Source organism: Halichoeres trimaculatus, unplaced genomic scaffold, assembly GCF_033239565.1.
Source record: "Halichoeres trimaculatus isolate MK-OKI-2021-1 unplaced genomic scaffold, fHalTri1.1 fHalTri1_scaffold_9, whole genome shotgun sequence".
Lineage (NCBI taxonomy): Eukaryota > Metazoa > Chordata > Actinopteri > Labriformes > Labridae > Halichoeres > Halichoeres trimaculatus.
The window spans coordinates 33,375,611-33,436,558 of record NW_027437188.1 but is presented as its reverse complement, the minus strand read 5'-3'; the positions used below and the strand labels follow the sequence as shown (position 1 = coordinate 33,436,558).

The 60,948-nt window shown below is 39.8% G+C and overlaps 3 protein-coding genes across 4 annotated transcripts; 1 reads left to right on the top strand and 2 right to left on the bottom strand.

Moving 5' to 3' along the window:
* Positions 1–2,897: 2,897 nt before the first annotated feature.
* On the bottom strand, positions 2,898–5,538 carry foxa3 (forkhead box A3). Its single transcript, XM_074680141.1, has 2 exons — positions 5,467–5,538; positions 2,898–4,205 (listed from the first exon to the last, which is right to left on the bottom strand). The coding sequence occupies exons 1-2, from the start codon at positions 5,536–5,538 to the stop codon at positions 2,898–2,900; spliced, it is 1,380 nt and encodes a 459-aa protein (XP_074536242.1).
* Positions 5,539–11,531: 5,993 nt separating this feature from the next.
* Positions 11,532–16,239, bottom strand: irf2bp1 (interferon regulatory factor 2 binding protein 1). 2 transcript variants are annotated; one of them, XM_074679197.1, is made up of 3 exons: positions 14,938–16,239; positions 14,455–14,817; positions 11,532–14,301 (listed from the first exon to the last, which is right to left on the bottom strand). In XM_074679197.1, exons 1-2 carry the CDS (start codon positions 15,951–15,953, stop codon positions 14,499–14,501), a joined length of 1,335 nt encoding a protein of 444 aa, XP_074535298.1. In that variant the 5' UTR covers positions 15,954–16,239; the 3' UTR covers positions 11,532–14,301; positions 14,455–14,498. The 2 variants fall into 2 exon arrangements, with proteins under 2 accessions (XP_074535298.1, XP_074535297.1); XM_074679196.1 differs by having other exon boundaries at positions 14,459–14,817.
* polr1g (RNA polymerase I subunit G) lies at positions 16,221–20,078 on the top strand. Its single transcript, XM_074679198.1, has 3 exons — positions 16,221–16,564; positions 17,719–17,860; positions 18,615–20,078. Exons 1-3 carry the CDS (start codon positions 16,480–16,482, stop codon positions 19,456–19,458), a joined length of 1,071 nt encoding a protein of 356 aa, XP_074535299.1. The 5' UTR covers positions 16,221–16,479; the 3' UTR covers positions 19,459–20,078.
* Positions 20,079–60,948: the final 40,870 nt, after the last annotated feature.

The window sequence follows — 60,948 nt, the reverse complement described above, 5'->3', positions numbered from 1 at the left end:
GACATGGACCTGTCCTTCCATCCATCGTAATTGGGAAAGTAAGATCTATCTCCAATAAGATGGACGAGCTAGCTGTGCTAACCCAGAAACAGAGGGTTCACACTATAGGAAATAAAAAAGTGATTTAAGACAGTTTTTGAATTAGAGAGGATTGATTAATTGTAAGATAAAAAGTCTAAAAAAAGTGACATTTAAAACAGTTTTGACATGGATAATAAGTTAGCTATGAGGTGAAAAACTATATTGGGTGATAGCTATTGTTTTTTAAGTAAAAACAAGCTAAGTTTAACCACAGGTAAAATTTGACCCACTAAAACTAAAGAAGTTGGCAGCTTTCTTACACAGTACAAGGGTTAATCACACGTCAAATAAGTCAAACGCTTTAAGAGAAATTTCAATTAACATGTTAATTAACCATGGGTATGGTTGCTAGCCGCCGCCCTGTTGGTTGTGGCTGCCTGTTGCAGCAGCTCTCCTTTCTTTGTCCGTTTATTGAATTTTTTTTTTTTATCTCATTTTCGTCACCTTTGTATTTGGAGTGGATCATTACCATGGCTGCTTTGTTTACATGTGAACTCAGCTGTTAGCAGCCTGTAGCATGTCAATGCTAACTGGTGCTAGACCTGATGTTTCCCCACAAAGTGAGGAGAAGGAGGTGAGGGGCGGCATCGACCTATCCTTCCATTCATCGTTATATCCAGCAAGCTAGCCATGCTAACCCAGCAACAGAGGGAATACTAGAAGGTAGAGTAGCATCATGCTATTCACAGACATGGCTAACGGAGCTAACACCAGACATGAGCAGCACATTAGTAGGTGTGTGGAGGTGGAGGCTGGCTGACTGGACAATGATGGACAAGCTGTCAGCATCTATTTTCTTATGGAGCTTTTTGCACTTTCTATACACTTTCTTACTTTTGTTTTCTTGATGCTGCTGTTACTCCTCCTGAGTTTTCCCTCTGGGATAAATAAAGTATTTTCTTTTCTATTCTGTTCTATATTTTTGGCAGCCTCAGGCTCATGTTACTGATCCCAACGTGACAGAGAAGAAAAGGCAGCGACAAATACGTGACTCTGACAGAATGAGGCTGGGTTGAGCAACAGTTGGAGGACAGAGAGACAGAGAGACAGACGGGAGGCCTGGGGACAGAGAGGGACGGCAGCAGGATCCAAAATCAATACATGACTTTTTCTTTCTCTTGTAAATGCACAGAGAAGAGCATTTTACAAAAATTCCTGCAGCATTATTTGATTTTTATATCAGTGACTCAGCAGATGTTGGTGTTTAATGGGACGATCTGAGACTTTCTGAGACTTTCTGAGACCTCACTGGCTGTTTTTCTTGCTCTGACCTCCTGACAGTTTTTCTGGTGCCGGGTCAGAGGCAGGGCAGTAGTTTTTGGAGCGGCCCGGGCCTCGCTGCGTGTCTCGTTTGAGGCTCTCAGTGTGATCCTGCCGTGTTTAGTCTAACAGTCCGACATGTCGCACACCACGGTCATTTGGTCGGGAGCTGTTTCAACAAGATGCTGCTATTCCTGCAACACTGTGATGGATCGAGTGACGGATCCAAAAGCTGAAATATGTCATCCTAAAAATGTGAGGAAGTGTTTTTTTGTTTGAATCAGACATTTTTCGATCCTGACACTTCCTGTGTGAAAGAAAAACACCAGAAGCAGCATGTCTTCCCACATTTTTTGCCTTTTTAATAAGAAAAAAAATGAAACATGGATCATTTCAATCACATTTAAACCAACAGAACAACAAAAAACAATATATTATATCAGCACACTCTCAACGTTTGAAAAGCTTAAATAAAAGACGTTTTTCTGCTCCACAGGGGACGTCACGTGACCTGCGTCCTCGCCTGTGCGTCAGAATAATCCTTCAACAGATTGTCGACACGTCGATCTCTGATCCCGTCAGCTGTCTTTGAAGAAAAGGCACTTTTTGTTTGGTTTTATTTTGAGCTGATGCATTGACAGTGTGAGGGGGGATGGTCCTAAGTTTTGTTGTAACACACACAAACACACACTATCAGCCCACCTGGCCAGTGGGAGCTCCATAGTGCAAAGTACTGTATGTAAATCTCCCATAGTGCATCTCTCCTCCCTCCACTGTTTTAGTAACTGACTGAACTCCCCCGTTCGTCGTCCTCTGACATGTTACAGTCTGACAGGAGCACTTCATGCTCTCTTAAAGTAACAACAGGAAACATTTCAGGAGATAAAAACAGAAAAACATCTTTTTTTGTTTCTTTTTACCACAGTTTCTTTGCCTCCTTTTGGCGGCAACATTTTCTAAACTTCACTTTCCTTTTTCTTCACATCAACTAGAAACAATCTTGAAAATTCGGACTTCATGAGCTTTTTTTTTTTTAATTTTACACAGACGGCGTCCTGATGGGACAGAAGCTGGTGTGAAATGCTGTAACACACGAACAGTAACACCTGCCTGAAGCAGTAACCTGAAACTCATTCAAAAATAAACTCACATTGGGGTTGTAACCGGTCGACAGAGCGCTATACAAGATATATTAAAATTTATTCCCTTCATAAATAAATGCAAATATCCTTTTCCCCCACATTACCTCTATTTACATTTTGTACAAAGCTGATCTGAGCACGTGCAGAGCTCCCGCAGAGTCTGGATCGTACTCACGCAGAAAAGTCTTCATCATCAGTCGAGACTCTTCTTCGTCCTCCGTGTAACCAAGCAGCCTCCTCAGAGACGGTGAAAGGAAATGTTCATTAGCCGCGAAACAAGGCGGCTATTCGATGTGAGGAAGAGAGAGAGGAAAGGAGAGAAGGAGAGAGAGCTCTGGTGTCCATTTCAGACAGGAAGAAGCCTCCATCTTGGCTCCACAGAGAGGTGTGTGTGTGTGAAGGTGTGTGTCCACATTAGGAGGCGTTGAGCACTGAGCGGCTGTACAGAGTTTGGTAATAAGCTCCTGAGTCCATGGTGGTGGGCCCCGGGCTGTCGTAGATCTGCTTGGCCCCCACAGGAGAGCCCCCGGTGTAGCTGTTGTAGGCCATGACCTGGTCCTGGTAGGACTTGAGGTCCATCTTCTGCTCGTTGGACATGAGGTTGGTGATGGAGAACGGGTGGTTGAAGTTGTAGTGGGGGTCCAGGGACTTGAGGGCGTCGCTCTGTAGGTCCATGTGCTGCTGCATGGCGCTGGGCAGGAGGTTGCCCACCAGAGACTGTGGGTGGAGGAGGTTTGAGGAGGACGAGGCTGAGAGGGACAGGGAGGATGGAGGGATGGAGGAGGAGGAGGAGGAGGCAGGCAGGGAGATGGGGGGGCTGTGGAGGTGTGAGGAGGACAGCGGAGGGCAGTCCAGAGGAACCAGGGAGTTTCGTGGGTGAGGCTGGTCGTCTGAGGAGCCCGGGTGGGAGTTGTCGGAGTGGGCGGAGTCGGCTCCCTCTGACCCCCCTGTGGGGCTGTGGTCCTCCAGGTGGTCTCCGCCGTGACCCCCTTTCCCCGAGCCGCCCTCCTGGCTCTTCGCCCCCTTCTTGGCCAGCTTGTCCTCGATCTTGAAGCGTTTCTGGCGCCGCAGGTAGCAGCCGTTCTCGAACATGTTCCCTGACTGCGGGTGCAGAGTCCAGTAGGAGCCTTTGCCCGGCTTATCGGGCGAGCGGGCGACCTTCACGAAGCAGTCGTTGAAGGACAGCGAGTGGCGGATAGAGTTCTGCCAGCGCTGCTGGTTCTCGCGGTAGTAGGGGAAGAGGTCCATGATCCACTGGTAGATCTCGTTGAGGGTTAGCATCTTGCTGCCGCTCTGCTGGATCGCCATGGTGATGAGGGAGATGTAGGAGTAAGGGGGCTTGGCGTGGGTTAGGGAGCGGCGGTACGGCTTGGGAGGGATCTCCTTGGGCCCGGCCCGGCTCAGGGTGGTGGTGGAGGGGTAGCCCAGCTGGCTCATGGACTGGCCCATGTTCGAGTAGTGGGACAGGGAGCTCAGGGAGCCCGGTGCTGCAGGGCCCAGCTGGGTCAGGGAGCTGGTGCTGAGGGAGGAAGCCACCGGGGAGAGGGACATGTGACTGGGCCCTGAGCCCATGGAGGCCAGCGGGGAGCTGCTGAGGGTGGAGCTGGGGTAGGCCATGTTCATGCCTGCGGGGGCGGCAGTGGCTGGGTTCAGGTTGATGTAGCTGTTGATTGTTCCCATGGAGCCAAGACCAGAGTTCATGGAGCTGGGAGAGGAATACATCTGCAGGACGGGAACAACAACAACACACGGGGTTATTAACTGAGGAAGAAAACATCCACTCACACAGAAAATCATCCAACCCTCATTTTTAATTCAACATTTAAAAAAAACTTCAAACTTTATTTAAAGTTTGGCCTTTTATCTCAGTAATGAGCTGTGTTAGGTGTCTAAATGTGGGAGTGGGGCGGTTGGAGTCTCCTTTGGAAAAGTGGCTTCTTATCAATGCACAATGAAGCTCTCAGTGCGCGCAGAGAGGACATGGATTTCACACAGAGATGTTAACCTGAATATGCGTAAAAAGCGCGTCACGGTGCCTCTCGGCTCAGACAGACTCCTCCGCTGCAGCGTGGAAAAACAAGTAAAGCCAAATCATCAGCTCTCAGAAGAGAATCTGATGATTTCCTGCGCTAATTCTTCCTCCTTTTATTAAATACGCACCAATTCTCTTTAAATAAAGCCGGATAAAGCTGGACTTTAAAAGCTCACGCGTGGAGAAAAGTGTCAGCCAGTAAAAAGTGAGTCCAGCAGGTCTCACAGGCCGCTCGGGGATCACCTTTGAATATTATCAGACGCTTTCTTTCTTCGTTAATTTCATCAGCTCGACGTGAGGTCAGATCTGAAGCTGCTGATGGAATTAGGCCTAATTCAATTAGCGAGAAGAAAGTCCTGGTGCATTTACACCTGAGCTGTCGCGACACTTTAGCAGCTGTGAGGACACAAAGGAGGACAGTGTGCGGATCGGTCAAATACTCAAATTTTCTAATGAGTTTAATCTGACTAAATATTTTAAACGCTTTGAGAATTTAACTTAAAGCAGCCTGAAATCTGTCAGACGGAAAGTCGTTATCAGCCTCGAAAAGACTCTTTTCATTATATTTTTTAAAAATAATTTATTGTTTTTATTTATTTTTTTTTCACAAAAATTTGTATGATTAAATAAAACATTTGATCTTTTTTCTCCTGACAGTTTTTCTTTTATTCAGGTTAAATTTAAATTTCGTTTTTGCTTCTCAGTGTCAGTTTTTCTGCGCAAATTTGGTTTGATCCAAATAGTCCTACAGTTTAAACCTTTAGAGTCTATTTTAATCTATTATTTTATTATTTTTAAATCACATTGGCTGACATTTGTCTTTTTGATTCCTGCGTAAATCGAAATGTGTTTGTCTTTTCTCGCTTCTTAAAGTTTGATTCCTGTAAAAACGAATTATAAGTCAGAGACATTTATTTTTTTAACTTTCTTTGGTTGTGTGGTCGTGTTTACCTCGCTGGCCTCGCTGTAGAAAGTATTCCACTCTGGTAAATCATGGGCTTCCATCTTCACAGAGCTCAACATCCCCAACACACGTCTTTGTAGGAGAAACGCTGATCTGTCACCGAGTTTTTACCGGATGATTTCAGAAACAATTTCTTAAAAATCCTTTAAAAAGTTTTTTACAGGGGAAAAAAATCCCAAAACAAAGTTTCCTCCTCTTTTTCAAAAAAAGAGTCGAAAAGTTAAAAACGAAAACTGAAAGAAAAACAAAGAAGTGATGTGACGCTGGTCTCCTGCAGACGAAAAGTCAATTCTTCTTATGGGTCACTCATCCATTGTTTCATAACTTTTATCTTGAGAGACTCAGCAGATGGTGAAATCTTCTTCTGGCCCGTTTTGTCTCTGCTCCAGCACGCGCTGCTGTAGGCAGAGGTGAAGCGCGCAAATCCAGCAGAGGGACCTGGACCACGTCCTCTTATAAGGTGCTGCCGGGTCCCGCCCCGCTCCTGACATTTGAATGCAGTGATGGGATCCAGGAAGGGCCCCGCAAAAAGGCCGATGTGGCCCCCTGGCGTGCTGTATATTGGCCCTGCGGCTGCTCCGGGGCCACCCGGACTGGCTTTCCCATAATCCCACAGGGACAGGGAAGAGTGGGATTTTTTAAAAGTAGCAACAGTCCATCAGTAAAGATGATCACGGGTTAAAAATCGAACAAGCTCCTACTCATTTCATTTATTATTATTATTTTAAATTTCGTTTTATTTTGTTTTTTTTGGGTGTTTTTGTTTTGTTTTATTTTTTTATTTAATGTTATTTTGTTTTATTTTATTTTATTTTAATTTGATTTCATTTTGTTTTTTATTTTATTTTATTTTGTTTTTTTAAGTTGATTTTATTTAATATTTTAGTTTGTTTTGTTTTGTTTTATTTTTTGATTAAATTTTGTTTTGTTTTATTTTTTATTTAAATTTGTTCTGTTTTGTATTATTTTAATTTTTTATCTAATTTTGTTTTGTTTTGTTTTAATTTTGGGTTTATTTGTATTATTTTTTTTATTTTATTTTATTTTATTTTATTTGAATTATATTAAACAATTTAAGTGAATAAAATATGGACCCCACACTGTATTGTTAATTCATTTCAAAAAGGTTCTCACATGTAATTTTTCATGATTATTTTTACTGCAGTAAATAAAGAAAAATAAATATTTAAGCCTTTAAAAACTATAGATTTGTATCTCGCTCCATGATTTAATTCATACATGTTAGATACATTTTTTGAGAATTCCCCTTTAGATACTAACTCCTGCATCAAGCCTCAGTGTATGAGTATGCGTGGGGGTGTGTGGGTGGGTAGTGGGGGCGTCAAAGTCGTTAATTCTCTTGGCTATCACTTCTCTGGGGTCGTAAACCTTTTAACACATTCTCTGCGGGTTTGTAACCGCCCAGCTGATATCAGATTCTGGGGTTTGATAGTCAAATATTTCACTGATAATCAGAAGATAACATCTCTCAGGGTTGAATTTGACTGACAAAAGAAAAACGGCAGAAAACCCAAGATTTCACGAACAGAAAATAACAACAAAATAAACTCTGGGACTCTTTAAATACATCATATTGTTGGAATAAAGCAGCAGGAATTATTTGCTGAAATCAGAACCATCGTGCGTAAACTGTGCGTAAATAACTTGTTCATTTGTGTAAGGATCTAACTTTATGTGCGCAACCTGTGCGTAATTTTCTCTTTTCATCCTCTCTGCCCCTCAGAGGCTCCGTGGCCCTCCGCCGTGCAGAAACACAATAAATAATGTAACCCCGGCGTGTAACGCACAGGGCCGGGCTGCTGGGGCTGCAGAATACACATCAGTCCGGGTGCAGACGGAGGCCTGTGAATGTCAATGCCTCTGCTAATGGCCAGTCAATGGACATGTAATTGATGCGCAGGCGGGAGGTCGACGGGATTAGACTGTGAGAAAAGGTCGGGGGAATCAGAAATAACAGGAAGGAGCTGAGCGCAGCAGACGAGGTGAAGGAGTCAGAGTTTAGGGGCAGACGGAGTGAGTTTGATTTTAGATATCAGGTCAGTTTCCACGGAAATATCCTCTCAGGAACATTTTGATGTAGACAAGGTGCCTTCATTAAAAAAAAAAAAGTGCCTGTTTTGTTGGAGTTACTGTCCCTTTGGATGTGACCTCTCAGTGTCCAGGTGTCAGTCAGACTCTGCAGTGATCGCCTGTTTGCAAAAAGCTGTCAGGTCGATTAGCACGCGGGATGATCTCACACCTCAGAGTGTGTAATGATGTAATTAAGCCTGAAAGAGACGAGCTGCGTCACGGGTGGAGATCAGGACGCACAGGAGAGTCTGCGCAAAAGTCTGCTCCGAGAGAGACTGTGGAGTCTGCGTGGAGGGTTTGGAAAACATCTAACGTAACATCCTGCATAAACCTTCACATGAAGACAGATTAAATAAATGATTTAATAAAAAAAACAGTCGTTTGATTTGGTGATCCATGTGGAGAAGTTTTAATCAGAGGTGAAGGAGCTGAAATCTCTCACATATTCGCAGCTTCCGGTTTATTTCACTAAGAAAAAAACATAAACATTGTTTTTTCAAATTAATACGGTTTTGATCTATATGTTTATTAGGAATAAAAAGAGTTTTTTTATTATAAAGGTTTTATTCTGAAGATGCTTCAGTCTCTCCAGATAGGATGCTGCAGCCTCACCTCCCATTTCATCCAGACACTCATTCAGCCACATCCTCTCTCTGCAGGCCGTTTCTCATGCCAATGGGCCTCCACCGTCCATTAACACCTCTATAATTGGTTTAACAAAGGCCGTAATGAGCTGATACTAATGGAGGAAACGACGCATCGGGCAGCAGCACGTCGACCAGGGGGTCCACCCCCACCCTCCTCCTCCTCAGTCTTTTTTTTTTTATTATTATTTAAACTTTAAAATCAACATCAGACTTGATTCAGTCTAAGTCCAGAGGAACTGAACTCTGCTGAATCATGAAGACCTGAAACACCTGGAGCATGGTCTCCAGAGGAACTCAGAGGCTGGTTCAGGCCTTCATGTAGTCCTCCAGCTGAGTATCTGCCTGTCCAATCAGAATCTGCTCTCAGGCAGACTGAGGTTTAACAGGGTAACAGCGCCATCTTGTGTTGACAAGAAAACCTAAAGCACTCACCACAGAAAGGATTTTATTTACAACTAAATGTGGAAGCTCATTTCCCTCAGGTCACACAAAGGCAAAAATCGAGATACCAGCTCCAATGACAAAAAAGTAGAAAATACGAGATAAAAACTCAAAATTAGAGACATTGAAATGAAACAGTTGCAATTATGAGACAGTGAATCAAAATAACATGATACTAAATCATTAAAATGAGAAATTGAGTGAAAATATGAGTACAGTATGTGACACCAAACTGCTATTATGTGGTATTAAATGAAAATTATAAGTAACTAAGTCAATATATGAAATACAAATCAAAGTTATGAGATATCATGACAAAATATGAGAAACTTTCTAGAAATGAGACACAGAGTCATAAATGTGAGATAGTACATCAAAATTATGATTTTTTTTTTAGATACTCCACTGAAATTGTGAAAAACTTAATTGAGACTTTATGAGATTCTAAATCGTACCTTATAGATACTAAATCAGAATACAAGCCAATAAGGAAAGTTATGAGAATAAAGGTGAAATGATGGCATACTTTGTTATAATCATGAGATTACGAGATTTAAAAAAATGTATGAGAAAACACAAAATCACCAGGTAATTGATGTGAATTATGAAATACTACATGGATATTGTGAAATAACCATGGGTGGGTAACCATTGCTCAACTTGCTTGGACATTGCTTGTGGTGTCACACAGGGTTTGGTATTGGGACCCAAACTGTTTATTCTTTACATTAATGAAATCTGTCATGTGCGTGAACTGATGAAGCTCATTATTTTTCCTGATGATACAAGTGTTTTTTGTTCCAGTAATAATTTGAATCAGTTACAGAAGACAATCAATGACGAACTGAAGAAATAAAAAGCATGGCTTAATTATAATAAGTTACCTTTAAATACGAGCAAGACAAAATGTATGTTATTTGGGAATCACAGAGTCAACATGCAGTTAACTTCTGCATTTGTTTGTAAATAATCGTTTGGTTAAGGTGTGGGAATTAATACTTTTTTACTCCATCCTATACTTCTTTCCAAATATGTGATTAGATAATATCTGTTTTGTTTTGTATTTTTTCTGTCTTTGACAGAGAATTTACTTGAACCTCACGTTCAAAATAAATTTCAATCAATCAATCAATCAATCAATCAATCAATCAATCAATCAATAAAATTAAAGGTCAAAAATGAGATATCAAGCCAAATAATGAGATACTTGGACAAAATTATGAGATTAAATATTTACGTTATGAGATACTCAGTCGTTATTATGAGATAATAACCAAAATTAAAACAGAGCTGAATCAAATTTAGATACTAAGCTAAACTATGGGATAAAATGTTAAAATTATGAGGTATCGAGCCAAGTTATCAGATATATCTTCACAATTATGGGATAATTAATTGGAGATATGAGGTATTGAATCAGAATTTCCAGGTGCTAAATTAAAATATGTGAAATTATGAGATAAAAATATGGGGAAGGAAGTCAGAATCACCATGTAATTGATCGAAATTATGAAATACTAAATGGATATTGTGAAATAAAGGGTCAAAGTCATGAGATATCAAGTCAAATAATGAGATACTTAGGCAAAATTATGAGATGAAACATTAGAGTTATGAGATACTAAGATAAGATACTAAGATATGAGAAACTTATGAGATTCTGAACAAAATTAAAACAGAGCATAATCAAATTTTAGGTTCTAACTTTGTGACATAAAATGTTAAAATGATGAGATATCAAGCCAAGTTATCAGATATGTCTCCACATTTATGTGATACATCTGTGACATATTGACTCAGAATTTTAAGATGCTAAATTGAAAAATGAGACAAACAGTAAAATTATGAGATGCTCAATCAAAGTTATGAGAAAAAATATGGGAAACTAAGTCAAAATCACTGGTTGAGTGATCTGAATTGTAAAAGACTAAATGGATATTATGAAATAAAAGGTAAAAATTATGAGATATCAAGATAAATAATGAGATATTTGGACAAAATTATGAGATTAAATATTTCAGATATCAGGAGTCGCTTTAAGATGCTTAACAAAATTAAACAGAGCTGAATCAAATTTAGATACTAAGCTAAACTATGGGATAAAATGTTAAAATTATGAGGTATCAAGCCAAGTTATCAGATATATTATCACAATTATGGGATAATTAATTGGAGATATGAGATACTGATTCAGAATTTTCTAAATTGAAATATGAGACCAAAGTAAAACGATGAGACACAGAATAAAAGTTATGAGATAAAAACAAAAGAAACTAAGTCAAAATTACTAAGTATTGTTCTGAATTATGAAATACTAAATGGATATTGTGAAATAAAGGGTCAAAGTTATGAGATATCAAGCCAATTAATGAGACGCTTGGACAAAATTATGAGATTGAATATTAAAATTATGAGATACTAAGATAAGACACTAATATATGAGAAACTTATGAAATTCTGAACAAAAAATTAAACTGAGCTGAATCAAATTTTAGATTCTAACTTAATTATGACATAAAATGTTAAAACTATGAGATATCATAACAGTTGTCATATTTCTGATATTAACTCAGAATCTTTAGATGCTAAATTGAAATATGAGACAAATCAATCAAAATTATGAGAAAAATTATCGGAAACTAAGTCAAAATCACTAAGTTTTGGTCTGAATTGTGAAATACTTAACCAGAAATATGAGGAAAAAAACATTTTATTTTATCATTGATCATTTGTTTCTGATGATAAACCCTGAGTAATTCAGTGATAATCCAGACAACTGGCTCCTATAAAGTTTGTATAATCATTTTGAAACCGGCTAAAATAAAATGTTCAAAGTCAAAAAAGAGAAAACAAGTACAAGTTTCCATCCCATTTTATTCCTGGTTTCTAGTTGTACATGAAGCTGCGATAAAACCAACAGATCTAAAAACAGACACATGAAGGAGGGACGGGGGAGGAGTCAGCGTAGAGCGGCGCGGACAGAGATCTATCAAACAATGAATGGAAAAGCCGACTTTGCAAAAAAGCTTCAGATAAAAGCGAAGCCGTCTGATGGCGACCGAAGGGAAACTGATTCAGGTTAATCATCGACTGAACAATAAAAAAGTCATTGCACTCCTACTTCCCCTGAGGTTCCCAGCTCACACACAGACGGTAAACATTTGAAAAAGGCACTTAACAAGGGATTGCATGATGTCTCAGTGCATATTTAACTCAAATTCCACTTCTTCAAAGAGTTTTCTTTATTTCAGACCTGATCGGGGATGCTCTCTAAATATAGAAGACTAAATACAGATGACTTTTATATCCCAAAAGTCCAGCAGACCACGTGGGCCTGGAACTGATGACGTAGACCAGTTTAGACCTGGTCCAGAAGTATAGCAATATAAATCTTTGAATAAAACATTTACATCCGGAAAGATCCGTTTGGGCAGAGTTACCTTTGGTTTGTCTGTGCTTCTGTGCTGATGAGTACACACGGCACTTAAAGGGAGAATCCACCCAAAAATCAGCCCCTGAATAACATCGTTCCTGTTTGTTTGTTTAATCCAGAGTGAGAGCAAACTTTCCTATTAACTATGACTTTAAATATACAGCAACATGTCTGTAAACAAATGTCCTGAAGTTTTTCCTCATATCTGCAGAAAAATATGTGTGTGTGTGCAGCATGCTCACATTTCTGTCTTAAAATGTGTTTTTATGCTGCTGTGTTAAGTGTAGACTTAGTTTTTTGTCTCCGACTAAAGAAAAACGAATCCTCAAACGTTCAGCTTTGGGTGGATTCTGCCTCCAGAAAACAAAAGGTTGAAGAAATGATACACAAACGCTTTCAGGTACATTTTCCAAATTGTTGCATATACTGTGACAAAGGATTGCACATACATACTATAATAGATCTATAGAGTATATAACATTTAACATTCTAGTATAAAATATAGTCCTAGGCCTATCATAGATATCTTTTCATATACATTCGTGGTAAGCGTAGGCTGGGCTGGGTCTGTATGAAAGCAACATTTAAATACAGTCAAACAGAGCGTCTGTGGCTGGTCGAAAGATTCACTTTTTTTTCTCTGAGTCAAAATCAGCTTTGATTTCAAAACTGACGAACAAAAAGAAAACACAGACACACAGGGAGATGTCACTGCTGGCGTTCGGTCCACATCTCGTGTCACTTTTCGTCTTCTCTGGTGTGAAAAGTTAAGATTCAGCTGTCTCTGGAGATAAACCTTAAAGTGTGCTTGGACACGGATTCAGTCAGGGATTAAAACAGGATCCGGTTTTTGAAATTAAAGGTGCACTTTGTCATGAGAACTTTGAATTTCCTATCAGAAAAATAAACTTTTTTGATCAGGGGTGGCTAACTGGTGGCTCGCGAGCCGCATGTGGCTCTTTGCCTTTCAGTGAGCGGCTCTTCCATCCATTCATAAAAATGTATTTATAAAGTTATGAGTAGTGGTGTGCTGATCAATCAGTGGGATCAGTGTTGATCAGTATTTGGGTGTACAGATTGATACTTAAGTTTCAGTTTCTCTTCTCTAGTACAAATTTAAACACACTAACAAACACAGTAAACCTCGCTTTGAAAATTGGAAATCTATTGATTTTCATTTTATGTCAGTTCGTTTATGTGTGAGAGGAAGTGTGTTTGTAAGACCATGTGGCTGTGGTGTGATGTGGCTCTCTGTCGTACCACAGTAATTTTTGTGGCTCTTGGTCTCTGACTGGTTGGCCACCCCTTGGTTTAGATGGTGGGACACACTGAAACCGCTTTCTGTCAGAGGATTGAGCTCCAAGAAGAAAAAAAAAAATGTAAAAAGATGAAGCTTCTGTTTTCAGATTTCTAAATTTGTGATGTTAAAGTTTTAAAAAGAAGCTTTTGTGCTTTTTTTATTTTGAAGGAACAGGAAGTCGAGTGTACAGTGAAATCAACACTGGGCTGTGGCCACCATGTAAGAGTCTGAGAGGACTAATTTAAAACATTAGGAGAAATTAGCAGCTCTGCTAGTATTCTTAAAAAAGATAACGAAGTCAATCACGTGTGGTGGCCAAACAGCGATATTTCAGTGGCACGTCGTTTCTTAAGGTGCGATTTTTAGTTGCTGTGTGGACAATGATATTCTTGTTTTAGTACAGCACTTATAAAATTATTTTGGTGTTTATAGTGGTTATAAAAACCAAAGAACGTCTGATCATTCAGCCCTTTTTTCCAGCTGCTCACAGGAGCTGGCTTGTTGGGCTGAATCAGTTATTTAACCTTTAAAGAAATCCTCAAAAGCAGCCATTGTTTGCCTGCTGATTAGTCGTCAACATCTGACTGTGGCTTTATCTCACCATAACCTCTGCTCGTCATGACAGGAAATGTACTGATTAATGAAAATAATGTGTCACATTCTTGTTAAAAGTTTAAAAAAAGGAAAAATAACAGTTTGCAGAGCCAGGAGAAAAATTAGACAATGTGTGAAGGCAGTCTTTGCACCATTAGTCGAATCTCTGGTGAGGTCTGATGATGATTTAGAGTGGTGTGTGTAAAGACCTGTAAAAAGAAGGTTTTCTGAGCTGTGTGTGTGTCACTGTGTGGCTTCTCTTCTGGATCTCTCTGCGGTGCAGTGCAGATGTCGCCTTCTGTGGTTTGACACGACTCTGTGACGACAAAATAAAAACGTCATTAAAAGAAACTTAAAGTAACTGCACACAATAATTAAATATCTTTTAAGATGCTTCAAACTATGTTGGAATAGACTTCTGAAATCTCGAATACAATGCTTGAAAAGATGAGAAATGATGATGCTGAACCTGCCTGTTGCTGTGTTGGGTCCTGGGCTCCATGAAAATCATCATCACGTCTCTCTTTCTTTCTTGACTGTGACGTCTCCGCTTCCAGATCCAGCTCCACTGCCAGATCCGCTCCCTGCCCCTGGCGCAGATGCTCCTGCAGCTCCAGGACCAGGTCCCGGCCCGGTTCCTGCTCCGGATGCAGCGGCTGGTGCAGCTCCTGCCCCGCCAGTGCCTAATATAGTGGAGACTTCTCCCTGCATGAAGGCCCAAGGGGGACTGTTGGGAGAGTTATCCAATGGACAGCGCTCTCCGCTGGGGCAGTAAACCTCGCCGTCACCCCGCCGGCTCTGGATGTAGACTCTGGTACAGGGGAAGCAGAATCTACACACGGTGACAGAAGAGAAGAAATCACAACTTTCAGTAAGACTTTTCTCCTGTTTTTCACTTTTCTCTAATTACAACACAGCTACACCACCTTCAGGAATTAAAACACACACACACCTGTGTCCCGGCACTGATGGACACTGAACAAAGTGTGTGTCTTCCAGCCTCTCGTGACACAGGGTGCAGGACAGAGTGTTTCCGGTCGAATGGGCGTTGTTGGCAGTTGCAGACCCCAGCTCAGAGGCACCACTGTGGGGCAAAGCTGCAGCAGTGGTCGCCGCCTCAGCAGAGGTGCTGGACCCCAGCGGCTCCCCTACGGACCTGGCTGTGAGGGGGCGCGGCTGCCTGGCTGGGGATGAGGCAGGTTTGGGGCTGGTTTGGCTGACACCTCCAGCCATGGAGGAGGACGAAGACGGCAGGCCTGAGCTCTTACTGGTGCTGCTTCCAGCCACAGCGGTGTGGATCTGAGACTGGATCTTGGGCTGATTCTGGGACGAACTGAGCTCTCGCTCCAACTCTGGAGTGATGAATGGGGCGATCCCCATCCCGATGCCGAGCTGCCTGCGGCTCATCTCGGCCAGCACAGGAGCGGGGAAGATCATAGGGTTACTCATGGGGGCTGTCCGAGCGGTCAGACCTGCTGGCATACCTGCGAGGAGCCCATGAGGAATCCCTGCGATGCTTGGAGTAACTAGACTAGGAGGGATGGCAGCGCCTAGCATGGGTCTCCGGCTGCCGCTGGGGCTCTGGCGGTTCACTTCTTGAGGCGGCTGCCCGTCACGGTGCAGCCCGTTGGGCGGCACGCGGATAGCAGACCCGGTACTTTCTCCTCTTCCTCCCCTCTCGAAGCGGTCTGAATGCGACCTGCCCCCGTCCGATGCCGCCTCTCCTCTGCCAGACGAGCCGTGTTTGTTGGGAGAGGGACCAGGTGACCTGACGTTGCCATCCTGCATCCCGTGTGTCCGTTTCAACTGTCGGGCGCTCGCGATGAGGAATTCAATCTGATTCGCTCCCTCGTAGTTCACACAGCCACGGCAGACCACTTCACTGAAGTCCCACACCACGGTCCACGGCATCTTCGGCAGGTCGCACAGGTAGCACCACTGGCGCCTGGATGAGGACGGGGACGACATGCCTGCAGAGGAGCTTCCAAACCTGAGCGGGTTCAACGAGCTAATGCTAGCAGACGTTAGCTGAGTTAACCTATTTCTCTTCGACAGGTGCACGCCCTCTCTTTACTAACTGCTTTCCTCTTTAACGGACTTCAAACTGCTTTAGGATAAAATTAAACATTCTACTTAAGTTAAATAAAACCAAACTGTGGAGTTAATTCGCTCTTTTCTTCATATGTTTGTTTTGTTTGCCTACTTCGGCCTGCTCTTCACTGCTGTTGTCAACTGCTTCCCCGACGTACGCTCGAACATTACGTAATCTAACGTGGTGCACTGTGGGTGTTGGAGTTTTTAATTGTTATTCACTAACTTCCAGTAACAAACACCGCGCGACTTTTGGACTACAACTCAAACTGACACGGAAGTGAAGTAATGAAAGGTCATAGTTCATTTGGTGTCAACACATGTGGGTTCTCAGTAGCCATGCGTCTGAGGGAGTTAACTTTTTTTATTTTAATACTCTGATGCTGTTTCTTTAAACTTCATCATGCCAAGAGACATTTCACCTTCATCAAGCGAGGATGAAGCAGACAAACGTGCTACGAAATCACCTGAAAAGCAGAAACGAAACGGTAAGTTTTGGCGTATTTGGTGCTTAAAGCTGGTGTTGGTTTGCTAACCGTTCATTCAGTCAAAACAGTTACAGTCCGAGAAGCACTGAGTGGCTAAGCCTGCCTTTATTTTAGCTTTGGGTCAACATTATAATGCCTAGTCACTTAAAATGTTGAACTATATTTGTGTTACCGTTTTCATGGGGTCATTTCTAGACACAAACTCAGTTTATACATATTTAAATCATACCATCTAAGAAAATATTGTAAATAAGTTGGTATCTTGGAATGAGAGAAGTGAGCAATCATGATTTATAATATAATAATAAGCTTTATTTATGAAGCATTTTTCAGAACAGGGTTAGAAAGTGTTTTTCAAAAAATAAAATGAAAGATGAAAGAACCCCCCCACCCAAAATAAATAAATAAAAAAATAAATTAATAAATAAAAATAAAACATATATTTTTTTTAATAAATAAATTAATATATAAATAAGTAAAAGCAGTATTTGGATATTAAACCAGCTCAAATAAATTCTCATGTAAGGCTTTTCATACCATTTTTTTTTTTAATTCAGAGCTGTTCTAAATGTTTGAAATAATCTTTACTATTATTATCATTATCATTTAAATATTTTTACTCTTTGATGAACTTAAGAGATTCATTTTCTATCCACAGAGAAGATATTAAGAGAAGATCTTAAAAGATCATTCAAGACGCTCTGAAAATGGCTGGCAGCCAATGAGTTAATCTTGCGTTGAATTTTATTACGCGTTAATGTGCGGTGTAATTAATTAATCTAATTAACGCGTTAAAATCACAGCCCTACTTATAACATAATAATAAACTTTATTTTTTGAACATTTTTTAAAACAGGGTTAGAAAGTTTTTTTCAGTAATGTAAAACGACAGATTAAAGAAAAAGCATCCCCAGATAAAAGAAAATAAAACGCAGATTTAAAAAAAAAAATGAATGAATAAATAAATAAATAAATAAAAGCAGTATTTGGATATTAAACCAGCTCAAAACAATTCTCATGTAAGGTTGTTCATACCATTTTTTAAACTTCAGAGCTGTTCTATATGTACGAAATAATCTTTATTTTTAATTATTGTTATCATTTACATATTTTTACTTTTTGATGAACTAACAGGATTCATTTTCCATCCACAGAGAAGCCCACCAAGTACCAGTGTCCTGCTGACTTTGTGTCTTTCTGCCATAAACCCTGCAGCAGCACGCTCACTGAGAGCCTGAAGAACAACAACAATGAGCTGTGGCTTATTAAAGCTCCTGCAAACTTTAAACCAGAATGGTAAGTACAATATTTTCCCCTTTTTGTTTCAGGTATACACTCAAAAAAGAGAAAAACACAAATGGATGATATTTTTTTTCATCTACAAAGACACAAAAGCATTTCTATAAATGTCTTTCAGTCTCACAAATAGAAAACACTTATTCAACAACAAACTGTATCAATATGTGATCTCTATTTAAAGTTTGTAGACTTTTTGGTCTGTTTCAGGGGAATTCTTCTGCACTTTATAGTTATTTATATATGATTTATAGTAGATTTTACCCTAGAAACTAAAAGTTATGGTTTGTAAGTGAGAAAAGGTTAAATTTGTGTTGCTACTTTTTAATCTTTGTAGCAGTTTCTGCGGCTGAAGACAGGCTCAGAGTAAACCAACACTCTTTTGAGAGCAGCAGAAAGAGCTTTTACTCCAATTTTATTTTCTTTTTTAAGAAATAAAACAATGTTTGGCTCAAACTGATGATGTTAAATACATTTTACAATCGAATCCACTTTTATTTATATTTTATTTTATTTTATTAATAAAGCATATTTTAAAAACAATAAAGTTTACCAAAGTTCTGCACAGTAAAAAACAAATAGAAAAATCAATAAAACAAATAAATTAAATAAAAAATAGAAACAAATAAGAGTCATAAAACCACAGGGGTTAAGCCCATAAGAGACATAAAAAGACACAGATCTAAAGTATAAAAATGATTTTTTTCCCAGAATGCTTTGTGTTTGCCTAACATCTTCTACTCTCTTCATCCAGCTTCAGTGGTCTCAAGGTGCCGCTCTCAGGTCTGAAGACCCTGAAGGTTCCCGCAGCTGCAGGTGGGGTGCAGACCGGGGCCGGCGCACAGATCTACAGCGTCATGGCGTCCACACACGGCACATCCGGCCTCTGTCTTCTCACCGGCGACCAGCACGACTCAGATAATCAAGTTTTCGGCCCCGCTTTCTCCGGTCTGCTGAATGTGTGTGAGAACTTCGGAGGCAGCAGCGCCACCCAGGCGCCACAGGTCATCCCCGCCATTCCAGCGCCCGCCATCCCCCCGGGGCTCAAGCAGCGGTTTCACCCCTTTGGCAGTAAAGCCCCCCCGATGACGTGTATGGAGGAGAGTGAGGTGGATGGAGCCTCCTTTGGTTCCTTGTCTACGACTCCTCGCCCCCTCAAACGGTCGGGAGAGGAACATGTGGAAGAGGAGGGGAGGAAAAAGAAGAAGAAGAAGAAGAAAGAAAAGGAAACAGAGGCCGAGGAAGCAGATAAGTATTTGCAGGAAATAAAGGTGGAGCCCGAGGCCGACACTCAGGAGGAAGCAATGATGGTGGAGGAGAAAAAGAAGAAGAAGAAGAAGAAAGAAAAGGAAACAGAGGCAGAGCAGGCAGACGAGTATTTGAAGGAAATAAAGGTGGAGCCTGAGGCGGACACTCAGGAGGAAGGGATGATGGTGGAGGAGAAGAAGAAGAAGAAGAAAAAGAAGGACAGAGAACGTGTAGAGGTGGAGGAAGTAACAGTAAAAACTGAGCCAATAGACTCTTCGTGTGAGGATGGAGCGGAGGGTTCAGGAAAAAAGAAGAAAAAGAAGAAGAAAAGCAAAAGCAGGGATGATTAGTCTGTCATCGTTTGTTTATTTTGACCTCATGAACCCATCTTCTCTAATAAACTCCAGATTATCGTCAGGTTTTACAGCGTTGGCAGGACTCAGCATTCAGAGACAAACATCTGAAATCAATCGATCAGTGACGTGAAAACGAGGAGAATTTATCCCAGGCCAACGTTCCTCCTTTCAATCTGAGGTCAGGGAGTGACAGTTTTATGTGAAGGGAGCCACAGGCATCTTTGATCATCACGAGTTCAGAGTTTTCTGCCAGTTTCTGTCCAGTTCTGGTCCATTTTACTGGGCTGTGCCTTCACTGTGTTTGTGTACATATTTACACAACTATCAGACGTTGCTGGATGTCAGCAGGTCAAGTGATTCATTGAGAAGTTGTTTTCTTATTTTTGAAAGAATGTGATATGATGTGTGATGATTTGTGTTCAGATAAAAACCACGTTATAAAATAAAACGGAAAATGAAAAACATGTTGTGTTTTTGTCCTGCAGTCGATCAGTGCTGCATGTTCCCGCGCAGGGCAACATTTTCCTCCCGTGACTCGTTACAGAAGTGATTTCACTCATGAGGAATGAAGCTTCAGCTCATGATTGAAAAAGTTGTTTTTTTATCTCACGGAATAAAACACACACTCAAAGTCACCGGATTGCAAAACCCTTATTTGATAACGTCTCATTTCTGAAAGCAGCAGTATTTTTTTACGCATTAACAGCATTATGAGTTATTAAATGCTGCAAAAACTTCATTCAGACATTTCTCTCTCTGAAATTTATGCCTGGAATCTTTTTCTCTTAAAACTGCTGTAGTAATGTTTCAAAAGCTGGAAGAAAACAAACTTTTTCCTACTTAAAATAAAACATTTACATGTCTTCTCCATTACACAAGTCTGACATAAAAGTTCCCAATAAACTTTATCATGTTTCATCAGCTTTTGACTCATTGTGTAACTCTAACCTGCGGCTCTTTGACTCCTTTGCAGTGGCTCCTTGTAGCTTTAAAAAAATATTACTGAAATAAAGAGTTTTTCTTTTTCTTACAGAGGGTATTGTTGATTAAAGACACTGACAGGAAATAAAATCCTGCGCTAACATTTAGTTGAACTAAATCTTCATCCCATCTGTCAATAAAGTCTACCACTGCTCTACTTCACCTCCTACAACATCAACAGCCCACCAACTTTCCATGCACCTGTGGCTAACCTCAAGTTTTACAGCCCTGGGAAGATAACTACATCTACAAAAAGACTAATCTGGAAGAAAATACTGATTTTAATTCTGTGTGGATGGATTCATTTCACTGACGCTGTACCCGCTTAATATACATGCTTGATGTGTGGCAAGACATTAGCAAGCTACGAAAAATGGTGAATTATGTTATCAACATGTGTTATCAAATTCAAGTATTCTTTGAAACGAATCTAATTTTTGCAATTTCTTTTTGAAAATTTTAAAATTGTTTGACATTTTTAACAAACTTTCAAAATTTCAAAAAATAAAAATGTGTTAAAATTTTGTGCAATTTTTGCAAAGCTTTGACAGTTTGATTTTTTTTTTGCATTTTTAACATTTAAGCAAATTTTTGTAAAATTTATCCCAAAATTGCCCCCCAAATTTTTGCACATGTTGCATTTTTTTAATTTCTTACTTTTTTTTTTTTTTTTTTTTTTGCATTTTTGGGGGGAATTTTTGCAAAATGTTTAAAATTTCACAACTTTTGAAATTTTTAAAATTTATTTAAGTTTTAAAAAGAAAAGTTACTGAAATTTTTAAAATTTCACGGTTTTTATTTTTATTTTTTAAAATTATCAAAATAAAAAAAACAGGGCTTTACATGTAAAATGTCATAAATTCCAAAATAACTTCTCTTTTTGATAACTTTTCACTAGATTTTAACTTTGCATGGAATTTTATACACCTCATTTTTCTTTTTTTTTTGTTGTTGCGAAGATATCAATTTTGTGGCACCTGAATGTCATTAATCCAGGTGAGCTGATGTAAAATGACTCTTATGAAAGTAAAGGTTGCAGACCCCTGTTGTTGTCTTTTAGGATGATTTGATTTGATTTATTTCATTCTGAAAAAAAAAATAGTACAACAAAACAGAACTTTTATATATAAGAATAAAAAGGAATCACAGGGAAGAAAAATCTTTGAAAAAAAAGAAAAGAAAAGAAATCTAAGACGTTGAAATAAAAATCACTTTTTGTAGTGTGAACAGTTTTTTTTTATTATTAGTTTTCTGGGGAAAAAGCACAAATGAAGTGTAATACAGCATATTGGCCTGCAGCTCTTTTTGATTTTTGCACTAGGTGACTTGTAAATAATATTTTGTGAGGTAAGGTGCAGACATTACAAGAATATGCTTTGATTCTGCCAGTTTGGTTTTCCTTTTCCAGGTTATTCCATAAGTTTATCCCTCTTACTGTGACGTACTGTTCCTTTAACTTGGTTGTAAATCTTGTTTTTTTTAACATGCCAAATCCTTCTAAATGAAAACAGCTTTTTCTTTTTACAAAACAAATTTTGAGTATTACATCTTAGCAGTTTCTGATGAGCTTTGCACATGATTTGGAATAGTAATAACTGCAGCTGCATGATTTAAGTAACATTTTCTGCACTGGTTGATACCAAGGTCATATCATGCAGTTTAATGGGGAGGTGAAGTGCAGCAGAGGACAGGTAGATGGCGCCACAGTCCAGCCTGTCTGGTGCAGCGAGCTGCAGCCTCTGAACAACCTCTGAGCCTCTTATTTACATGCTACCATTCATCTCCCTTAATGTAACGCAGGTCTTCTGCTGCCGTCCAGACACACACAAAGAACAGATTTATAATTTCCTTTTTTCTCCAGCAGCAACAGATCAGCTCTCTGTGACACTCAGGTGAAACATTTCAGCCGGGCTCTGCGTCCTCCTCCCCTCCTCCTCCTCCTCCTCCCTGCTCCCCTCTCCCTGCTCTGCACCGGGGTATGGTCCTGCTTCTTAATGAGCTCAGGCACCTCTGGCGCTATCACACTCTCGCCATCTGTGTAACCCTCTGCACATGCTGCAGGGCTGTATTGATCCGGCCTCATGTATGCACTGACTTCTTTTATCATCCCCGTGTATTGAAAAGGTCACAGCAGCAAAGCATGCTGGAGTTAAAGCACGCTGCAGAGGACTGTCAGGATAGTTTCCTCCTGGCTGAATCAGACCTGGCTCACCATCATGACGTGGAGTTTTTTGCTGCAGCAGGCAGCCATTAGAGCAGGGAGCCACAGATGTCAGATGTTGGATCAAGCGTTTCCCTGTGAGTCACATCTGATGCCAGGTTTCTGTGTATCCTCACAGGTATGTCGAATGTGTGTGTAAGTGTCTGCAGACAGAGTGCTTCCAGTGCACGGCTGCAGAGCGTGTGTGCAGCGGGCTGAGCTCAAAGTCAGTGGAGTGAAAAATGGATCTTACACTCTGCAGCAGACGCTTCTCATGAGCACAGACTGACATTAACGCTCCTGAGGTTTGTTTTCCTTAAAGCTGGTCTAACAGAACAACAATCAGTTTATTGTTCACACTTCTTCAGATCCCAATGTTGTGTCATTTCTGACAGTTTGCATGAAAAACAAACAGCTTGTTCATCTTTCATTCAGAGGAGTAGCAGCTTCTCTGAATGTCTCTGTTTGAGTTGAATCCCCTCTTTAATGGAACAACAGAGCTCATTTTCAGCAGCTCACCTTGTGTTTCCAAAGCCTGATCAACTCAGCCTTCAGCTCAGTCCTAACCATCATGAAACTCACAGTTAAAACTGTTTAATCTGTGCAGCATCACTCAGTCAATGTTAAATCGTTTAAAATCCATCACCTTCTCTTTTCCATCCCTGCTCCTCCCTGTAAATTAAATTTGTCTTTCATGCTTCTTACCTGTAACAGTTTTCTAACAAGAAGCTGACTCTGCTTATTTCCCTCTGAGGTCCCTTTCTTCCCTCTTCCTGTGTGATGTATTGGAGTTTTAAAGCCTTTGGATTAACGAGGATTTGGCTCAAGTTGAAGCGTTTTCAACAGACGTGTCTTCGCCTACGTTTCTGCTGCCCTGGATGAATTCATTGGACTGTTTGTGTCAGAAATGTGCTCCCTGTGTTATGCTCAGCTGTACATTTAAAAATACAGAAGGCTTTATTTAAGGAGACAGAGTTCATATAGTTTAAACCTTAAACATGCTGTTCAACTGTTTGGTAGAGCATTTTTTTTTAAATCTCTATAACTCCTTGAAAATTTGTTGAACTACTAGCATTGAGTAAAAACTGAATAGGTCGTCTCTTCAGCTTAACATATTTTTTCTGAATTTTGTGATTTCTGCTCTGTTGTTGTTCAACAACAATAATAATACTAAAAAAATACATATTTTTATGTATTTATTTGTAAATAATAATAATAATAATAATAATAATTATTATTATTATTTTAATAATAATAATAATAATAATAATAATAATAATAATAATAATAATAATAATAATAATAATAATAATAATAATTTTTATTTTATTTTTCTTACATGGAATCAAAACGCTTTTTTTTTTTTCCTTTTTTCCTTTTTTTTTTTTTTTTTTTTTACCGAGGACGAAATTCAAACTCAATGTGCAGGCTGTTTTTTGGGGGGGCTTTTTTGGCTTTTTTTTTTTTTGTCTCATCTTTGTCTATGTTGTTTACATGGTTTACTGGTCTACTTGCCGTTAATTGTCCCCTGAGGGATAAATAAAGTTTTTTTTTAATTTTTATTTAAAACAAAAATAGATTCAATATTTTTTTTTATTTTTAGTATTTTAGAAGACAGAGTTCAATTAGCTTAAACCTCTTAACCTGCTGTCCAACCGTTTGGTAGATCATTTTTTTAATCTCTATAACTCCTTGAAAATATGTTGAACCACTAGCATTGAGTAAAAACTAAATGGGTCGTCTCTTAAGCTTAACAACTATTTTACGAATTTTGTGATGTCTGCTCTGTTGTTGTTCAACAACAACAATAATACTGAAAAAATACATATTTTTATTTATTTATTTGTAAATAATAATAAAAATAATAATTATTTTTATTTTATTTTTCTTACATGGAACCAAAACGCTTACTTTTTTTTATTTTTATTTTTTTACTAAGGACTAAATTCAAACTCAATGTGCTGTGCTGTTTTTTGGGGGAGCTTTTTTTGGCTTTTTTTTTTTGTCTCGTCTTCGTCAATGTTGTCAACATTGCTTACTGGTCTATGTGCCTTTAATTGCCCCTAAGGGATGAATAAAGTTTTTTAAAATTTTTTATTCATAACTACAATAGATTAATTTTTTTTATTATTTAAGAAGACAGATTTCATGTAGTTTAAACCCTTTAACTTGCTGTTCAACTGTTTGGAAGAGCATTTTTTTAATCTCTATAACTCCTTGAAAATATGTTGAATTACTAGTGTTGAGTAAAAACTGAATAGGTCGTCTCTACAGCTTAAATATTTTTCTGAATTTTGTGATTCCTTTTCTTTTGTTGTTCAACAACAACAAAATTACAAAAAAACAACAACATATATTTATCTTTTTACTTATTTATTATTATTATTATTATTATGATTATGATTATGATTATGATTATTATTATTATTATTATTCAATTTGATTAAATGTTAAAGGTTTTATTAATTTATTATTATTATTATTATTTCTTTTAATTTTCTAAACCATGGCATAAATTCAAATTTTATGTGCTGTGCTGTTTTTTTTATTTTTATTTTTTATTTTTTGTTTCATCTTTTTCTACATTGTTAACATTGTTTACTGCTCTACTTGCCTTTAATTGCTCCTAAGGGATAAATAATTTTTATTTTTATTATTTTATTTTTTTTTAATTTAAAATTGAAACAGATTTGATATTCCTTTGCATTAAGAAAAAAAAATAAAGTTAAACTTTAAAGGAGAGCTAGTTAAAGGGCTGATGCTGCATTGGCACAATTTTCAATTTTAGTCATGTAAAGAAAGCTGTAGAATTTGCAGCTGACTGTTTTTGCAAGATGGTCTTCATCCTTGATTCTCTTCCAAGAAAAAAAATGAAACTGATTTGTATGATTTTTATCTTTCAGAATATTGATAATTGACTTCATCTATCACCTGCTGTCCATAAAGTGCCGATAACGCCAAGTGTTGGGCTGCAAACTTTATGAGCGACATGAGCAGAATTACGTTTTCACCTCTCATTAAACACTTTCTGTCGTTTTCTCAGTCTTTCGCTGCGGTTGCATCAGTAATCTGTCTCTCTTTCTCTATCCTGCTTTATCCCTCTGTGTGTGTGTGTGTGTGGGTTCGATGAGCAGTAATTTGGTCAAGACAATGCCTCTGATTCTCATCTTGTTTCTGTCGCACTCAGAGTTCACTTTCATCAGACACACACAGAGGGACGGCGGCACACGCTGATGCTTCGTCTCTCTGAGGCTGAATTGCCGTTTACACCTCGCTCACGACTTTTTCCAGGGAAAGCAGAAATAATTGGGTTCTTTTTAGAGGAGGAAGCCGGTGAGCAGTGGGGTCAGATTCAAACACCTGCTGGGAAACTTATGAGCCAGAGGAAAGTAAAGCAGTAATGGTCTCTGCTACTCTAACAATGTCTGCTGCAGAGCCCCGAGGCCCAACACTTCACTCCCCCACAAGACCGAGCTGCTCCCTGCAGCCCGCAGGTGTGAGCGTGCTCAGATGGACTAAACTCTTTAAATACATATTAATCATCCAAGGTCCTCATATACACGCCAGATTAAAACTCAATTATACAGTGGGAGCCAAAATCAGCAGAACACCTGACAGATCTGAAAGTTTTGACTGATCCTGAAACATTCAGACCGTCGATCTGAGCACAACAAATGTCAGATAAAAGTGAGTCCTTCTGGTTTTATTTACTTTGAACTTTAATATTTGGTTTGTCCAGCTTATGCAGCACGTTTCTGTCATAGCGTCGATACATTTCTCCCACGACTTCTGCAACTCAAGACAAAGACTTTTCTTTGAATGTTTATCAGATCTGTCCACTTTATCTTACAACTCACACACATTTGATGGATGGGGATGAGGTCTGGACTTGATGGGTCCATTCCATCTTTTTCATTGTTGGTATTTTTAAGAAGAATGAGCTAAATCTGCTTCTGATGACTCTATTCTATGGTATATGGAGAATCATGGCTAGCTAATACAACAAAAACAACTGAAATCTGCAAAGTGTTCAAATAATTTAGGCCTCCACTTTAAGTTACCCTCAACCTGAACTCATCTCTACCTTCTGACGTATTTTACAATCACTGAAAAGAATACACAAGAATGTTAGCTGTCAATCATCGTTAAACGTGACGACCTTGTTTTCATCCTCTTATGATGAATGAAAACAAAACTTTTCAGAAAAAAGGGAACTTGAAGACAAAGCAGCCAAATAATATCTTCAAATCACCACAGCAATCAGACGTGAGAAACATTTCTACCAGGTGTATTCATTTTTTAAAGTTTGACCACAGCTCATCTGGAATGACTGTGGAGATGGATTTTTTGACCTATACTGCAGCCAGCCACCAGGGGGAGCAGTTTTTGTGGAGACCTTACTTTAAGCCGAGCAAGATGACGTCTTCCAGATGCTTGTGTGGAAAACCTGAGGCAGGAAGAGCACACCTCCCTGCCCATCACGAGCCATCATGAACGGCATAAGCAGGGAGCGCAGCAGCAAAAATAAAAACTCAGACAGAGAAAACATGCCATCAGAGGAAGTAGGAAGGAGGATGGGCTAGAGCCGTTTAAATAGCCCGCTCTGAATGCAATTTTCCAATAGGAGGCAGATACGGGAGTCAGCCCAGCAATCATCTGATCTGCACTGATGATCACAACTAAGCTGTCAGAGCTTGACATCGTGGCCTTGCTGAACTAACGCTATGCGATTCTGTAGCTGAACTACAGTGTCAAACAGGGCAAACATGCTGCGAAGGTTCAGAGAAAATCCACATGGAGAAATAGGCTGAAAACTCAAATACTTCCACAGTAATCCAAAACAAACAACTTAGAAGTGTTGCCAAAACAAATGCATGGAAGTCAAACTTGCTGCAAACAGAAGCAGAAACAAACAGTAAGATGCACATCCAGTCACGGCAGTGGAAAGCTCTGTTTGCTTCTAGAAAGGATGAAGATAAACAGCTTTTAAGATGTAAGGCAAGGCAAGACAAGTTTATTTCTGTAGCACAATTCAGCAAGGCAATTCAAAGTTCTTTACAGGCAGAACAAATTATAGAAAACAATTAAAATTCAATTAAAAAGGAGATTAATTAAAAGGATACAATAAAACAAAACAACAGCAAAAAACAAACAAACTAAAGATTAAAATAGATTTTAAAACAGATTTTAAAACAGATTTGAAAAACAGATTTTAAGATAAAATTTGCAGTGCACTCAGCCTGGGTTAAGGAGGTCCTTTATTTTCTAAAATTAGAGAAGATTAGGCTAACTCTAAAAGGCAAAGATGTCTGTTTTGAGAGAATGTGGAATCCCTTCATGTCATATGTTAAAAGTACAGTCTGCCAGATTACTGTGAGTTGAATGTCCACATGAATGTTTTTTATTTTTTTTATTTATTTAATTGTTCTCTTTTTTTATTTATTTATTATTATTTTTTTAAAATTTCTTATGTAATTGTTTTTGCTACTATGAGTATGGTTGAAACTGTTTTTTTTGTATGTGTTCTTTTATTACTGTCTTTGTTTAACATGTTTTACTTTTGCTTTGAAAATCTACCACACACTATTTATAGACTATACGCTTAGGTAACGGGTGCCAGCCTGGGGGAGGGGGGAGTTTCAGGGGTCTTTTCCCTTTTTTTTTTTTTTTTATTTTCCTTCTGTTGTTGTTGTTGTTTATGTTTAAATTTCAATCTGTGACTTCATATGTTTACTGTGAAGAAAACCAATAAAACAGATTGTTAAAAAAAAAAAAAATTTGCAGTGCAAAATTAAAGAAAAGATATTAAAATGATATTAAAATGATTTGTTAAAATGCTCTAATAAAAGGCAGCTGTAAAAAGGTGGGTCTTCAACCTGGATTTAAATGAGCTCAGAGTTTCATCAGACGTGATATTTTCTGGCAGCTTGTTCCAGATATTTGGAGCATAGAAGCTGAATGCTGCCTCTCCATGTTTGGTTCTGACTCTGGGGACTGAAAGCAGATCCAGAAGACCTAAGTGGTCTTGGTGGTTCATAAGGGATCAGAAGATCATTGATGTATTTTGGCCCTAGTCCATTCAGACCTTTGTAAACCAACAGGATTGTTTTAAACTCTATCCTCTGAAAAACAGGAAGCCAGTGTAAAGACCTCAGAACTGGACTGATGTGATCCACTTTCTTGGTCTTCGTGAGGACTCGAGCAGCAGCGTTCTGAACCAGCTGCAGCTGTCTGACTGATTTTTTAGGGAGACCTGTAAAGACGCTGTTACAGTCATCAAGACGCGCTGCCTTGAGGAGCTTTCAAAGCCACATTACAAAAACTTCTATCAAGCCCCATTTCCAACAAGTCATCCCACTTTTTTGGGACCCTTTCGTATGGGTGCCAGACTGAACTGATCCGCTCTCGGAAGGTGGAGCTACAACACTGCAGACCGCTGATTGGTCAAAAGAATCGTCACTTCCTGTGCAGCGGCTGCATTTTTCCTGGCGGCACACAGACTTCTCTGAAACAAAGCTTGATTGTTCTTTGTATCAAAGAGCTACATGCCAATCACAGAGAGGACGAAATGCTGGATGCTTTCCATCGTTGCTCTTTGTTTATTGTGTCGTGTTTTTCTTCTTCGTTGGATTTATCAGTGGGGTAAACTGTATCGTGCTGCTATGGCGTCATGCTATCAGACTTAACTGTACCAAACGGGACTGAACCAAACCGGACTGCTTGGTGGAAACACAGCTTTAGAAACAACTGGAGTAAAAAACTTTCAACCAATTAATCAAAGTTAAGTTTCTGTGTCTGATGATTTTGTTCCCCTAGTGGCCAAAATCTCTGTATCTAATGTTCAACTCCTGAAGATCATCATGTTTTAGATAATTGATATTCTACTTTAGTGCCCCCTGCAGGCTTGGAGGACTTTTAGTTTGGTGAACATGAATGTGAATCTTTCCTGTTTCAGGTTTGATTTTCTGACCTTGTATGGAATCATTGCTGCAGCAAAACTTTTTGCAAATGTGTGTGAAGAGTTGTGCAGCTGTATCTCGATCCGTGTGTGCATGATCAGGTGTGCAAATGTGTGAACTAACCTTTTATGCATCTTGAAATTGAATGCATTTTATATTGTATTCTGAATCAATTTGTAAATGTGCAAAACAAATATTTCAAGTATGAATTTAAACTTGCAACTGTATTCAAATCTGTAAAAAATGACAATCTGTTGATGCAAACATCAGTCTGTGATTGCATACATTCATTAATGACTAAGGTTAAACTAACAGTGCATTTTCAGATTATTTGACACTTGGGAATCTGATCATGCACATAAAGAATGAGGTACAGTTGCACATTTCTCTCCACACATGCTTCCAAATACCTTTGCTGCCATAACGGCTGCATAACCCTTTGTTTTTTCTGCATCATGACTTGTCTTTCATGCATCTCTGTCTGTTGCTATCCTGGAACATTTCTACATTTGCAGCCCATCTTTAAGGCTGTAGCTGTCAGTTTGTCCTCGCTTACTGTACACACCTGGAAAAATCCGTACAGCAGCAGCCGAGTGGGAGGGAGACATCAAACACATCGGGACGATTACGTAAAGTGAGTCACTGGCTGTGGCTCTGTCCCAAACCTGCCCCCCTCCCCCCTCCAGCTCCTCGCTGCAGTGTCACTTCACATGAAGTCACACCTGCAGCTCTGGAGGAGGCTCAGATCTGTAAACAAACAGGTAAACTCCTCGCTGTAGAGGCGGCAGACGTCACGGCGGATGCCAGAAGACGCTTCTCACCCAGCTGTGGTGTCGGATAAGGTTTCCCTGCAAAGAAACAACATCTGATGCATGAATCAGGCTTATATGATGGTTGGGATGAATATCGTTCATATCTGGGCTCAATTAGAGCGACCTTTGACCCCTGAGATGGTGTCGCTCAGGTGTGTGTGTCCTCGGTTTCAAAGCTGCACTGTTATGTTTTCCTGCTGCTTGTTTCCCTCCAAATATTAAAATAAGTAACAACAGCTTTGGTTGGTGAAAGCTTCAGTTTGCAACACTTTGACATTAGGCATTATGCTCTAAAACTGAACAGACTGAAGGTTTTTTATCTCTGCATTAGAAATGGAAATGAAAAACTATTTTTCACCAGAGGTCAAACAAGGTTTTATTTACCTCTGTTTTGTCCTCGACCTCTGGAGGAACGTGCTTCAGCGTCGATGTGAGGTGATGGAGAGCAAAGTGTCGCTGCAGCTTAGTGTGAGAAATGGCATTGGAGTGGATCAGACGTCTGATGAGAGGTTCGAACATGCACTGACCTCTCAAACGTCTAATTTTTACCGTTTTTTTTTCACAGCTTTTAGCACAGAGCTGCTGATGATTCCTCCATCAGTGAGGCAGCTGTATTTCTACACCTGCTCCCCTAAACACTGTAATCAACATTTTAAAGAGGGGGTATTCTGCTTTCCCATATTTCAAACATGCAAATAAAGTAACAATCCTGGATGTTCAGACTAAACGTGCAGATTTTCAAACTTCTACATATGTTGAAGAAATTCCTTAATCTTTCTGTAAACAGATGAAAACGCTCCTTTCTAATAATTAGCCCCAGGTCTTCAGGAGATCTTCACCAGACTTAGTGAAACGCTGAGGTCGTCACTGGCTCATGATAAGTTGGAGGGTTGGACTTCATACACAAAGTTCTGCCCATAGCCCTGCCCCAAACACATCTCAAGAGTTCTGGCCAATCAGGGAGAAGGGAGTCTGTACACTGCAAAAAACTGAAATCTTATCAAGTGTTTTTGTCTTATTTTAAGTAAAAATTGTTTTGTTATACTTTATATGAGCCACATTCAATTGGTCAGTCCAGAAAAATGTCTTGATCTAAGTTACTTTAAGATAAAAATGAGATCTCAATTGCTTGTAACAAGTTAAAAAAAATCTGCCAATGGGACAAGAAAAAAATGCTGTAAAATTTGCTGACAATTGCAAGATATTTTTCTGGGCTGGTCAGGTGAATGTGGCTCATATTGGGTCTAAAAAGACATTTTGTACTGAAAATAAGACAAAAACACTTGATAAGTTTGAAGATAAGTTAAGATATGATTTGATAAGATAAGTTTTTACCAGTGGGGAGCCTCAGAGTTGTGTTATGCTTTCCATGTGAACTTTACGTGTGGAAATGGGACGCACAAGATCCGAGTGAGAGAATGCGTGAGGCTTTTATGCCTTTTAACACCTGGCGTGGCGTCTATTTGTGTCCACTCCCAAACTGCAGGGGGTGGTGTATTACAAAGGTAAATCTACCAGAGTACTAAACAAGAGTTGAAAAAGTTTGGCTTTTTTACAACACATTTACATATCTGTCCCAGAGATTTTTTCAGGATCTTTTGACAGATTCCTCTTCTCTGCCGAGAGTGGCCGCAATTTCTGGCGATGAATTATTTACCACTCGGTAGGGATGGGTACCGCATTAGGTACTTTAATAGGTACTGACCGAATTCCGACTGGTAAAACCAAAAAGGTACCATGTTTAGGTACCTTTATGCATCCTTGTGACTGTGAGGGAGTGGAAGAGTAGGCGATTTTCCATGCTGGACATGAACACAGCATTGCAAGGTTATACATTGAAGAATGAAAATTTTAAATGGAAAAATTTGTAGATTTCATAAAAGAAAAAATGATATTTTTTACCACATAAACACAGAAAAGTACAGAAAATTGGAACCGTTGAGTACTGGTACCAATTGCCAGATCCCGGGCATTGGTACTGTATCGTTTCAAATGTGAAAGGTACCCATCCCTACCACTCGGTTATCACGATGATCTCTGTGTGAAGAGTTGCACAGTATTTCTGTATTTCTGCACTTGGACCACTTAACGTCATTCATCCTCATGAAGCCATGCATACCCCGCGGACACATCAAGCATCAATCAGCCTTTAAAGAGACAGTAGCTAAAAAGTTTCAGACCAAGACTGAAATAAAGGCTTTCTGGAATACCAGGGAGAGAAAAAAGGGATTTTTTTTGAGCTCATGTTAAGTTAGTATGGTAGCACCTGAAAGACAATAAAACAACTTTAAAAAAAAAAAAAAAAAAAAAAAAGCAAATTACCCCCTCTTTAATATGTGCCCTAACGAGGTGAGTGAGAGAGGTTTAAAGCAGCAGTGCAGGCAGAACGCTTAAAGTCTCACATGTCTTTTTAAAGAGTTTTTAATTTAGATTTTTGTTTATTTGTTATTTAAAGAAATGATGAAGGGAGATCTGATCACCAGCTCTGTGGGGTCAAAAGGTCAAAGGTCAAAGCTCATGCAGTTTTGAAAACACTGAAGCATAATTAACTGACACAATCACCCCAAAATAAATCTGTTGATTTCACAAAGCAACGTAGAGGCTCACAGCAAAAAAAATTGAGAAAAAAATCACGTTTTGAGAATATTTCCTGTTCCTGTTTCTGTGTAGCTTTAAAATCTAGAGTTTAGAAACTTCAATCAAACCTGAGTGGAAATGTGAGAGAGGGTTATTTTGACAAATCAATCATCTTTAACCTTTTCCAGGCCTTTTTAAAGTTGTAAATCTTAAATCTGGACTGTGACATCTCGTCCCCCGTGTGTGAACCCACAGAGGTGTGACGTTGAGGAGGAGCTGCTCCTCTGCTCAGCCGGCTCTGAAGGTTGTAAGATTGTAATCAGGTGTAACAGGATCACTGTGAAACCTCAGGGCCACCAGGACAGGACAGCGCTCTGTGTGTGTGTGTCAGTGTGTGTGTGTGTGTGTGTGTGCTGTTGACACGTGCCGCTGGTGCCCCCGCAGCATCATGAGGCGGTGTGTAACCACACAGGGGGACTACAGAGATGTTGAGATGACGCTGCTCGAGTTAAAGTCCAGAAACTTTCCTCTGATCCAAAGACGGGAGACTTTTGAGGACTTCTCGACTTTGCTTTCAATAAATATTTGAGTTAATTCCACGTCTTGAGTTTGTGTTTAAGGTTTAACGAAAAGGTGATGAGTTCAGATCTGAGCCGAGGCGACTTCCTGTGGTCACTTTCTTCTCACACAGACAGAAATCTGAGCCAGCCTGCATCTCATAAAGCATGAAACCATGCAAAGGTAATAGAAAGATGACATAAACCAAGTGTGTGATGCTGAGTGTGTGTGTGTGAGTGTGTGTGTGTGTGTGTGTTGGGGTGCTGCGGTGCTGTCTGTGAGGAGGAGGAGAGGGATGAATAATAAATGCAGTCTTAAGTTTGGATCCAACGTGTTCAGACTACAGAGCAGAGCAGAGGCCTTTCCTCGGCCCAGCAGAGCCCCCGCAAACCCTCCTCCTCCCCCTCCTCCTCCTCCTCCTCCTCCCCCGGGCTGCTGTGGGGGAGGAGGAGGAGGTGGAGGAGGAGGAGGGGGAGTTATAGGGGTAATGAATTGGAGAACCAATTCTCTCCTGCCCTCCGCTCCCTCTGCAGTCCTCTTTCCCTCTCTCTCGGTGCGCCTCGCTCCAGCCAGCCTGCGGCAATGCGAGCGTTGCCATGGAAACGTGGACCTGCCAAGGACCACTGCGATGGAGAGAGAAAGAGAAACAGAAAGAAGGAGAGAAAGAGGAGGGGTGCTGCTCATCAATGTCTCAGAGCCCCCCTCTTCTCCTCTCTCCTTATCCAACAGAAATACACACACACTCACACTTATAACACACACACACACTTTCTCACACACACACATACTCTTTGGCATGCTGTGGAAACATCACAAAGAGCTGGAGTCTGAAAATCTGCTGCAGAAACTCTGCTCTGTCGTTACAAAGAAGAGAAGTTAACGCAAAAAAAGAGCACAAGGTTTCTGTGTGTGTGTGTGTGTGTGTGTGTGTGTGTGTGTGTGTGTGTGTGTGTGTGTGTGTGAGTGTGTCTCATTCCCAGCTCCAGCCCTCTAATAAGCAGCTCTGTTCCAGCTGAGAGTGTGACGTGGATCAATATCAGGATATTTGAAGCTCGTCTGAACAAACTGACATGAAAATGATCGTTCTTCCCTCGTCTTCATCGTCTTCATCGTCTTCATCGTCTCTGACTGACACACGTGTTGGTTAATGTGTGTGTGTGTGTGTTTGTAAAGTCGAAGTCATTGGTTGTTTACTGACTCAGTGAGCGTGTGTTGTTTTCTTTTTAATAAATGCACAGCAGCTGCTGAAAAGTCAGATTTATCCAGAAAGGAGGCGAGCAGTCGAGCTGCTGCTTCTTTCCAGTTTTCTCCCTGACGCTGTTCATGCTCATACTTCATATCCCACTGGATAAATCTAACAAGTTTGACTCTAAAGCTCCTGGTGTCTCATATTTTACTTCATATCTGACATGAGGCGGTCGTTAGAGGCTGAAATATACCCTGAAAAAACAGGAATCCTAGCCAGAGTATTTGTCTTATTTCCAAAACTCTCCCATTGGACAGAAAGTAAGCCATGGCAAGGTGAAGTCTGGATTATTAGTTATCAATACAGATAACTAATGATGAAGTGAGATCATTTTACCGCTAAGACTTTGTTGTGGTCTCAAAAATGTTAGTTTTGCTTCATTCACTGACACATTAACACACATGATAATCAAACTTTATTTGAAATGAGACAAAAATCTGGGTTTGTTGAGTGAATATAGCTCCATTCTAATAATAATAATAATAATAATAATAATAATAATAATAATAATAATAATAATAATAATAATAATAGCTTTGTCAATAAGTGCTTTGACTGAAAGGTAAAGAAGGAATTCAGAAAAAGCAACCACCTGTCAGGCCACAAAAAGAGTAGTCAATAATAATGTAGATAGTAATCAAAATTTAAAAAAAAAACATAAAAGTCTGATATTTTTTAAAATAATAATAATTATAAAAAATAATGATAATAATAATAATAATAATAATAATAATAATAATAATAATAATAATAATAAGTCAAAATCAGGTTAACCACTGTCTAATTGAAAAAAAAAAAATCCACATTTAATGTTTTTTGAAATATTTTTGCTAATCTTACAGAACTTAGTCCCAAAGCAGGACAACTTTTATTTGTTAAATTACTTTTTTGTTTGTTTCCAAATCAAGTAGCTGTAAGATCTAGCTGGAAAAGCTATTGTTACCGTATACTGGGATAAAGGCTTCATTTTCATGAGCACCATCACCTACTGTTTTAAAGACCTGACTCTTTGCCAAGACAAGCATTTGTTTGGGAGAGCAGATCTTTTTAACTCTACTTTTCTTTGATCAAGACAAATTTAACCAGGATGCAAAGTGACAAGGTAATGTGTTTATTCCCTCTTTGAAAGGCGACTACAATCAAACTTTGTAAACTCAATTTGTACTTCAGTATCCAGAAGGTGAGCAGACTCTAAGTGTTCCCCACAGTCCCGGTGCTCTAAGACATGTCTTTAATGTGTAACGTTAGTGAATCCTGGTTATGTCCTGCCAGTCATCTACCAATCAGAGCTAACGTAACCTCACTCTTCATTTTATTGATAGACTCTCAAGTTTGAACAGACCACTGCAGAATAACTGCTGACAGTGGGTTGGGATCAACATCAGCACAAACAGTTTAGCTCCTGTGTTAGCCTTTAGCTCAAGTTTTAGCCTTAAGCTCAAATTTTAGCCTTAAGCTCCAGTTTCAGCCTTTAGCTCAGGTTTCGGCCTCAAGCTCAAGTTTTAGCTTTAAGCTCAAGTTTTAGCCTTTAACTCGCGTTTTAGCCTTTAGCTCAAGTTCTTACCTTTAAATCAAGTTTTAGCATTAAGGTCGAGTTTTAGCCTTTAGCTCGTGTTTTAGGCTTTTAGCTTGTGTTTTAGGCTTTTAGCTTGTGTTTTAGCTCAAGTTTTAGCCTTAAGCTTGATTTTTTTAGCCTTTAACTTGTGTTTTAGGCTTTTAGCTTGTGTTTTAGCCTTTAGCTCCAGTTTCAGCCTTAAGCTCAAGCTTTAGCCTTTAGCTCAAGTATTAGCCTTAAGCTCGAGTTTAAGCCTTAAGCTCGAGTTTTAGCTCAAGTTTTAGCCTGAAGCTCGAGTTTTAGCTCAAGTTTTAGCCTTGAGCTTGAGTTTTGCCTTTAGCTCAAGTTTTAGCCTTAAGCTCGAGTTTTAGCCTTTTACTCATGTTTTAGGCTTTTAGCTTGTGTTTTAGCCTTTAGCTTGTGCTCTATCACTCGCCTGTTAAGCTTTTAGTCCAGCTCCAGTGTCCACCATCACCACACGATTAATTTAAGAAATCATTTTCAGCAGAGAAAAACACAGATCTCTTTCCTCGCAGTTTAACTAAACTTTGCCGTCTGGTGTGATGTTGTCGTACAGACTTCAGCCAAGCTAAGAAATAGCCTTTAGAAACAACTTATGTCAGTGCTGATAATCTCATTTTCAGTTGTGAATACATTAAGGCAGAAATCTAGAGGTGAGACTTTTTTTTTTAGATCACTTCTAAAGTCCTCACAGCGCCTTGAGAAAACAAACAAAAAAAATCTTTAGCTGTTATCTTCTGCTGTAGGTTGTTACTTAAGCTAGTATACTTAAGAATTCAGAGAAAGTGACACTCAGAAACTAGTTCTTTAATTCCTCATGAAATTTTATGACTACAGGGTAAAACAAAATGGAACAAAAAGAAATCTTAGCACCCCTAGTGGCAAAGTGTGGAATTTATTTGTCAGTGCTGAAATTTGATTCATAGCAGCAGACACAGCATCACAACTTAATGAAGTGTTGCTCATCTATTTGTTTTTATTCTGAAAGTTTTGTTTTTTATCCTATACATTAGTTTTTAAGAACATTTAATAAACACATGCATTTTTAATCAAAACAGAGATGCCGCCTCAGGCCCATGATTCATTCCCCTTGTTTAGATATTTTGCCAAACTCCAAAGCTGGAACCACGCTCAGTCCTCGGTGTAACCCTCAGATCCTCCTGCTGGTTGCTCACAGAGTCATTTTTAATCACAGTGTTGCAGCCTCTCGACACATTAGGCTCTGCCCTGCAGGGGGGTCCCTCCACCTGTCTCTGAAACCCCCCGAACAGCACACGCAGCCTGTCTGGAGACATTAGACTTAGTGCGAGGCGTGATGTATGGAAGTCAGCCAGAGAGGAGGGAAGCAGCAGATCGTCCTGACGCCTCGGGCGGTAACACGGCACAGTCACAGAGGAACAACAAAACACACAACTGTTACTTTCTCTCGCTAACATCAGTCATTTATGATCAAACGCTCTCAGTGATGATGAACGGAGGGGGGAATGTGTATGCACAGCTCTCCTCAGAGCTTATATTGTTACTCCATTACCTTCCTCTCATCCAAAACCAAACATTGTAAACATTTTAGAGATTTAAACTGTTTCTGCTTTCAGTCGTCTTCTCATTTGTCACCTGACTTCTCTCCTTCTGTCCTTGTTTCTTTGTACTCTTTCCTTTTTTTTCCCTTCATTGATTTTCTTCCCTCTCCTCCTCCCTCTTTCCCACCCTCATGTACCCTCAGTTGTTTCCTCTCATCCCTCCTTCACTGTAAGGATGGACAGAGAAGTATTGTCCTGACTCAGTGGGATCCACAGCAGATTTAGTGATTTGGTGAACTTGCGGTACCCTTGAATCTCCACATTTCTCCGCTCTGCTTTTAACTTATTATGTTTTCCGGTCATTTAATAACCCCAATGATAATCTGATCAGGATAAGTGCTCGGAAATAAAGAGGATGAAATGAAGCTTTCTTTATTCCTTTGGGCCGGGCAGATGAGATTTATGAGCTTCAATCCGAAAAGGCAACAAGACAATTTCAGCGGGAAAAGTTCATTATTTGTAGATTTAGAGAAAAAAATCCATTAGCAGGAAAGTCAGGTATATCAGGAATGGTCTTATAGCAGCTAACAACTTATATTATTATCTCTGAACCTGAAGGATGAGTCAGAAACTGGACTGGGAGTCTCCTCTTTAATGAAATCATCAAAAAATCAAAAGCAGAAAACGTGAAGGTAGAGTCTGTGGGATGTTCCTAAAAAAAAAAAAAAAAAAAAAAAAAACTTTTACAGGAATAATCCTGCTAAACTGTCTCCTACAGGCCTCTTTACACGTGTGTCAGTGTCTGTGTCTGCCTCAAACCCTCTCCTCTGCCTAGATGTTGATGTCCATAGTGTGCAAGTGACTTTGTGTGTTGATGATTGTGAGTGGAAGAAGCTAACCTAAGTGGCTACTAAAGTGGAAAAAAACACAACTAGGCAGAAACAAAACACCAAACAGATTAAGTTTTTCTTAAACGAGGGTGAAGCTAGGCTCAAATTTCACTCGCTTTCAAGAAATTGGAGAGCAGCAAGGGACGAAGAATGACGCAGGTTAGCTTTATGCTAACCAGGTATGTCTCAAAAACCCGCTATTAGCTTGTGCAAACATGCTAAACCAGGTGCACAGCTCTCAAGTCTCTTCTACATAGAAATGTGATGCTTCAGGTGGTTGCTGGGATAGTAAGTGTGTTCATGTAGCTTAGGTCAGACGCAGTGGGTGTGTGCTGCAGCTGGCACTGAGCCAAGGAGGAGGAGCTTAGTTGAATTTGTGCTTTCAAATAACAAAAATTCCTGCAGACCCTACATTTAATTCAGCTTGTATCACACGAGATAAACAAAACAAAACAAAACAGGGGATTTGTACTATATTGTCCAGAGGGGGCGCCAAAATTGACACAAATTGGAATTTTCTCACAGGAGCTTTAAACAGGTTTGGACATCAAAACATCAGTTAGCAACAGAGGTGTCAAAAGTGTACACATCCGTTAAAAAGACTTTTGTCGAAGCTGAAGTATCAACTCTACTTTTTTACTTGGGTAAAAGTGTAAAAGTTCTGGTTTCAAAACTGCTTAAAGTACAAAAGTAAAAGCAATGAAAACTAGTGACTATAAAGTTTTGTTAAAATATTAATGTTAAAAAATTTGAAGCAGCCGGTGTTGATCAGTAAGGTCTTACTGAACACAGGCTAATCGCGGTTAGCTAAAATGTTTGATTACTTTATTCAGACACTACCTAAACACCCGCAGTGTTTCCCCCATGTAAGTATATTTGTTTTGTTTTCCACTGAGTGAGTCCAAAGCACAAGTAATTTAAAGTTACTGTGGATAGTTTTCTGAATAGCTATTATGTTTTTCCCATTAGAGCCACCGTACTTAGTAGGTGCTGTTTCCTGTTTTGTACCACTAGAGTGCAGCACTGGCTGTTTTCCAAACCACCTACTACATACTCCATGTGAATTTAGTATGTAGCAGGCACTGCATACTGCCTACTGCTTTTCTAGAGTGACTGTTCTGCTGGGTCTGTTTTGTAGTGTACTACTTTGGTTTCCAGTTTTGGAAGGCGGAGCTACAGCTGATGATTTTTTTTTTTGTTGTTTTTTTTGTACCTTTATTAAAAATGCATGAAAAAACACTGGGTAGATTGTGCCGTTTTATTTATTTTGTTAATTATGCCACATCAGAAACATCATATTTGATTTTCAATCTTACACCAAAGGTTCTGTCATTCATTAAAATATATCTGGAAGGGGTCGACTTTTTATTTTTACAGTATATGGAAAGCCACTTCCATATATGGTATGGTTTAAAAAAAAAAAGTGAATTAGTAATTTATATGGGCTTTAATCGATTTGTAGAAATAAATACCTCTTTTACAACTAGAAATGACAAGATTTACTTGTGTTTCTCTCACATCACTTAACTTCTATCTCATGGATTGTTTAATGGTAGTGTTGTTGTATTGTAGTTATAATGCTGACAATGATGAAACGCGGATAATGAGGTTATTTTTAAAACCTAGGGAGTAGAAAATACGGATATTTGTCTGAAAATGCAAAGAGTAGAAGTAAAATGTTAGCTGAATAACTTCTCCAGTAAAGTACAGATACCCAAATTTTCTGCGTAAGTAAAGTAACGAAGTATTTTTACTCAGTAACTTGACACCTCTGGCCAGAAATATAAACAAATTTATTTCTATGAAGCTAATTCTATGATGAGTCGATTGTTGTTTTTCACTTTCTAAACTGTTAAATTGTTTCAGATCCAACACACTTTCTGTGCCATCAGGCTTAAGTGCCAAGATAGCTGCGCTCTGTGCAACATTCTGCCAAACAAACCTGCTTTTTTTTGCCAGAAGCTTCCACCATGAGCCTCCCGCTGTGACCACCCAGAAGGATTATAAAAAGTGAATCATTTACTGCAACAGCCGAGGCCGGTCCAGCATACTTTTGGTTGTCTGAGCGCCTGTGAACCCTTTCACCACCTGGCCCTCTGTCTGATTCCAGCTCGCTTCCCTGACCCGTCCCGGGCTCCGGACGCTGTAAAGTGTCCTGGAAGTGGGACAGCTGGCCAGGCAGAAAAAATGAAATCATGTCAGTTCAGACATGCGACTTGTTGTCCGGGTCAGGGGGGTCAAGTGGATGTACTTTGCTCCACGACAAAAAAAAAAAAAAAAAGCTTGGAGGAGCGGTGGAGTTTTCTGACGGACATTTTAGAATACAAAGAGACTCTTTATGCAACACACTCAGCGCCGGCTAATCCCCCTTTACATAAGTCAGCTTATGGAGCGGCAGAGCTCCTCAAAAAGACGAGCTGCACTCGGCAAATATAAACCGTCAGTATTACACAGAGAGATGCACGGCCTCTCCTCTGGGGAGAGCATCACAGCCTTTTATTTTACCACCACATCACAGTCACAGGAAAGACTTCATCAAATCATTTCATAACATCTGAGCGATGAACGAACCATCATGTAACTGTGCTCAGCCTGAAATAAAAGAAAGGGAAGAAAACATTTATTTTATCAGGAAGAAAAAACACTTTGACCTTTAATTTGACCTGTTTCTGTGCATTATGTAACACACAGAGCCTTTTCACAGCACACTGCAAAGATTTATTATATTTCTTCGATGATGAACACAGGTCAGGGAATGAAATAAAAAAAAACGAACTTATTTCATCAAAACTCCTGGAAACGACCTCCTTTTCCTCTCTGTGTTTCCAGTTTGGAGTTCGGTTTCTCTTTCACGTCCTGAGGGGAACAAAGTAAGCAGTCATTTAGTCAGACACGGCTGACTGAAAACACTTACCGGCTGCAGCGGGACAGACGGTTCATGAGAGCAATTTTCACTTCATTTGTTGTCTGGAAAAAAACAAAACAACAAGTTAAAAGCTCTATGGGGCTGTACAGCAGAGCAGAGGGGAGAAAGTGATACTACCAACCAAAACTTTCAGTCAAATCCATCTGTCAAATAAAAACACAGGTTTATAAAGCCTTGATTGATGCACATTGTAATACCTTGATATACAAAACTATGATAGATGCATTCTTGAAGGATGTGTTATCAAACATTATAAAACAATTTGATATATTATGATACAATGAGAAACACTATGATGATATTATACAATACATTACAAGGCTTAACAGTAGAATGTGGTAGAAAGATGCTAAAAGACAAAATGTTGCGATAAAGTAGAATGAATACCTGATATGAGGTGATGTGTTATGCTGTGATGCAATACAATGCAATGGGATGCTATGCTACAGAATAAATAACAATAGAATACGATGTGATAGGATACAATGTGAAAGGAGATTGATGCAATGCCATGTATGATGTCATACAACTTGATGCACTGTGATACTATGCGCTGCGATACGATGCGCTGCGATACGATGCGCTGCGATACGATGCACTGCGATACGATGCACTGCGATACTATGCACTGCGATACGATGCGCTGCGATACGATGCGCTGCGATACGATGCGCTGCGATACGATGCGCTGCGATACGATGCGCTGCAATACGATGCGCTGCGATACGATGCAGTGCAATGTACTGGGATATAATATGATAATAGAAAATATGCTGCTTCACTGCAACACGATACCCTATGCCCCGATACGCTATGCTGGATACAAAAGGCTGCAATACGATGTGCTGCAGTATAATGTGCTGTGATATAATGTGCTGCGATGCACTGTGATACGATGTGCTGTGACACGATGTGCTGTGACACGATGTGCTGTGACACGATGTGCTGTGACACGATGTGCTGTGACACGATGTGCTGAGACACGATGTGCTGTGACACGATGTGCTGTGACACGATGTGCTGTGACACGATGTGCTGAGACACGATGTGCTGTGACACGATGTGCTGTGACACGATGTGCTGCCAAGCAATACAATGCACTTCGATAAGATGCAGTGCAATGTACTGGGATAAAATAGATAGATAATATTCTGTTATTCAATGTGCTGCAACACAATAAGCTGCGATACAGTGTGCTGCGATACAATGCCCTGCGATACGATGCACTGCTATACGATCCACTGCGATACGATGTGCTGCGATACGATGTGTTGCGATACGATGTGCTGCGATACAACGCACTGCGATACGATGCGCTGCTATACAATGCGCTGCTATACGATGCGCTGCAATACGATGCGCTGCAATACGATGCGCTGCGATACGATGCGCTGCGATACGATGCGCTGCGATACGATGTGTTGCTATACGATGCGCTGCTATACAATGCACTGCAATATGTTTTGCTGCGACACGATGGGCTGCAATAGGATGTGTTGCTTTACAACCTGCTGCAATAAGATGTGCTGGAATTTGATGTGCTGCAATACAATGTGCTGCAATTCCATGTGCTGCGATAAAACATGCTGGGATACAACATGCTACAATATGATGTGCTGCAGTTCAATGCGCAGTGAAACGATGTGCTGCATTTCAATGTGCTGCGATACATGTATCAATATGATGCACTGCAATTCAATGTGCTGCAAAGCATGCCTTGCAATATGCTGTGCTGTGATCCAAAGCAATGCAACATGCTGTGCTGCAATTCCATACGCTGCGATATGATGTGCTGTTATAGGATGTGCTGTGAAACGATGTTCTCGGATATGATGTGCTGTGATACGACGTGCTGTGATACGATCTGCTGCGATAGGATGGGCTCCAATATGATGTGCTGCAATTTCATGTGCTGCAATTCCATGCGCTGCAATTCAACATGCTGCAATATGATGTGCTGCAATTCAATATGCTAAAAAAGGATGCGTTTCAACATGCTGTGCTGTGATCCATTGCACTGTAATACGATGTGCTGCAATACCATTCGCTGTGATACGATGCGCTGCGATACGATGCGCTGCGATACGATGCGCTGCGATACGATGCGCTGCGATACGATGCGCTGCGATACGATGCGCTGCGATATGATGTGCTGCAATTCAATGTGCTACAAAAGGATGTGTTGCGGCACAATGTACTGTGATACGATACTTTTCGAAACGATGCACTGCGATACAATGCGCTTTAATACAATGTGCTGTAATATGATGTGCTGCAGGATGATTGCTGCAATACAATGCGCTGCGATATCATGTGTTGCAATATGAAGGGCTGTGATAGGATGCACTGTGATAGGATGTGTTACAGTACCAGATACTGTGATACAAAACAATACAACATGACACTGCGACTTAACGCTACTTAACGTGCTGTGATTGGACGTGCTGAAATACGATACAATGGGCTGTGATATGATGCACAGTGATATAATGTTCTGCATCACAATACACTGAGTTATGATTTAGAACAGCAGTAAGATGTGATAAGTGTGTGCTGCAGTGTGATACAAGATGATTTGGTGCAGTGGGATGTGACGTGATATGATACAATGTGATCAGATTCAGTTCGGTCATAAAAAGAGTTTCTGTGATATTTACATCATCTCAAACACTGCATACACAACACTTACTTGTATCAAATATATAAACAAGCTCTTCTCTAAACGCATTTTGAGATCAGTTCAGAATTTAAAATGAAAACAAAATGAGGTCACTTCCTACAAAAAGAAAGAGAGGTAAAAGGTGTGATGAATCTGTAATCTATAGACATTTACAGTCTTTGGGACTCCAGGCAGAAGGTCTCATCTGCTTCATGGACCCACAGGCAGATGGTGGCCCAGCAGGACTCCAGGACGAGGGGACAGTCCTCCTCTGATGACCAGTTCTTCTCTGGCCCAGCAGCCTGAACTCTGACCTCAATCTAAATGATCACCAGGCAGAAAACAAGGTTCTTTAAAAAGTTGAGAGCCGAGTGGATGCTCGATGAACTGCAGCTTTTAACACTACTGCACAAGCTGAGTGATTTATTTATATTTAAATATAAATATATGCACTCATCCCACGGTGTTACTGCGTTTTGGTTTATGAAAAGTTTGTATCTAATGGAGCTCAGAATCATTTATTGATGGATTTAATATATTTTCTACTCTTCATCTTGAATTAAAGGCTTCGATGGGCGAAACATCAGACGTGTGTGAAACCACCAGAGACGCTGAGCTTTTATGGTACCAGGTGTTGATTCTGAAGATTTACGGATTAAAGGTGCTTTATTTCTTTAAAGAAAGATGGATCCTTAATAAATTATAAAAATGTTTTCATTCTTTGATCTTTTTTTTTTTTCATTAATCTTGTTTCATAACCTTCCTCTCCTGGTGACACCTCAGCTCTGCTCACAGAGAGCAGCGCCTGCACGAGCTGTGACGGTCAAATGAAGGACGTCTGTCTTTGTCACGGCCTCTGACTGAGGCTCAACCTGCACACACACACACACACACACACACACACGAATACAGGCATGCACACTGCAGCCACAGACACTTCTCCAAACACACACACAGGAATACACACTAATGTAAACACACACTTCTATGCAGCCTGAGCGTAAACACAAACAAACTGCACAAACAGCGTCTCTTATTTTCGTCCTTCAGGCTTTAATAAACCAGGACTCAGAAAAAGCTTTCTGGATATCGACTGGTCCAAACAATGGGGGGAAATGGCATTGGGGTTTCCATGGCAACTGCTGCAAGCTGCTAAGAGGGCTGCTTTGAAAACATATGTCAGACTCGACTGGTCTGTTCACAGCGAGCCTAGCAACAGATTCTGTGTGCAGCCTATCACGCTGTCGCGCCCGGCGTTCGCTGCTCCAACATTTGACTTGCTGTCTGTCAGCGGTTTGAAACCATTCAGCAGAGAAAACGGCTCCAAACATGAGGGAGAAAGACCCACTGCTGGAGCAAGAAATGTTTCTGTTCATGAATAATTTGCTGGAAACGTTCTGGTGGAGTTTTCTGGAAAGATTTCAGCAAAGAAAGAAAAGAAAGAAAGAGGAGGGAGCTCCAAATTCTTCAATTCAGGATCACTTCACAGAAAGTTCTGCATTTACAAAAATACACATCTAATCCCTAACTTTCTCTTTATAAACATTTACAATCCTTAATCATCTTTCTCCACCCTTCATGATTAAAGGGTGGAGAAAGATGATTAAAGACACTGACACAAAATAAAATCCTGTGTTAACATTTAGTTGAACTAAATCTTCATCCCATCTGTCAATAAAGCCTGCCACCGCTCTACTTCACCTCCTACAACATCAACAGCCCACCAACTTTCCATGCACCTGTGGCTAACCTCAAGTTTTACATCCCTGGGAAGATAACTACATCTACAAAAAGACTAATCTGGAAGAAAATACAGATTTTAATTATGTGTGGATGGTTTCCCTTAACTGACAACCTGCCGGCTTAACATACATACTTGACATGTAGCAGGAAATTAGCAAACAACAAAATGACAAGCTAAGCAATATTATGCTATCAAATTCAGGTACCCTTTCAAAAGTGTTACATTTTTGCAAATTTGTAAAATTTCATTTTTTTTAAAATAAAAATAATAATAACATTTGTATGTTCATTTTTTAAGTTTTTGCAAATATTTAATAATGCACATTTTTAAAAATTGCAATTTTTTTTAAATTTCAAACATCTTAGAATTTTTTGAAAATTTTCAAAAATCTAAATCTCTTGAAATTTGTGCATTTTTATTTGTTTTTCTCAAATTTTTAACATTTTAAACTTCTTTGAAAGTAGTGGATATATTCCAACATTACAGTTTTTTTATTTTAGGAAAATGCACAACATTTAATTTTTTTAAAACAGCACATTTTGTAATTTCAATTTCTTTAAATTTTTGCAAAATTTTTAAAATTCATTTTTTAAGTTTTTGCAAATATTTTGAAATTAAAAAAATCCTCAAATTTTTGTCTTGCTAATTTAAAAAATCAATGTATTTTTACATTCTACTTTTTTCCTTTTTTTATTTCAAAATTTTAATATTTTTCAACATTTTAATATTTTTTTAATTTTTGCAAAATTTATTAATTTTTTTTAAATAACACATTTTTTAAATATCTTTTCTTTATTTTTTGCAAATTTTTGAAAGTTTTTTTTTTAATTGTTGAAATTGTTTAAAATGTGAAAATCCTTACATTTTTTTGCAACTTTATAAATTTCAAATAATTTTTAAGTTTCTGCATTTTTTAAATAATTTTTTTGTTTGTTTCAAAATTTTACAAAATTTTATTAGATAAAATTGTAGGCGCATGCGCAGTACTCTCTGGAGAGCTGACTCCTTTCTTTGAGAGGCGAGCGTAAACAAAGTCTTCATCAGTTCAGAGGTCATTACAGCCGCACAGCGCTGTCTGGAGTGACACAGACTGCAGCAGAGGACTAACTCGGAGCGGACCATGAAAGAATATTGTTGAAAAACATGAGTTTTTTGGACGATTAATGCAGTTTTAGGAGCGGCGCTGTCTATGCCCTGATGGATCCCATTATACGGACGTCCGCTGCACGATTTTGGATCTAAATATCTCCCGAAGCACTGCTTGGATCAGGAAAGCCTTCTGGGTGAGTATTTTGTTCTACTTCATTCTATAAACAAATTAAAAGCTGTATAAACCGAAATTATCCTTTAAGGTTCAAACTGGGTGTTCATAGACAAACGAGGCCTCCTTCATAAAACCTGTGGATCTCATCCTTCAACTTGTGAGTTTGGAGACAAAAACGAGAGCTGAGAGCAGCTGAAAAAGAGGATCAGTCAACTCAAGCCCCCTTAAAGCAACAAATCAAACAACAAGCTCAACCAGACTGAACAAAAAAACCCATGAATCAGTTTCTGTCGTTTTGCTCCTGTTGATGAACCTCTAAACCACAGATGGTTTTCTGTTGCTTCAAATGCTTTTTGTATTTTCAGAAAATTATGATTTATGCTTTTAAAATTCATGTTTCTGTTCCCTTCTCCACCTGAGAACAGCCTCATTCCTCCCGTGAGGCTGAATCTGTGTTTGTCGCTGCAGAGGTGGTGGGCGGGTTGTACCAGCAGCAGCTCAATGCCATATCACTGCCACACAATGTGAGGAGCTCCGAGGGAGGGAGGGAGGAGAAAGGCACAGAGAGAAATATGAAAATAGATGAGAGGGGGAGGAAGAGGAGGAGGAGGAGGAGGAGGGAGAGAGGGAGGGGGGAGACGGGGCGGAAGGAGAAATTGGAAAACAAGGAGGGAGGTTGATTAGGGGGGAGGAAGAGGAGGGAGGGATGCGTCAGAGCCAAACATTAGTATGCAATCAAGTTGCTGGTGCAGTGAGGATCGTCTCTGTGTGTGTGTGTGTGTGTGTGTGTGTGTGTGTGTGTGTGTGTCTGCACTGCAATATCACACACACACACTCAGTGACACCACAAACAACTTCATCCATCGTGTAGGAAAAAAAGAGTCAACGTTTTCAGACGAGCTCTGATCCACGTCACACTCTCAGCTTGAACAGCAGCTTATTAGAGGGCAGGAGCTGGACACACACACACTTACACACACTTACACACTCTGAGCTCTTATTTTGTTTGTATGTTTGCGAGGGTTGGCCCCTCCTCGTTATGTTAATCTGCGCCACCCGGCCCACTCAGCCGCTCTGGGTTTCTCCCTCTGTGTGACCCAGAGTTCATCCTGCAGCTCAGCGAGCAAACGGTGACCTGCGCGCCTGAAAGTGTGTGAAACCTTTTTCTGGAAGCAGAGGGGATCAAATATTCATGCTGATGCACATATGACGAGACGTTAGAAAGCACATGTTTAAGTGCTCCATGGAGGAGAGGAAGCTGGAAGATTCTCAGAGGAGACTTCTGGGTAATTTCATGCCTTGTGTAAGTACAGTTGCACTTATTTGTTTCCTCTTGTTCTCATGGTGTAAAAGCAACATGTGATAATTTGGCTGTTTGTTTCCTCCTGATATTAGCTCCTTTTGGTCCGTTAACCCTGCAGCTTGTTTTCTGCAGAAAGGAGTTCATATGAAGGTGCTTGGTCTCTAACATAAATGTAGCAGCTCTGATACTAAGTTAAAGACGCTCTGAGAAAGATCTGTTTTAATGTGACTGCCTCGCCACCTTCTGGCCCGGGAGTCTCTGTAAATAACTGTTAGCCTGGTGCTCCCAGCCCAGCGCGGCTCTGAATCTCTAGCCAGACTCTTCTCCTCTATGTGCACTGCAAAAAACTGAAATCTTATCAAGTGTTTTTGTCTTATTTTAAGCAAAAATTGTCTTATCATATTTGACATGAGTCACATTCAATCAACCAATCAATCAAACTTTATTTGTATAGCACTTCATACATGACTTTGTAATAAAAAGTGCTTTACAACAAAAGAAGATAAATAAATAAATAAATAAATAAATAAATAAATAAATAAATAAATAAACAAATAAATAAATAAATAAATAAAATAAAATAAAATAACAATAACTGGAATAAAAAGCAGAAAGTTGCATTATTAAAAAAAAAAAAAAAAAAAAAAAGAAAATATAAGACCTCTGCTATCTCCCCTCCCGAAACTACATTAATACACACACACAAAGACATAAAAAGGAAATTCAACTGATACGTCCAGAAAGATGCCTTGTTTTAAGTTATTTAAAGACTAAAATGACGTCTGAATTGCTTGGAAAAAAAAGTAAGTAAGAAAAATAAAATCTACCAACAAATAATAAAAAAAATAGCTTGAAACTGAAATAATGTCTTTATACAACAAACTTTTCTCTTGCTGATTTTTCTTTTACTTGTTACAAGCAAATCAGACCTCATTTTTGTCTTTGAATGACTTTGAATAAGACATTTATCTGGACTGATCAGGTGAATGTGGCTCATACTGAGTCTAAAAAAACATTTTCTAATGAAAAAAGGACAAAACACTTGATAAGATTTCTGTTTTTTCCAATGTCCCCAAATGGTGGAATGAATTCCCTAGCTCTATACGATCCACAGAGTCCCTTTCTACTTCAAGAGATGTCTGAAGACTCATCTGTTCAGGGAACACTTAGGCCCTTAGGGGCCGTTTACACAACAACGGTTTTAGGGTGAAACGCAAAAGTTTTGTTGCGTTTCAGCCTCGTGTTCACGGAAACTGCTTTTGAGCCGACCTAAAACGCAAACTTTTAAAAACAGCCTCCAGAGTGGGATATTTCTGAAACGCTCCCAACACCGTTGCCGTGTAAACAGTAAGCCGGCGTTTTTAGTGGAAACGCTGACGTCACACTACGCCTCGCGCCCATACAACAGGACAACAGAACCGTTGTTACAATCGTTGTGAACTACCGTGTTGAGCTTGTGCTGCTCAGTCTGCTGAATCTACTGACTGTCTTTGAACAAAATGAGCATCTGTTGCTCCACTTTTTGACTTAGTATTCCCCAATACACCAGATGATCGACTCAACTCTACTGCTACAGGCCTGGCATGCTTACTGCAGGGTTTTTAGTGCCTCTGCGTTTCCCTGTAAACACAGATTTTTTTCACTGGGTTTTAGCGTTTTCACATGAAACTTGGTGTAAACATGGCCCTATGGTGCGGCCACACCGAACGTAATTGCAGCGCAATTACATACAAAATCAATGCAAAGAAGCGTTTAGTCGCCGATTGGATCACGTTTGGAGCGTTCGCGCGTTTGGGCGGTAGACGCGAATTCGCTCGAGTTCAAAATATTCCCCCCACGACGTCATTGGTTTGACGACGCTGGGGGGCAACTGCCGCCTGCTCCGGCTCCAACTCCGCCGGAGGATGGAGGAGAAAACAATCTGTGCGGTGTGTCATCATCCAGAGTTATACGATACGACGTGTGTACTCTACAGAGACTGGAAAAACAGGAGCAGGCTTGGTTGAAAGTCTCTGAGGAGACAGGTTTTGAATGAAAGTTCTGAAAACATTCGTTCCCAGCTGGATCTGCCTGTACGGGTCATCACTGAGTCCGACTGTGTTTCCTCAGCAGAGTTTTGAGCCTGATAGAGAGGAGGGAGGAGCGGGGCAGGGGCAGAGCCAGGGAAAAGATGGAAGTTCTCTGTGCTCCTCTCTTTCCTCCACCCCTTCATTATCCCCAGGGAGACCTCCGGGAACATGGGTCGGGGGTTCGGGTGGTCGGGGGTTCGGGGGATCGGGGATGAGATCGCAGGGAACAGCCAGGCAGGGCTGGTGGATTACCAGGGAGAGGCAGCAGGCATTGATTGTGATCTCCAAAGCTTTCACACACTCTCCTGTCATGCTTTGGAAACCACAGCTCGTTGTTTTTCAGCTGCTCTTTTGGACTTTCGGCGTTTGTGCGTTCGCGCCTCAGCTTGTCAAAAAAGTTTAGCGGCGAGTCTCAGGCGTTCACAGGCCATTCGCGCGAGTAAATTCGCGTGTTCGCATTTGGTGTGGCCGCGGCATAAGGCTGACCCTTCTCCTCTTTGTCTTCAGGGGTAGAATTATCCAGAAGGCTCTTAGTGAATTCTCAGCACTAATTACTGGATATTGTTGTACCTACATTATTTAAAAAAAATCTTGCACTTAATAGCAGCATCTGTAGCCAGAACACTTGTAGTACTTGGTCTCACCAACTAGGTTTTCCCTTCTGTCTAAATTCTTGCTTGTGTTGTACGTCACTTTTGGACAAAAGCGTCTGCTAAATGAAACTAAAGAACTGTAGAGGTGTAGGTGTGTTTTGGATTTAAACGGAGATCAGATCGAAACAAATTTTCTTTTTCTTTTCACTGGATACAATGCGCTGAGGTAAGGTATTTATCAGTACAGTTATGTAGTGCTACGGTTTGAAACGTGTCATCAAATGCTATATGTAGTGCTATCGGCAACCCGGTGCTCAACTTATCTATAAGCTAAAGTGACAACAAGTAAACACTGTCAGTTTGTATGTAGTTTAGTAGCTGTTTATATTTAGCGCAGCTAGCAGCCCGGTGCTCTAATGCCAGGAATACATCGTGCAATTGTGCAATTTGCCACTCGTGCGACTATTTTTTGGATGGGGCTGGATTTCAGCTCAATCATGTGTCATACTTCGTGTAATATATGTGGAGTAATGAGGAGAGATTAACACCTCAGGACGTGCTCCCCATCACAAATCTGCTGATAGCAAGAAAATCCCACATGTTTGAAATCCTGGTCTCCTGGTCGTGAAGGTATCGCACAGTAGAAGCAGCGCTACGAGTCGCCTTGCCTCAACCTCTCGCAAAGAGCTTACCCGATCTTTGAAGTTGGTTCAAATTGGAAGAAGTCAGTCTTAAGTTCAATTTTGCTTTTAATGCATACCTCCTGTTTCCACTGAAGAATTAAGAGGTTGAATTGCCGACGTCTGCCAAGACAACTCCCTGTCAACACGCGTCTTCTTTTGTTGTTGTCTTCACACAGAAAGACACAAATTGCTAAGGCAGTGCGTTTTTTTTGTTGCGCATCTTTGGTGTGCGTCTCCCACTTCTGGGTTTTTTCTTCTCCTTCTTTTGACATTGCAGAGCTTTACAAGAGTCCAGCTCCCAAACACCACAGAAGAAGAAGGATATAGAGTCTGACGTGTGGACATATAGTGTGAGAACATGATTCGGGGGTTGCGAACTTTTGAACGCAACCTCACTCTTCATTTTATTGATAGACTCTCAAGTTTGAACAGACCACTGCAGAATAACTGCTGACTGTGGGTTGGAGTCAACATTAGCACAAATAGTTTAGCTCCTGTGTTAGCCTTTAGCTCGTGCTCTATCTCTCTCCTGTTTCTCTTTCTTCTGCTCTTCTGTCCTTTTTCTGTCTGACAGTTAGGCTCCAGTGTCCACCATCACTACAAAATTCATCACAGCAGAGAAAAACACAGATCTCTCTTCTCACTAATAAACTTCATTGGACGGCGTGGTGTTGCCATAGAGACCTAGATGTAAGTTTTAAACCCTAAAACCAAAAACAAAGAGTTAAAAGAGGCTAAAATGCTCGTGTATTCATGGCTGCGACTCCTCCGTCGTTTCTTACCTTCAGCTCCGTTCCCGTCCTGGAAACCTCCCAAACGACCTCTGCACAAAAACTCAAGGACAAGCAGACAAAGCGAACATTCACTGCAGTGAAAGAAGAGTCGGAGAACACATGTAGATAAACTGTATTTTATGTTTGTAAATAAAAAAACAGACACCAGAGGAAAGGGAGCAGAGCTTATTTGCGTTCTGGTTTCGCCGCCACCCACGGCAGCACCAGAGAGACACATCAAGCGCTGCGTAGGCTTCCCTTTGAACCGTAGAAAATGCATTTATTAAAGCACAGCTTCCAGAAGGAAAACAAAAAGAAACAAAAGCTGCAAGATTGCAGAACATATCCAGTACCATAAAATTGATAAAGAAATCACTGTACACGCTACAGTGCTTTAATATCACAGCTTTAGCAACGCAGCTCAGAGGACACAGAGATGGGCTATATACGCACTTTATACACAGAGTAAACAATCAGGAAATCTCTTCTTTCTGGAAACATCTCGGAGTTTATAAATCTGTGAGTTAGAGATAGAAGATTATCACAGCAGAACAACAGAAAACAATCATCGGCATCAAGCTCAGAGCCACGTTCAGAGGATGAGGGATGAAAATAAAGAAGACTGGGATTAAATATTTAAACATCTCTAACATGAGCGTCTGACTTTTGGTTTATTTCTGAATCAGGATCTATGTGACAAACAAACATCTCTGTATAATTTAATTTATCTGTATAATTTTGTTTCAGATTCTTCTATAAATTACTTTAAAATGCCAAAAATATTCCTTTGTAGTTAAAAATTGTACATATTCAAATTTTATCTTAAACTCTTATAGAACGAATATTTCCCTTTAATATCAAATATAAAGCTTTAAAAAACAACACTCCTCCAGTTTGCTTTACAAACTCTGTTTCCAAAAGAGTGAAAATAATCTCTGCTGCACTTTGAGGGTTTGTTTCACTTTCTCTTTTATTCTCATCTCCTGCGATAAATGTGTGTTAAAAAGAGGTTTCTGTGACAGACTGAGGCACACACACTTCCTGAAACGTGAGGAAGAGGAAGAAACAGGGATTGTTTCACCTCTTCTCTTATAATTTCTTTAAAAACCTGATGTTTCTGGGGATTTAATCTGTGACGGAGAGGACGGGAGAGGAGCTGATGGAGCTGTGAGCGTTAATTAATGAAGGAGCTTCGTGTTTGGACAGAGGAGCTGAAAACTTGTCAAAATAACTCTGAGTCTTCCGTGTTCAGGATGTGGAGGTGGTTTCAGAAGTTTTTCCTCCTGATGGTTTGAAACTTTAGTGTTTCTGCTTATTTCAGCTGTACACTGCAAAAAATAAAAACGTATCAAGTGTTTTTATTTTGTTTGAAGTAAAACAAAAATGTCTTTTTAGCCTAAATATGAGCCACATCCAACAAGAAAAAATTGCAAAAAAATTGCTTAAAACAAAAATAATGTCTAAATACAAGTAACTTTTCTCTTATTCCATTGTCAGATTTTTTTACTCATTTTTTTCTTTAAATAACTTAAAATATGACATTTTTTTTAGACTGATAAGCTAAATGTGGCTCATATTGAGTCTAAAAAGACATTTTCTACTGAAAATAAGACAAAAACACTTGATAAGATTTCAGTTTTTCCAGTGTAACTACCCTCAGATATACATATTGCAGAAAACTGAAATCTTATCAAGTGTTTTTGTCTTACTTTCAGTAGAAAATGTCTTTTCAGACGTACTATGAGCCACATTTACCTGAATAGTCCAGAAAAATGTCTTACTGAAGTTGTTTAGACTAAAACGAGATATGAATTTATTGTAATGAGTAAAAAAAATCTGTCAATGAAAGAAGAGAAAAGTTACTTGTACTGAAACATTATTCCAGTTTCAAGCAAATTTTTGAGCAAACTTTTCTCCTTTGTCTTAAAACAACTTGAAACATGACATTTCACTGGAAGAACTGAAATCTTATCAAGTGTTTTTGTCTTATTTTCTGAAGAAAATATCTTTTTTGACTCAAAACAAGCCAAATCCACCTGACTCATACAGAAAAATGTCTAATATCAAGTTATTTAAAGACTAAAATGAAGTCTGAATTACTTGAAACAAGTTAAAAAATCCGCCAATGACTGAAGAAAGTTTCTCATGATAGGACATTATTCTAGTTTCAAGGAAATCTTTGAGCAAATTTTTCTTTTCTGTCTTTAAACAACTTGAAACGAGACATTTTCACTGGAAAAACTGAAATCTTATCAAGGGTTTTTGTCTTATTTTAAATGGAAAATGTCTTTTTAGACTTAAAATGAGCCAAATTCACCTGACCAGTCCAGAAAAATGTCTTGTTTCAAGTCATTTAAAAACCAAAATGAGGTCTGAATTGCTGTTACAAGTTTAAAAAAAATCTGCCAATGGAACAAGAGAAAAGTTTCTTGTTTCAAGACATTATTCTAGTTTCAAACAAATATTTTAGCAAATTTTTCTTTCTTGTCTTTAAAAAACTTGAAACATGACATTTTTCTGGACTGCTAAGTTTAGGGATGGGTACTGAATTAGGTACTTTCATAGGTACTGACCAGATTCTGTCAAAATTCATGTCCAATTCATGTTAAATTAAAAGGTACCATGTTTAGGTACCTAAACTCATCTTTGTGACTGTGAAGAAGCAGGAGAGTAGGAGATTTTCTATGCTGGAGTCGAGCATCATCTTCATTGCGTTGGTAAATTATGGAGGTAGGCAACCTTTGGGCATGGAGTCTTTTTATGTTGGCACGCAAAGAATAATTTCAATTAGGCAGAGGACAAAATTAATAATAAAACGATTGTGTTGTATTCTATTTAACACACAAAAATTAAAATTTTACAAAAAATCAGTAAATAATAAATTAAGATCATGAGATTAGAAGTGCGTGAATGAGTCTTGCAAGTGCGTCACCACAAATCTCTTGGGACGTGAGTCTGCTAGCTCGCAATTGCTTCCATTAAGTGACGTTATCGAGGCAAACAAACCAAGTTCCTGTCATTCTTTTTAACATAGCTAGTAAAGAGAGTACAGTGATGGGTACTGAATTAGGTACTTTTATAGGTACCAACTCAATTCTGTCAAAATTACTCAGTACTGATTCATGTAAAATGAAAAGGTACCATGTTTAGGTACATAAATGCATCCTTGTGACTGTGAGGGAGTGGAAGAGTGGGGAATTTTCCATGCTGGACATGAACACAGCATTGGAAGGCTATATGTTGAAGAATAAATATGTTAAATTGAAAAAAACAAAAACATTTTATTATTAATCAAAATTATATTTTTTACCACATAGACACAAAAGTACAGAAAATTGGTACCGTTAAGTACCAATACCAATAGCCAGGTACCGTACGGTTTCAAATGTGAAGGGTACCCATCCCTGGCTAAGTAGAATTTGGCTCATATCAAGTATGATAAGACATTTTTTCTCAAAATAAGACACAAACACTTGAAAAGATTTCAGTTTTTCCGGTGTAACTGTCAGATATACAAACGTCACTGTTTCTGAAGCGTATCATCTTTAAATGAGGATAAAACACCTGTAACGTCTCTCTGATAAAACATGCGACCGACCTTCTCGTAATGAAGAGCCTTTCAAACATCACGACGCCGCTCTTGCTTACACTGACCTTCCCGTGCTCTGACAGATTGCTCTTTAGCGTATCGATCAGCTTTAACGCTGCCTCAGCTCATTTGTGGGAGTGCTGTGGTGTCGGCCTGCTCTCATAAAACCACACCGGTCTGATACGAACCCTAACTCCACCCGCTGACGGAGAGCGGCTCCTTCAGGGCCGTGAATCCTCTCTGGGCCCCCTGACACTCATCGTTTAAGTGATAAATAATAATCGCTAACGGTTTAGAGGAGACGCTGACATTTAACTTGTTAATGTTGTAGTGCTCTCGCCGGCTGTAAACAGAGATTTCCTCTGGGACGGGGAGGATGGAGAAACATCCAGTCTGCGCGCTCTCACAACATAAATAATTTGCTCTAATGCTCTCCAGGATCAGCTCGTTGTGCCGGCTGCAACAAAAGAGCAACAATCAGAGTGTTTTCATACAGAGTCTTTCAGGATCTGGTTTAATTCAGACAGACTCAGTTTGAGACTCCTGATCTGACTTTTACAGGACTGAAAGGCTCTGTGAGGACTTTACCAGTGACTCTGAAACAGCCTGAAACTGATTTCCTGGATTTGTTTAGTAGCGATGATGTAGGTCAGAGCTAACGAGTGATTATAAGTTATGTTTTGTAAATCCATTAAAGACTGTGCAGTCTACACACTTTCTGCTTTTCAAGTTAAATCAGAACACTAACATACGCTGAATTTGGACGTAATGCTCAAACAAACTAACTTTACAAAGTTTGATCATTGTTGCCTTTCAAACAAGAAATAAACACAGTTTTAAATACAGGTCGGCCATGTTGGAGGCACTCTTACAACAGATAGGAATTGAGCTTGTATGGATATTGCATCATTGCCACATGAAACTGTAAATTATCACCGTGTTTTTGGCTGCACTAATTGGTCTGACCAAGAAAAACGAACAGAAATGATCACAAATCGGGGAGAGGAGTGCAGGATGTCGTGGCTAGCTAAGCTCCACCAGGATCTCCAAGGCAACAATCTGGATAACGTACCCCTCTATTCACAGCATTTCTTGTCGGGGAGGTCATATTCTTTGTCTGTAGAATCTTTAAATCACACTTTAGTAAAAGAAAATACATTATGATGGGATATTACTGTGACTGGGGGGTAAGTTAAGCCATTAAATAATAAAAAAAAGTCAAACTTAGCATTTAGCTTTTCAGAAAACAATGGAAAACACTCAGGATAACTGATGCATCTGGAGGCTGTCTACATGAAAACTTCCTCCAGGAACAACCACTCATTGAGTATCAACTTCATTGAGTTGGTCTATCACAGGGGTAGGCAACCTTAGGGCGCAGATGCTACAGCTGGCACATGAAGCTTTTTATGTTGGCACGCAAAGAATAATTTTGATAAGGCAGAGGACCAAATAAATAATAAAAATAGTGTGTTGTATCCTATCTAACTCTTGAAAATCACAATTTTACAAAAAACATTAACTAATAAATTCAAATCATGTCGTTACAAGTGTGTGTGAATGTGTCTTGCAAGTGTTTCACCACAAATCTCTTGGGACGTCGGTCTGCTAGCTCGCAATTGCACTATCAAGTTCCCAAGTACTGAGTGCTGATTTACATAAAATCAAAAGGTACCATGTTTAGGTCCCTAAATGCATCCTTATGACTGTGAGGGAGAAGAAGAGTGGCCAATTTTCCATGCTGGACATGAACACAACATTGAAAGGTTATATATTGAAGAATAAGTATGTTAAATTGAGAAAAAAAAAACTTTATTTTTATATAAATTCAATTTTTTTTTACCACATAAACACAAAAAGTACCAAAAATAGGTAGTGTTGAGTACCGGTACAGATTGCCAGGTACCGGGCATCGGTACCTTATGGTGTCAAATGTAAAAAGTACCCATCCCTAAGGAAGTGTGGATTTATTGACAGAGATAGCCTAACATCTTTGCGGTAAAAATGTGGTATGTAGGACATCAATAGAGAAGAGTATTTTTGAGACAAAACACAAAAACAGTGTTAGCAAAGTATGTGAAACAAAGTTACACATTCAAAACTTTCTGCTCTGTTAAAAACCAGACAACAGGAGGAAGCTACACCATTTCTCACTGCGTAGCTAAGCATGGAAAACCAGACTCTCCAATCGACTCTGTGATTTTATGAAAGAAGTAAGTCTTGGCACTTTGGGCACAAGTGGGCTTTAAAGTGGCACCAATCATGGAAAAGGTTGCCTACCCCTTCAGATTTTTCGCTGCTTTTTGGCGGCGGAGTTTTCATCATTGGCGCGGTGCTATCGGACAGCCTACAATCAGCAGATGAAAGGCTTAAATATTGAATCAAATGGTGGCGTACTCAGTGGTGACTTGTGATTTTAAAAGTAGAGAAGTAGAATACATAGTATAGATTGTACTTAAGTATGAGTAAAATTACACACTTAAACAAAGTACTTATAAAGTACAAGTACAAAAAAAATCGACTTAATTACGGTAGTTTGAGTATTTGTAATTTGTCACTTCCAGCCCTGGTTTCCATACCTTTGGGTAGATGATGCTAAAGATGCTAACTCCTTTTATAGGCTGGCTGAGCCCTTCACTTTAAGTTTAGTGTGCTTGGGTTTGTCTACATTTGTTGGCGAATAAGACGTCTTTAAATCTAATGTAACTGTGCGCTTTAAACTCTTTCCATTCAGTGTTTACATTCATGTACCACCACATCCAAATAATCACGTCAGAGCAAACACTACGTACACTACTTCATCGCTTTGCATTCTGGGAAAAGTTGTCTTGAACAAAGACAAGTAGAATTAAAAAGGAGGCAAGAGTCACATCTTTGTGTCAGTGGGTGATAGTGCTCATGGGAAACTGAGTCTTTAACCTGTGTAATACCACTTCTGGCCACAGGTGTCACTGCAATCAACGTCGAACAGAAAGTCCTCACAGAGCCTTTAAAGGATTCCTCAAAACCTGAGTTTTAAAGAGTCTTTAAGATAAAAAAAAAAAAGTTTATCTGCTGATGTTTGATCATTAAAGCTGCACTTTTACTTCACTGACCCAGAAATGTTCAGCTCTGCAGGAAAACAAAGTCCCTGGAGAAATCTCTCAGAGTGAAATATAGTCTAAACCAACATTTGGAACTTATATTTTACCTCTTTCTAAATCCTCCACGAAGGCCACAGCTTTAAATCTGCTCGAGCTTGGTGTGATTACAGAACATCTGAAAACACCGTTTCTCTCGTTTCTCTACGGGAGCCATTTATCTTCATTCTGCTCCTGACTTCACAGAAGCATCCTGGGAGTTCCTGTGAACCTTTGGGGTTTACTGAGATCTATTCTTAGAGTTCAGGAGAACAGAGGAACAGGGGAACGTGTGAGAGAGTGGAAAAAAAACAAGCGAGGAGGGAAGGAAATCAATACGCGTCCTCAAAGAGGAGAGGTGAGCCATTAGCGGCGACAAAGACGAACAACCAGCTGGCTCCAGCCGCCGCGAGTTAAATAATGACGGCGAAATATCTGATTTCATGACTTATTTAACGGCTCTGACTGTTTGTGGCAGATGATAATCTCACGATATCGCTGAGTTTTTAATCACAGCAGCAGCTGAGGCTCAACAGTTGCTGTTTGAGCGACAGCGAGTGCCCCAGATACAGAGGAGTGTGTGATCTGTGTGTCGGTACGAGGCCTGCAGGAGCACAGCTACTTCATCATGGCGGCTGTCACAGGGGCTCCTCCGTGGCTGGCATACGCTCCGCTCTGCGCTAAAGTAGGGCAGCAGTGACTGAAATACACACAAACCCCCTCAGAAACAAAGTTTGGGAGGTAAAGGAGCGACACATTAACGGGAGATTGAGCGGTTAGCGATGCTGCGTTGATACTAACGTCGAACATCAGGGTCACGACGCCACAGGTAACGTCCCTCGCACAGTAAAACCCTCGCCCCCTCGTCCTGTGGGTTATGAATCCACTCAGAACAACTTACCTCCTGTTTCCTCAGAGGCGTTTGTGGCTCTCACACGCCCTACATCACCTTCGGGAGCTGAACTAAGGCACATTAATATTCATCACAACACCGAAGCAGCGCTCCCGGGCCAACTTTGGGAATAGGTGGGAGTTTTTATCCTACGTGTTCAGCTCTGAGAATAAATTTAGACACAGGAAAACACAGAGATAAGGCTGTGACAGAGAAACTTTTGTTGGAGGCAGAGCGCCCTGGAGACAGAAATAACCCTCCTCTGATGCTGGGTAACCATGTTTTCAAACCTCCAAACAGGGACGCTCAAAACTCCCCGCAAACCCACAGGTACGAGCTCAGGATGTGGTTCTGATTGACACCTGCTGACAAACCAGACACAGCCCGGGGACACAGCAGGGGCGTCGTCCTATTGGTTAAAAAACAGCAGCAGCTCTGATAAAACTATCTCTGAAATCAGTCTCTGAGACTGATGACATCAAACCTCACCTGTCCCTCAGGTGTGTCCTGATCACAGACGATCAGTTCCCTGCAGTTTTTCACGCTGCGTA

Bases quoted from the DNA above. Each gene is read 5' to 3' on its own strand.
- foxa3 (XM_074680141.1), bottom strand. From the start codon at position 5,538: ATGTTGAGCTCTGTGAAGATGGAAGCCCATGATTTACCAGAGTGGAAT. The intron at 4,206-5,466 runs GTAAACACGACC...CCCGTCCTGCAG, and splicing joins TCTACAGCGAGGCCAGCGAG to ATGTATTCCTCTCCCAGCTC.
- irf2bp1 (XM_074679197.1), bottom strand. From the start codon at position 15,953: ATGTCGTCCCCGTCCTCATCCAGGCGCCAGTGGTGCTACCTGTGCGAC. The intron at 14,818-14,937 runs GTGTGTGTGTGT...CACCGTGTGTAG, and splicing joins CCATCAGTGCCGGGACACAG to ATTCTGCTTCCCCTGTACCA.
- polr1g (XM_074679198.1), top strand. From the start codon at position 16,480: ATGCCAAGAGACATTTCACCTTCATCAAGCGAGGATGAAGCAGACAAA. The intron at 16,565-17,718 runs GTAAGTTTTGGC...TTCCATCCACAG, and splicing joins TGAAAAGCAGAAACGAAACG to AGAAGCCCACCAAGTACCAG. The intron at 17,861-18,614 runs GTAAGTACAATA...CTCTTCATCCAG, and splicing joins GCAAACTTTAAACCAGAATG to CTTCAGTGGTCTCAAGGTGC.